General features: G+C 37.8%; 4 protein-coding genes across 8 annotated transcripts in view; 3 read left to right on the forward strand and 1 right to left on the reverse strand.

Annotated features, from left to right (window-relative positions):
* Positions 1–5,589, forward strand: part of alg2 (ALG2 alpha-1,3/1,6-mannosyltransferase) — a 92,534-nt gene extending 86,945 nt beyond the window's left edge. For all 4 annotated transcript variants that reach the window (XM_088084548.1, XM_088084547.1, XM_042490808.2 and 1 more), the window contains 2 exons: positions 502–669; positions 2,556–5,589. In XM_088084548.1, coding sequence (XP_087940674.1) covers positions 502–669; positions 2,556–3,296 — 909 coding nt within the window. In that variant the 3' untranslated portion in view covers positions 3,297–5,589. The remainder of the gene's footprint in view (positions 1–501; positions 670–2,555) is intronic.
* LOC121946297 (phospholipase A and acyltransferase 4-like) lies at positions 4,223–6,842 on the reverse strand. The gene is made up of 4 exons (XM_042490809.2): positions 6,690–6,842; positions 5,962–6,085; positions 4,486–4,787; positions 4,223–4,390 (listed from the first exon to the last, which is right to left on the reverse strand). Exons 1-4 carry the CDS (start codon positions 6,741–6,743, stop codon positions 4,301–4,303), a joined length of 570 nt encoding a protein of 189 aa, XP_042346743.2. The 5' UTR covers positions 6,744–6,842; the 3' UTR covers positions 4,223–4,300.
* Positions 6,843–24,046: 17,204 nt separating this feature from the next.
* On the forward strand, positions 24,047–30,399 carry frrs1l (ferric-chelate reductase 1-like). Its single transcript, XM_042490703.2, has 5 exons — positions 24,047–24,631; positions 25,329–25,413; positions 25,686–25,824; positions 27,328–27,574; positions 27,653–30,399. Exons 1-5 carry the CDS (start codon positions 24,427–24,429, stop codon positions 27,823–27,825), a joined length of 849 nt encoding a protein of 282 aa, XP_042346637.2. The 5' UTR covers positions 24,047–24,426; the 3' UTR covers positions 27,826–30,399.
* A 573-nt stretch (positions 30,400–30,972) lies between these two features.
* tmem245 (transmembrane protein 245) lies at positions 30,973–48,844 on the forward strand. Of its 2 annotated transcripts, XM_088084549.1 has the most exons (18): positions 30,973–31,735; positions 33,699–33,816; positions 34,724–34,819; positions 36,512–36,619; positions 37,749–37,904; positions 37,992–38,161; positions 39,627–39,650; positions 42,242–42,346; positions 42,436–42,518; positions 42,953–43,043; positions 43,154–43,252; positions 43,334–43,465; positions 44,541–44,663; positions 45,525–45,670; positions 45,848–45,948; positions 46,065–46,239; positions 47,479–47,673; positions 47,758–48,844. In XM_088084549.1, exons 1-18 carry the CDS (start codon positions 31,136–31,138, stop codon positions 47,804–47,806), a joined length of 2,571 nt encoding a protein of 856 aa, XP_087940675.1. In that variant the 5' UTR covers positions 30,973–31,135; the 3' UTR covers positions 47,807–48,844. The 2 variants fall into 2 exon arrangements, with proteins under 2 accessions (XP_087940675.1, XP_087940676.1); XM_088084550.1 differs by lacking the exon at positions 39,627–39,650 and having other exon boundaries at positions 30,975–31,735.
* The last annotated feature ends 23,060 nt before the right edge of the window (positions 48,845–71,904 follow it).

Raw genomic sequence — 71,904 nt, forward strand, 5'->3', positions numbered from 1 at the left:
TAATGTAAACAGGGTGCAGTAAACTAAGACTTCAGCCTCCATTTTTTGGGTTAGAAAAACTTTGGTTTTTCACATCTTCAAAAATAATTACGTTATTTTTTTTCCTCTTTGTGTGTATTTGAGTTTTATAAGTGAGAAAATTACTATATGATGAATCTAAACAATAAAAATTTAGGCAATATTCTTCCTAACCCTGAGTAATTTATGTCTGTTTATGGGTTTTTTCCTTTAATTTTGGATGTTGTCAAATAGGCCTTAAGTTTAATTTTGAATGGCATTAAAATGTATTTAAAAAGCCTGAAATTTCACTTGTCTTAAGCTGTAGGAACTCTGAGTAACAGAATAGGCCCATTAGATTTACATTTAGCATAAATTTATATTATGTTAAGCTATATATTTCTTTATTTTGCATCAACCTATACATTCTTAACTTTTTAAGTGTTATGCTTATATTTTAGGGACCATGTCCATTTTTTTCATACCCCTTTAATTCCACTCTAGGTGTCGGTCTGTATCCCGGTGCTGAGACTGTCCCGTTGCAGGAAGAAGGTTTTGTTTTACTGTCACTTCCCAGACCAGCTGCTGACCCAGAGGAAGTCGGCTCTGAAGAAGCTTTATCGCGCTCCCATCGACTGGCTGGAGGAACGCACCACTGGCATGGCTGACATGGTACGTAACAGCTGAGGGTCGAAGGCTGAGTCACTCTTCAGGCTCTTATGGTCTGATTGCAGGGCAGGAATGTTTTTATTTTATCTAGAAAAAAAAGCTGTTTGCAATTGGCAAAATGCAAAAAAAAAACAAGGATTTAAGTAAATAACATGATTATAATAAAACTGAGGAACTAAATCACGTTGTCCTTTTAGCTTTCAATTTTCTTTAGATTGTCTCTCATCAGAAATGCATAGTTTTAGCCTCTGGCTGAAATCCTCAGGTACGACCCTCCGGCTGTTCTCAAAATCTGTGCATGAAATCACACAGCATATTCTAGCAGAGCTCTTAAAACCCTCAGGTCACATCATAAGCATCTTTTGTAAATCATTAACTATTAGATTGTTTCATTATTATTTTTAAAGTTATGCAGTATTTCATATTGTACTCGTGTCTTTTTATAGCATTCTTTACCACCATGCAAGTGATTTTCTTTGTAGTAACTAGGGGGTCAACAGATTATCTGCCTGGCCAGTTATTGGGGTTTATATTTGGAATTTTGCTTATTATCTGTATCAACGTTTTATTTCAATGATCACGGATGAAACTAAATAAGTGCAAAGAAAGTGTCAGTAAGGGAGGAACTTTTACTTTGTAAAACCTCAGGGAGCTATTTTCATTTTTATTTCATTTCAATTCAATTTCAATTTCATTTTCATTATTCATTTTTAATTTGAATTTTCTCTTGGCTTTATGAAATAAAAGTTGCTGGGAACTTGCCTCCCTGTAGAACGGGTTTAATACAGAGGACAGTGCATTACCGAGTTTTGGTGGCTTGGAATTCATTACCAAGTTTTTTGATTTCTGAAAGTAATACAATATGTTTTCAAAAAGTTTCGACTGTATTTATTCACACAAGGAATAGTGCAGAACACTATTTATAATGTATACTTTTGATGGTGTTGAAGATATGAAATGGATTTTGAGCTATCTATCTACTTTTTCTTGAGATTTAATCAATAAGTTTCCAGCTACTTTATATTCTCACCTATTAAAGAGATAAATCATTATGTTGAGCTTCTGTATGTATTAGGCAGTTTTTGAGTTTGTGTTAATTGTTATGTGTTGTGTTAGTGTTGCAGTGTGTTTAGCCTAATTGTGTGTATGAATGTTATGTGTATAAATGTAATCTAGTAAATAAAATATTGTTAATGGAACATAATGGAAACCCCAGGAAGAGTAGTTACCGTTAACACAGAATCTTATGGGGATCTTAATAAACAAACAAACAAACAAACAAACAAACAAACAAACCATGAGAACCAAATGTAAACAACTCAAACATCCATAGAGCCCATTTAAGCTGATTCTAATGCACAAAGTGTGTTCATGGCACTGGAGGTACTATAGATCATTTTGATAATAAACTATATTAATACAGGTTGTCTCCGGTAAAAGCTTCCTTCAACAAAAGAAAAACAGTAAAAAAAAAAAAAACAAAACAATTGTTTTTTAAAGCTCAGTGCTCAAAGTTTTGAGAACATTGTTTGTCTCATCCACATGTTGTTAAACGGGTTAAAAGGGGTAAAGTTTAACCTCCAGACTGACTTTGGCTCTTTATAACTGCTAAAACTGCAGTGTAATAGAATAAATCAAAATACAGGGTATGTAATTTTTAACAGCTTGAATAAACCAAAGTGATTATTAAAAATGTGATACAGCCTGATCTCCACAGGCTTGCTGTTGTAAGAGCTCAGGGCACTGACAGAAAAGAAAATGACATTTCGATTTTGGTCTAGACTTCAGGATAATCAAAGTCTGCAGGCTGTCATCCAGCTCATGAGAATTAAAATACTTGCGCTATATGTGTGATCCTTATGAACTAATCTCTCTGTACTTCCTCTTAGATTGTGGTAAACAGCCAGTTCACCGCAGGCGTCTTCAGAGAGACCTTTCGTGGTCTGAAAGGAGTCCAGACAGACGTCCTCTATCCCTCCCTCAACACGCGTACCTTTGACCAGCAGGCCAGTGAAGCAGCGGGCTTGGAGGGGCTGCTCCCCGAGGGAACCTCCTGCCTGTTCCTCTCCCTGAACCGATACGAGAGAAAGAAGAACCTGGGCCTCGCTCTGGTGGCTCTCGCAGCCCTGAGGAGCAGCCTTCCTCCCGACCGGAGAGCAGGTATTCACCTGGTGGTGGCGGGTGGCTACGATGACCGAGTTACCGAAAATGTTCAACATTACACTGAACTCAAAGAGCTGGCAGCGCAGCTCCACTTGGAGAACTGTGTCACTTTCCTGCGCTCCCCCTCTGACTCGCTGAAGGTGGCGCTGCTGCGGGGCAGCGCAGCCGTGCTGTACACCCCGAGCAGAGAGCATTTTGGGATAGTTCCCGTCGAGGCAATGTACTGCTGCTGCCCTGTTATCGCGGTGAACTCTGGGGGCCCCCTGGAGAGCGTGGCAGACGGGGAAACGGGCTTCCTGTGCGAGCCCACGGCAGAGGCCTTCTCTCAGGCCATGGAGAAGCTAGTGAGGGAGCCGCAGCTCCGCAGGGACATGGGACAAGCTGGGAGGAGGAGGGTGCAAGATAAATTCTCTCTCGAGGCCTTCTCAGACCAGCTGTATGGGTACATTGTCAGGCTGACGCAGTGATGTGAAAGCTGGGGAAGAAGCAGGTGGAAAAATGATCTCTTACTGAACTGTGGGTTGTGTGTGGACGTTGGGGACTGCAGTGTGAGCAGGGAGGCAGCAGCGGGGTATTATGAGAATCCAGAGGACAATCAATCAGCATTCCCCCGGAGGGGTTGCTTAGAGGAAAAAAAGGACGGAATCTCTATACCAATTAAGAAAAGAGTAACGAGTTTACATACCCTATCTCTGGAAAAATACCACACCTGCAAAGTGTGTGAGTGTGCAAGTGTAGCAGCGCCGCAGCCGAGAACCAAGCAAATGAGCTCAAGGATTGATCGTTAGAGTGAAATGTTTTGCACTGTTTTTTCTCACTTTGCTACAGTAGTCTTTGTCTTTGTGTGTTTTTGGGGTTGAAAAAGAAGAATGTAGTTATCGCCATGTACTGGCGCACAGTCGCAGATCGATAAACAGGATGCTTTCCACTACTTCCTGTTCGCTCAGAGCTTTGTTCCCCTCCTCGCATTCAGAAGATTCTGGCCTGTTCATGACTCTTGCTGCTGCGTGGAGGTTATTAGCAGATGATAGAGAGTGTTTGGCTTTATTAGAGGTCTGGTTGATGGGCAGTGTGGCTTTGTCTGGGTCATTATCAACAAGGAGAATAGCAGAAGGTCATTGTGTCTGCGCGCTGGTCTCCTCAGCCCTCCTACTGTATAGAAATGCTCTTATTGACATTCCTGAAGTCTTAATAAACAAGAGGACACATACTTTTCCCGACTCTTATGTGCTTTGCTTTGTTGCCAAGTTTTTTGGCCTTTAATAGACTTGGCTAAGGATTTTGGGGGTGAACACAGAGGCAGGGAAACGTCGGCTAGTGTTGCACCGTCCTTTTTCATTTCATTGAACAGTTTTGATTGTGAAGTTGTGTAATGAAACATTCTCAGGCAATGTAGCAGTGAAGAACTTTAATTTCCATTCATCAACAAAGTCATCATGACCGATGCACATGAGAGGCGCCGCAGATGATCTTAAGTTTCGGTCTCCATCCGTTGCTGCATTATCATCTGCAGAGTTTGAGTCGTGTCTGAATGCGCATCATTGTTTCTCTTAAAGGGAATCTAAAAAAAGATTAAATAATTAATAAAAACTTAGATTAGCTATAGATTGAATAATTACCACACAATGTCATTCACTCAGGTGTCGTTGAACCAACCTGGTTGCACACAGCGTTTCCGTATCGAACAAATGTGGCAAAGTGCTCGCTGTTGAAGTTCATCAGGTCGTATTTAAACTCCTGGTGCAGAAACGTCTCGCAGCGGTTCATCATCATCTCCTGTGGAGATGGAACCAGGTTGTGCTTGTTGTTGTTGACCCGGATGCGAGTTCCTGGAGGAACTTTGATCTCCGTAATGCGCTGTGTGCAGATCCTCGTCTTCCTCAAAACACGATCACCTTTTGACTTTGGAACCATTTGCTGGACGAAGCTGCGGCAGGCTCTCTGTGTCATGTTCTCATCTCATAGGCAGACACAGAAACAACGTGGATGAAAATATAGTTTTCAGTAAAATAAACCTGGTGCATGTGACACTTTTTAAAGGGGAACAACAAAATTAAGAATTTCATGACGTTATTTTCATGGTCTAGGAAAGGACAGTCAATATTTGTGAACATGAGCCAAGTCTCAAATTTGTGATGTCATTAATTATAGCATCTGGAGCTGCTCCATACACACTGAATGGAATTTTTGTTTTCTTTTTTTAAACACAAATGATTTTTATTCCTTTGTTTTGTTCTCATTCCAGGAATAGAAAAGGTATTTAAATACTCAGAACTTTCCCCTGGCTGCTCTCAGTGTCATCTATAACATCTTTCCTTCTCATTAGTCTGTGAAGCAGCTCCAGACTTGATTCTCACAAAATTTCAGCACTTTTTTGGTTTTGAGAGAGAGTTGTTTATGTTAATATTTCTAGACTATCTAATGCTCTGGGCCACACCACCTGCCTGACCAGTGCGTGTGCATCGTGGAACCTTTTATTTTTTAATTTGGCGCCATGTTAACAGGTCAGAACAGCTGCTCATGTGTGGCGTGGCTGCTGCTCAGCTGCGGCATATTTAGAAATTCTGTCTCAACGATTTTTACCAGGTGACACGTGGTTTTCAGCAAAAATAGACAGTGTAAATGGTGTTTTGATGGTCATCCTGGTTTTTCACTACAGTTTCATTGTCTGAATCACTCACAGACATGAACAAATATAAGAAGTTACTCGGAAACTCAACCTTTCCTGTCTCTGTTTAAAAATAAAAGCCCTCTGACGACCTTTCTTTCAACAGAATGCCTTCAGTTGTTTACACAGGGATTTTTGACCAATCCAAATTTGTTTATAAAGCACATTTAAAAACAACAGAGTTGACCAAAGTGCTGTACATCAACAAATAGATAAAACAGCATAAATAACATAAACAGGACATGTTTATTGTGAAATATTTGCATGACCATGTTGATGACAATGCAGTGGCTGCAAGGCTCCATAACTTAGTGAAGTATCGGCTTTTAAGTGTGTAAATACAGTAGTTACAGTGGCAGGTAGCTCCATCTGTGTGAGCCGTAGTGATAGACCACAGGAACAAACGTATGAATTTTAAAAATGGGTGTTAAATGATGTTTAAGTTCAATGCTGCAGTTTCTTACCTCCCACTCCAAAATGGATTACACGTCCGTCTCCAACATAAACACCCCAAAGAGACAATCCTGACCACGGATTCACAAACTCAATCATGTCTCCGATTTCTGCTGTCGACACACTCGGATCAGTCTAAAAGAAACAAGAGCCAAATTCAGGAGTGCACAGTATCCACACATCCTTTTTTCTCACAGAATTCCATAGAGAAGATATTTATATTTATTCAAAGATGACAGACATAATGGGGTGATATATGGAGAGCACCGGGTGATAATAAGAGACAGTAAAAGTGAGACAATATTCACAAAACAAAGCTGAATTGCACAGCAATGAAGATCTTGAAATTAGACTCAGTATGAAAAAAAGACTCCTCTGTTATGGTATCTTATGTATGGTGTGGAATTCCCCACACAAAAAAAGATGAAAAAACAGTCATGAACAAATATTTAATTGAAATACCACAGCGCAATTAAATCTACGTTTATGGGAGCAAAGTGCGGACTCTGCTTTTCCAGCTTTTGTATGATCTCTTGTCCTAGTGTTCATCTTTGCAAACCTAGTTGAGAGTAACTCATAAAACAGCTATCAGACTTTTGTTATCCATAAAATACGTTTACTTTGAAAAATGTACCTGTTTTTACCACCTCTTGTAACAAATTTAAACATGCACATACTTCGACAGAACTGTCGGTAATGCTGCAGTTTAACATTTCTGGATATATTAGGTAATTCTCACCTGTCGCCATGTCATTTGGGAAAACATGCTGTTCCAGTTCCCCAAAAGATCCATTGTTCCTGTGAGCTGAAGTCAACAGAAGCTGGACTGAAGTGCATTTACCAATTATTGGGACGCGGTAACCAGGTTGTGTAACAGTTGAAACGCCTTCATTAGGCGCAGATAGCCTTGACTGTGACTTCATGATGACAGGACGCTTAATATGTTACCTATTAATCTAATACGTTCTCTATTATTCCATCAGAGCAGAGGGACACTGAGTCAGTCATTCAGAAATAAATTATTCTGATATTTGCTTCAGTTTGTGGTCGACCAGCATTGAGTTTTCAATTCCCACTTCTCACATTGATTCAGACGTTTCTTCAGAGTCAATTTTAAAAGCTGAAATGCAAAGAAACCAACAGCTTGTTTTTCAGAACTGGAAATTATTTGTCCCTACAGATCCAATTAGCGCAGGTGAGCCTGGTTTGATGTAAGTCTAGCATTTGGAATATCACAGTGAAAGATCTCAGTCAATTTATGGTAGTGATCTTGAGATTTTTGATGTGTGCAAGTAGAATAAAACATATTTATTTATATACATATATATTTTTTATTTTGAAATGTAGATTCTGTGTAGGCAAAGGAAATCCAGTTTTATATACTTCTAACCATGACATTTGTTTTCGGTTCTTTGATCTGCCACTGCCTTGGCACTCAGACAATTGTTCATTATCTCTCACATAAATAACATTTAAAATGAGCTTCTTAAAGGTCCAGTGTGTATGATTTAGGCACATCTATTGGCAGAAATTGAATACAATATTCATAACTATGTTTTCTTTAGTGTATAATCACTTGAAAGTAAGAATCATTTTGTTTTTGTTACCTTCAAATGAGATGTTTTTGTCTGTTTATATCTGCATGAGGAGCAGGAGTCTGCCATGTTGTTTCTACAGTAGCCCAGAAAGGACAAATCAAACTAGATTGCATCATTCACATTTTCACATCGGTCAGTTCTTCTACATGCTTGGCACACTGGAGAGGTTGTTTTTTTTTGTTTGTTTGTTTTTTTTGTTAGAAACATCTGGTGGTCCAAATTGAACTTTATGGCGTGCCCACTTTGGCCGGTGGGCCCAACTTTGCAAAACCCCCCATTAGACTTTAAATTGCCTTTTTCAGGAATGTTTTGTTGTGAGCTCATGTCAAAAAAAAATTAACTCATGACCGCACTTCAGATCTAAAAACGTGATTAAAAAAAAAAAAACATTAAATCTTTTGAAATAATAAAAGCTGTGAGCATTTCAAACATTTTAATATACATGTGAAACCGATCCTCAGGTACACGTAGTCGCACAAACCACCAAAAACGCTGCAGTATGCATGCTGGGCCAGTAGTTGCTGGTGTAAGTTTGTAATGACAGACCATAGAAGAAGACGTCACCGTTCTCACGGGATCTGCACAGTGCAGGTTTATACAGTGACAGAAGGGGTTGCCGGTTTCAAAAGTTAACGTTTTCCGGTCCCCAAAATGCTGTTTTAAAGGCCAAACCACAACTAACATTTAACGCTTTATGCAAAAACTGTTAAACAAGCCCTTAAAAGTAATCAGTAAAATGTTAAACTGTATTCCCAAAAAATACTAGGAGTAAGTGTAAAAAGGGTAAAACATTTCTTTTGAAACTCTATGAAACCCTCTTTATATACAAAAACAACAGCAGTGAACATTTCATAATATTTTTGTAAATAAAGGAAGGAAACTCCGAGTAATTCACCAAACAATAATATTTACAGACAGTCTAAAAATACAAAATGCTACCAGTGCAGGAATCAGAGAGCAGCTTAATGTATGTGTGTGTGTGTGTGTGTGTGTGTGTGTGTGTGTGTGTGTGTGTGTGTGTGTGTGTGTGTGTGTGTGTGTGTGTGTGTGTGTGTGTGTGTGTGTTCCTGCAGTGTTTCCACATGCAGAAGTATTAAGAGTAGATGATGAGGAGGGTGTTGCTGCAGTGATTTAGGGGCCCCGCTAGGCAAGATGATAAAAAGGCCCCGTGGAGCCTGTAAGGGAGGGACACATTCACTGTGAATGTGTCCCACTTTACTGCCTACACAGGAAGATGGTGTCTCAGCTCTCTTTTCTATCTCTTCCTGTTTTTCTCGCTCTTTAAAGAAACTGTCTTCACCTCAAAGTTGTGAAAGAAGAATCGATGTCCCTTCCCTCCTCCTCCCCCTCGTCCCCTCGTCCCCCTCTCCCAGTGCCCTGTGGTGGGGTGGTTATTGAGATCACGGTGTGTCTGAGTGGCAGCGATAACCGGTACCCAGGTGCCACTGGCACATGGTGTTTAATTAATTAATGAGACCGCAGGGTTGGTTTTCTAATTCCACCCAGCCAGCGCCGGGGTGTGGGGGAGATAGCTGCGAAATGTTTAGGTGTGTGTTTTCAGGCGAGGAAAGGAGAGATGTATGTGGGAGTGTGTGCGTGTTGTGGGTGTATATCTATTTTGTTGGCAGTTTGGGAGCTGGTTTCCTTGTTAGTGGAATATTAAATATGTATGGAATATTTTTACTCTGACTTTTAATCACACCATATGATTGGGAGTTAATCATGGGCTAAATGCAGCTGATGAAGAGAGAAAGTTAGTGTTAATGCATCAATCTGAACCTCCAGCACACTAACCAGGTCATGCACTGCCCCGAAACACAGAAATCTACACGAGATTTAAATGTGATGCTGGAATGGCGTTTACAACAGTGCATTTTTAGTTTTACACAGGTTTGAATATAATGAATAAGGCGTTGTTTTCTTTGTTAGTATTTGCAACAGTATGGAACATTTTAGCAAATAATTCGAACAAGGTGGGTGCCAAACCTTTTCTCTCAACTTTTTCCATTCTATTTAATTCCAGGAGCTGCAGGGCATGTTTAACAAATAAAAGTTATAAAAACACTTTTTTTATTAGACTTTTACTGAGTAGTCACTTTAAATTAGACAGGATGTCACACTTTATCAGAAAAAAATCTAACAAAATCAAATACATTATGTCCTCCCATGTTTTTTGGTTTTTTTTTTTGTTATTTTCATCATCATTGTGGTGTCTGAGGTTTCTTACTTCATCAATTAGTCATGTGACCTTGCAACATATATATATATATATATATATATATATATATATATATATATATATATATATATATATATATACACACATATGATGGAGAGTGTAATTTTTGTGTGGCAGACGAAATGTTGATTGATGAAATGTGTAATACAAAAGGAGGTGATTGGTGAAACTCGAGGGGAAACTATAATGATTGTTCACATTTGCGGAAAAGTGGTCATTAGTCAAAACTGCAAAGTCGTGCAGAATTTTAAGGGACCGGTTGAATTTGCATCAACTGTTGCGATTGCAACATTCTGGAAGGGCTGATCAATTATTTGTTAAATCTTTTTTTTTTTTAAATAGACTATTTACTCTGAGTAAAAAGTTAAAAAACTAAATAAATAACAGATGGGCAACATTGCAGCCACCCTTTCTCAACATTTTTAAGAAGAGAAATAGAATGGCAGATGGAAAATTAGTTGGCTAAATATGAAAATAGTAAAAAACTTCAAAGTAAGAGTTCATTTTGTAGCAGTAGTGCAAATTTTAACGTCTGACATGTAACACTTAAAATCAACAGAGTGAGTTTGTACAGTACAGTTAGACGTGTAACACTCTAAACCTGATGTCCGATGTTAACTATAAATGTGTCTTTGGATATACGGCCGCAGCAAAAACAGTTACAGGACATCTGTAGTCCTAATCAGTCAGTAGGTTCAAATGTTTTTTCAACAATGACACAAAAATGACATTTCTCTTGGTTGTATTGAAATGTGTTAAAATCATCAATTAATAGAGCATCCCAAAACAAATACTTGACCCACAAGCTAATGTTCCTCAATTTTATAAAGATGCATTTCGCTCCAGATATTTTCACATTTTGCACAAGAGACAGGAGGAGTTTTATTATTGGATAAATGCAGTGAGGAGAAAAAGCCTTCCTGGTCATGAATGATAGAATATGCTTAAACAGTAGAAAATCTGCATTTGTATTCACAGCTCATCTTTTAAGAGCTGTTTTACATGGTACATGTTAGAAAATTATGTATTTCATTCTTTACTGCTTCCATAAACTATTCAAATATATTAGCTCACACCTCATAAATGTTAACACTGCACAACTCTTATACTCACACTGGCAAAACAGTATTAGGAGCTGATATCACAGAGGAAAGGAATGATTTACTAAAGCTACATAAAACTCTTCTCTCTGTGGGAGATCACAATAAAACTTCTATAATCTCTGATAGTGGGATATTATAGATAGCCTCTATAAAAATAGCTTTATGGCTGGGGAAAGAGAAGCATTACGACTTGTTCTACGCTGCAGGTTGTGGTTTAAACCACCGTGCAGCTTAAAGATAAACGAGTCCATAGATTTTATACATCAGACGTCATCTAATTCACAGGAGGTTTTATCCATAAAGATGTGAGGAGTCTTGTTTCAGATGTAAAGTTATGAGGAAATGTCCGGCAGCGTTGATGGGGTGCAGTTAGATAAGAAACACAAGATAACACTTAGAAAAAACAAATAACGCGTCGATTGCACATTCTGTTCTGATAAACAAATATGTAACCAACTGATAAGATTAAATAATCATCAAAGTTTCCACAAAGCTATGGCGTGCTGATGTTTATGTTTAGTTATATTTTCTCGCTGATTACACATATGCATTTTCTGATCTGTGAATATTATTTGATACAATCAGATTGTTCAGATTGTTCCTTTGTTGTCTATCTCGCTAAAAAAAAGTGTTGGGGCTTAAAACAGAGCAGAGATAGTGTAACTTTAGTGAGTGTCAGTATATTTTTGGGGTTATTTTATTTACTTTAGTCACTGTTCTAATTTATGTGTTACAGGATACTGTGGAAAGATGAATATTTCAGTAGAAAATAATTCTTCATTGTGATTTTGGACTTACAGAATTAATTTGTGTTATTACGTATATTTTTTTTCTCAGTAATAGCTCAGTGTACCTTTATGTTGCTATTTCCTGTTCCCAAAGCCTCAAGTGATGGTAATACCCCTTTCCAAATTAGAGTGTGCACGCGGGTTTTTCAAACACGGGTAAACCCACTAGATATAGGCGATAGATTGCATTCCCACTGCCAGTGAACACACCACTGCAGCGTACAAGTCTGCCTTTCTGTCAGCTTTTGTATGTGTGTGTGTGTTTGTGTGAGCAAAGCAGAGTCAGACTCGGGCTGCATTCGTAAATCCAGTCTGATACTCAACACTAAAATGAAAGAGCTGTTTGAAGCCACGGAGTATTGAAAAGGAGCGTTGAAGGATTTCAGTTTGGCATGTTAAATAAGTATCAACTGAAACCTGAGTTTTTGAAACTGTGAAAAAACTAAAATGATAATATTAATTTGGATTGAGGCTAAGGTCCAATATTTTTTTATGCATTTATTATTAGTATTTCATTAATAAAATGTTTCCGTTCATGTATACGTAACTCCTTAATACGGTAACTATAATATTCCAGAAGAGCACATAAAGGCAGCACTTCCCATGATGGTCTCATGCAGTCAAATGGAGTTGCTCGCCTGGCGCATATGGCCAGAAAAAAGTTTCTAGCTTCGGGGTTTGCTTCTGCGGTATAGTCGCATCTTGGCTCCATGTTTGGCTTGCGGACAAGAAAGTGTTATTGCTTTTCACATCTACCTAATAGAAAATGAATAAGCTTATTTCCCCAAAACTATACCTTTAAGACAGGCCAAAATGCTGAATATCCTTAACTTTAGAGGCAAATTTAGAACAGTTTTCAGTTGTTTTATCTGCTATCTAAAATGTATCTCTCAGCTAAACATACACAAAGATATCCTGGCTCCCTGGTTGCGCTTCCTGGAGCAGCAGGGTAATGCAGGAGGAGAAGGGGAGGAGGAAGAGGAGGGGGAAGAAAAGGGAAGAGAAAGGAAGAGGCAACAAGAGAACAGACCTCCCATTGAACTTGGCTCGCTTCCAGCGCTCATTCAGCCAGTAATCAGCTGTGAGTCAGTCAGTCATACCGGCTTTAAACAAACACATTAACATTTGACTGCACATTACGTGAGCGCTCACTCGCACACGCACAAACACACGCTGTCAACACGTTAAACACACACACCCAAACACACACAAACACACACACAATATCAGACACTGTTAAGCATCCTGGGTGTTTGAGAGATTTACCTCGTGCTTTGAGGATTGAGGTGTGTTTGTTTCTTTGCAGACGTTGGCCTGAGGGGTGCGTTTGGTGTCGTTCTGGTGGGGACAGGCAGGAAGGGGTCTTTAGTGATGAGGTTGGAGGGCTGGGATGGTGCACACGTGGGGTGTTTGCGCAGGCTGATGTTCGAAGAGAGGCCGGCTTGGTGCACCCTGATCAAGGGGTACCACCGCCCACCTATGGTCCAGAAGGAACTCGCCTGCAGGTGCACAAGTCCACAGCGCCACACAGGAGACGCAAGTAGACCCCCACACAGTTGGGAAGGATAACCTCCGGTGATATCACTCACAGGGGTGAATGTCAATCACGCTGTCTGCCTGTGTGTGTGTGTGTGTGTGTGTGTGTGTGTGTGTGTGTGAGAGAGAGACAATGGCCCTCTCATGTTGATGCAAGTATGCTTTATGTACAACTATGCATCCTTAATGTGTGTGTGTGTGTGTGTGTGTGTGTGTGTGTGTGTGTGTGTGTGTGTGTGTGTGTGTGTGTGTGTGTGTGTGTGTGTGTGTGTGTGTGCCCAGCGATGGCCTGTTAGATTGAGCTGTCAGTCGGCAAGCAGCAGATGAAGATTAATGGAGCGTGCAAACAATAAGAGGCTGGCAATGATCATAAATATGCTAATGGGCATTATCAATACACACTCAGTGACACGCACAAGAGTGTGTGCGTGTGTGCGTTTGTGCATATGTGCGTATGTGTGTGTGTGTGTGTGTGTGTGTGTGTGTGTGTGTGTGTGTGTGTGTACAGTATTCATGCAGGGAAGATTTGGGATAGGAGGTGATTCAGGTTACAGAGTTAAAATCCCTCCCCCTTGGGATTCACATCAAAAAGCCACACACACATGCGCACACACGCACACACACACACACACATATTTTTAGATGGGCGGTGTGTTGTCTGACTGATGGACGGGGGAGACAGGCGTCCCATGTGTTATGTTTGGGTTGTGGGCTACAGCAGAGAGGGGCGGAGGGCTCATTGAGCGGATGACATGATTGCTGTCGCATTAAAATGTGTTTATTTAGTGTTTGTGCGCGTGTGTGTGGGTGTGTGAGAAGGGCAGTGGATCGCGATGGTGTCTGTGCCAAGCGTCTGATTAAGACTACAGGTTCGCCTAATGGCACAATGAGAGGCTGATTAAGAGAGGAAGGGATGCTGGGGGAGGGGGGGAGAGAGTAGCGGGAGATAAAAGGGATAGATGGACAGATCCATTCACTAAACTGATGATGGGGCTCTTTGTTGTCTCGTCTCATTCTGTGGTTCTCTGGGGTCCTTCCTGTGTCTGCAGCATACACTCATTTTTTAAATGAAAAGCCTCTTTCTTTATCTCTCTGCGCCTCCCCCTCCTTCCTCTTTTCTCCCTCGCCACCCATCTGGGTCACACGGCACAAAAGACCAGTACAGGGGCCCCTGAACTGAAACCTGGTCGTCCACTTCATCACCTGAAAACACACTTCTTAACCTCCTTCTGCCTACTTTTCACCCCTGCTTGTCTCCTCTTATGATGCTTCCCGCCCACTTGTCTCTGCTCTGCCAGGGCCTGCAAAGCCCACTGGGAGATGTCGGGGGCTCACGGGGCTCTCCGACCTTCCTTGTCCTTTAAACACACACACACACACACACACACACACACACACACACACACACACACACCTGATGGAGAGTGTAATTTGTGTGTGGCAGGGTGGCGATGGATGGAGCGTGTAAAGTAGACATAGAGAAGTGGTTATGATTGGGGCTAATGAGCTCACAGGGGACGCCTGGATGGAGGCGGCTGGCCAATTGCAGGCCCGGCTCAGATACACCTCTCTGGAGGGTCCCTGCTGAGCCGAGACCCCCGTGGCCTCATGGGAATTTGTTTGTGTTCCTGTTTGAAAGCCCCAGCAGTCCCCGTGGTCATTACACACTCATTCTGCTGAGCTGGTTATTGTTGCGCTCCATGGACGGGGTAGTTAAGCATTTAGATGTCGAATCACATCGGTCATTAAGTCAAGGTCACCGCTAACTGGTAAAACGCGCAGGGGCCGCTTGGTTTTGGAGTTTAGTTTTAGTTTTTTTCAGGATCCCTATTTTCTGCAGCTGTATAATTCTACCTGTGGTCCGGCACATATTCATAACATTTACAGTGCATAACTTACAGTATACCTAGTGCTGGGACATAACTAGTTACATGTAATTAGTTACAGTAATTAAATTACAAAATATATGTAGTTGTACTTAGTTACAATCAGTGAGAAAACGAAATCAAAATGTTGGTGATTACAAAGGGGTGACAAATGAAAAAAATGTTTGCAGTTAAAAGTTAATATGTTTAGTAAAACATACTTTACATTTTTTTTGCTGTGCAGGATTACCTGCTTTTGGCGTATTTTTGGACAATGCGGCTCAACAAAGCTGTTGACACAAATTTGAGCGCAGCATTTATGCACTTATGTTTTTAGGACTTTTCATCTTTATTGCCCTGTTTAAAACTTTTGTTAGAAAAGTAATCAAGTGTAATGATTTTTAAGTTAACAGTCATCTGTAACCTTCCCAGCACGGCTTATAACACACATAGCATGTAACAATAAATACAAAACAAAAAATTGATTAAACATGATGAATAGATAAATAAATAAATTAATAAATAATTATAATAATAATTTTAACAAGAAACAAAAAATTATTAAAAACATAATTCTAATGACAATATACATCAAAATGCATCTGCTTTGTTACACTTTACAGGCGCATCAGTCCATCAAACACATTTTTCTTTGTGCAGAATGTAATTAGTTCCCGATTTTTGTTGCATTTGTTTAGGAGATGTTTCACAGAATTATCTGCATGATGCATGTATCACTGTTACATCTGCCAAGTTGATTTACTTAAAATAATCTTGGAAGCCAATTTAAGTTTGATCAGAATTTAGCTTTATTTATTTAATATTGGGAAGTTGTTGCTACTTAAAAATGACAAGTGAAATGACCTTTGTCTTTCTAAGTGTTAGAAACTTCGGAACACCAAGTTAGTCTGACTCAACTTGATCATGACAAAGAGGATGGGCAGAATAAAGTTTCCTCCAGCAGCAGGTCTCCTAGTGTATCTGTACTGAGTGTAAAGTTCTGACACAATATGTCAGGAGTTTTTGGAACGGATATATTTCTTATCAAAGTAGTGAATAGAGCAATCTGTGTTTTACCAGCAACCATTTAAGGAATGAACATAATACGCCACTCTCGGAAACCCAGTACGAGCAAACTCACGGAAACTCAGTGACGACTGCTAACACTGCATCAGTGGGAAGTGTGGGTGTGTGCGAACAGGTGTGTGTGACAGTGTGTCATTCTGTGTGTGTCTCATTACCATGCATCGTGTGTCAGTGTTGTCCAGGAGGCTGAGCCTGCGCGCGGTGCTCCAGGGGAGAGTTATAGATTACTGGCTGGAGCAGGCAGGGGCCAGGGGAGCCGCTGGAGCCCAGAGCCGAGAACTGCAGGCTGGGCACGGCTCTCAGCTCATCAGCCTGTCTCTGGAGGCTGCGGAGCTTAACCTGGAGCAAGGCTCTGATTAACCAGACTAATGACGGTGCAGCCCCCAGCTCCCACTGCCCAACACCATAATCACTGCTTAAGGCCCTGGCCAGTCGGCATGTCTATATGGAGAGGGAGCAGTGTCACAGCTTAATGGATAAGTCTACTGACAACAAGCATTTTAAGTCAGCTGTCAATAAAAGCTTTTAGAGTCCCTCACGTGGCGGCAGACCAGGCTGGAATGAGATCAAATACATTGAGAACTTAAATGAATTTTTCTGTGTTTGTCGGCCGTATGTGTTCATGCAGCTGAGTGCATGCATGCGAATGTGTGTCACCACAGTTGGAGGTGTTTAATGAGTGCTGATCGATGTCTCATCTGTGTCTCCTTATCTCAAAAGCAAACATTTCATCAGCACAATGGAAGCTCTCAGCCTTTGGTACACACCGAGACCCCAACAGACAAACTGCACAAACCAAACCACGTATGCAAATAAGACAAAGACAGACATGCCTTTGTTCACATCCCACTCTTACAGAAAGTTTTCCCACTTAGTGCAATAAACACACACCGGTAAGGATGCATGTTAGTGTCTTTGTAGGTGGGATGGGTCGGGTGGAGGTGCATTTGCTCTGCAGACAGAAGAACATGCCAATAGTCCTTACTGTTGTCTGTGAGTAAAGTGATTTCTGACATCTCCTAAATGAAGCCCTGGAGGTGGGGAGGCCTGCAGCGACATCACAGAGCTGCTTTATGACTGTTTGTGTGTGTGAGAGAGTTTGAGGCAGAGGTAATGGCTTGCCGTTATAAGAGGGGGTGAGTCGATAAGTGATCTAGCCGATAGAGAATGAGGTGGGAGGAATCCAGCATTGAGTTAAGAGCCAAAATAAGACAAAACCTACAGGTGTGTTTCTGCAGCTCTGCAAAGGAATAAAACAATACCTCTGCATTTTTGTTACTTATCAGCCACCAAATAGTGCCAGAAGTAAAGAAATGAGCAGAGGTAAATATTTCATCTGCAAAAGACATACAGGCAAAGAGGAGGCAGAACTGGGATAAAAAATAAGGCTGAAGTTGCTCTACATTTTACTTAGAGTCAACAAATCCATTTAAAAGACCAAAGGTATTGTAGTGCCAACCCCATATTGTATATAGTTTACTTTATTATTTGCATTCGTATTTTGCATTTCGCTTTAACCTTTTGAAAATGTAGATTGGATTGATTTCGTTCAAAAACATGGGAAGAAGGCAATTTGCAACTAAAGGAGAAATGCTCAAAAAATAAGAAAGAAATTAATTTAAAAAAAATACAAGATAAGTAAAAAAAATAAAAGGGGAAAAAAGAAAAATGACTTGTGTATATCTTTATCTATATTTATATCTATATGTTTAAAGTAATTTTAAAGATATAATTATGATAATTTTAAATTTACTTTTCTGGACATTTTTCCAAGCCTAATTATGTAAAAATAATGTTGTTAATCTACTAATTTCTTGCAATTTGCGTGACATTTATTGCAAAGTTTCTCACTGAACTTTTTTTTTACGTTTTCAAATGAAATCAAACCAATTTGCTCAGGGGTCTTATCAGTAGAGTCCACTTTTCCCGCAAATAGCAAATGCAATAACAGCAGAAAATTTGTATAAAACCAGCAATGTGGATGAATTTTGAGCTGATTATTTACTAATGTGGCATCAGAGCTATCTGAGATAAGTTTCCTGATAGTTTTTGGATCGTTTTATATGATTCTTTGTCTCTATTACATTTTTTAAATTGTAATAACCATTCATTCTTTATAGTCTACTTTTTTTTGACAAATTCGGTGTTTTCTTCTCCCTAAAGCTTGGCCATTGTTCTACCCACTCTGTGGTAGTTTAACTGTACTTTTTTAATGTAGGGCGAGGCTGATTGTATTCTCACCAGAAATCCGGGAAATGATGAGATAAAGGACCACTGTGTATTTTCTTAACATATTTTTTAAACCTCTGTAAATCTAAGACCTTGCAAACCCCCATGAAGCTTTGGTGACCCCTAGTGGGAGTCATGACCCCAGGTTGGGAACCACCTGTCTATATTTACCTGAAAATAAGAATCATGTTTTTGTTGCCTTAGAATGGCTCAAAGTCTGCCATGTTGTTTCATTCATTCATATTTGGTTTATTTGCTTATTACAGTGTGTAATTTATACAATAACAAAAACCCATATTACACTTTTTCTCATAATACGTCTATACATATTATATATATACTCTCCCCTTTTCCTAATAATAACAGAAGCTACTGTAGATACAAATGGTCAACCTTTCTATATTTATCTTTCTTTTTTCTCACAAATCATATTAAATTTAGCAATAACAGAAACAATCAATTACAGTCATCTTAACATTACTCAGAAAATCATAATTCTTCAACAGCAGGCCAGAACGAATGTATCAAAAAATGGCTCTATAGTGCCTTTTGCATCTTTGCATTTTCTGTGTCGACCATCATTGTTCGTCCTACATGTTTGCACATTGGAGAAATTTTTGTTCTGCAATCATTTTATTAGATTTTTTTAATAGCAACCTTTGTGGCACAGAGGAATGAGCTACATCAGCGCTGTCAGCGGGATCAGATTTATTGTTGCCCCTTGCATTGGATTTGTTGACAATTAGAGAAATGTAGAAAATTGCCAGCTTCATCCTTTCGGGTGTCAGAGGAAAGAGAAGTAGCAGTGGCAGAGTAGATATGAGTATGCAGGACGTACGTTTGAATCTACTGGGGCTGTCATTGACTGACAGCCCTGAAAGCCATCCACATCGCTGCTGATCCTCCATAACATCCAGGGCTTACCTTGTGAGTGGCCTGATGTGTGCCAGCCGTGCATTTTTATACGAGAGTGTGTTAATGTGCATATATGTGCTTAGCTCTGCCTTTAAAAGTGGCTATGGATGGCTAAGCAGAAGATCCAGACATGCACTCACAGCAGCTGTGTTTCTGAATGAATCCAGCGGCCATTGTTCTCCTGTCACTAACTCGTCTCTCAGGCCCAGGAGACACACCGCTGACATTTACCAGACAACCCCCCCCTCGCCCTGCCTCACCCTCTCCTCATTGCCTCTCTCCCACCATCCCCTTCCTCTCTCCTGTCTCATTCTCTCTCTCCTGCTTCTTCCATCACGTCCCTCACTCGCTCACTCCATCTCTCTCTCGTCACTCCATCTCTCTCTATAGCATGATGTGCAGGGACAGATGTGTGTGAGTGTGTGTGTGTGTGTGTGTGTGTGTGTGTGTGAGTGTTTGTGTGTGCGAGAGAGACAGAGTGAGTGTTTGTGTTAATGAGTGGCCCTTTAAGGCTATTAAGATAAGATTGGTACGCCCAGAGTCCCTCATTACCCAGCAAGCATTGCCCCCTACACAGAATGGTAATTGGGAAGGAGAAGGAGAGAGAGAGAGAGAGAGAGAGCAAGAGAGAGGGAGAGAGGGAGAGAGGGTGGGTGGGTGGTAGAAGTGGGAATAATAGGAGGATAAACGAGGGATAATTGGGTGGATCGAGAACAAGAGAAGCGATTGATCAGGTTGATTTGTGTCTGCAGAGAGAGAGTGTGAGGAGAGGGTTAAAGGTCACACACTCTTGTATGTGCACACACGTATGTGCGTGCAAACATGATGCAAAATCACACGTTTTACATGCATGAGTGGATGCTCTTTAGACCTGCAAAATATAAATTTAAAGGTCCAGCGTGAAGGATGTTTAGTGGCATGCAGTGCTGAGATTACAGAACTGGAACTTCTCCAGTTGGCAGCAAATGATCTCATTTAGGGTGTTTGTTCATTTTGGGCTACTGTAGAATAACATGGCGGACTGTGTAGCAGAGGAGCTGCTCCGTATGTAGATATAAACTCATTCTGAGGTAATGGCTCCCAACAGTTTTCCTTAAGAGACTCATTTCTATCATGAAGTGAAATTATGACCCCTGACTAAATGACGTATTTATAGATATTTCATATTATGTTTAATGCATAGCAACAACAGCACAAAACAGCTGATCAACTGTAAAATTAACCCAAATAATGAATGCAATAACTGCCGGAAGTTTATGTATTTATGTAAAACTAGTGATTTGGATACATTTTGAGCAGATTTTTTTCTGTGAATATTTAATCAGAGACGAGTTTTCCTGATATTTTAAGGATTTGTCAAATACAGTTTTGTCTGTCTGATAGGACAGTTGCAGGAAATTGTGTAGAGAAATGGAGGATGACACGCTGTAAAGAGCCATAGGTTAGAATCAAACCCAAGCTGCTTATGTGGGGTGCACACTCTACCAGGTGAGCTAGAGGTCACCCCTTTGTACCTTAAATAATCTAAACTAAAAATAACAATTTCATCAATTTTTTTTCACAAAAATGAGAAAAGGCCTTGCAACTCCCTGTCAAGCTTTGGCGATCGCAAGTGTCGAGACCTCCAGATTGGGAACCATTGTTCTGCGGTAACAAAAACACAAGAATTCTTAGTTTTAATTTATTGTAAACCCATTAAAACATAGTAATAAACATTAAATACCATCTCTGCCAATAGATGCCCCTAAATCCAACACACTCAACCTTTAAAAGAACACATGCAACACACACATGCACAAAAACATGTACATGGAAACTCAGAGTTAAAAAGTGCCAGATGATAATATTATTAAGGGTATTACTGTTTTATTTCCTATCAGACTTTGTGCTGATATTCACCAGACGTCATGTTTTATGGATGTTTAAAAAACATTTGCATTGTTAGACGGTGTGTGTGATTGACAGTCAGCCTTTAATCCCTCTGACAGTCATTGTTGCCTGTTCACACGTGTAGTCTGTCTCAGAGTGTGTAACACCAGCATCACCTACAGGACACAAACGTGAACAGCTACGTTTATTCACCTGCTGTCCCTGCTCCAAAAATCAGTAACTCAACACTTTTTGGTCACTTTTTTGGCTGAATACTCAACAAAAGTAAACAATTTAAGAAACTCATTTAATTATGCATTCAATCAATTTCAGAAATTTCCAAGAATTTAAGCAAAACCAGTCGCCCAAACGTGCTTCATCTGTGAATAAAAGTATGTAATGATTCATTAAATATGACTCTCTACTGTTTGCACAATCTACAAGCTACATATTACATTTATTTCTAGAGCTCTAAGTGTCGCTATCGTCATTATGATCTCTATAGATGATCAGTTTCTGATGCTAATTTAAATCCCTTTGATTCGTGAAGCTTGCACGCAGTGTTAAACTTCCACCGCTCTGTTCACAGCTTTGAGAGCGTCGACTAAATGGACTGACTCAGGACATATTAAGTACTGAGAAAATTTGAGAATGATGATGACTGGACACAGAGCAAGTGTAAAAATATTAATTTCACTGTCACCCTTCCCTGACTTTGTGAGTCAGAGGCATTAGCAGTTCTGTGATGTTTATTTCTACAAGACGCACAGTGACGATCCATCATTGGAGACAGATTCTCTGTATTTTTGTCTCTGTTTCTGAGCTGATGAATTTACCAGCTGTTACTCCTAAATAAGAAACAGGTGAACTGAAATGACTAATGTCCTTTTAAATATGTAGATAAAACTGAAGGCGAAATAGAAAAGTGGATGAGACATTTATTTCTAACCTAGATATTACGTACCAAACTTTTGGAAACTATCAGGAATAGCCTCTTGAAATGCACCGTCTTGTTTCAGATGGGTCCATCAGAATGAAAATATTACAGTATAAGCACAGTTAGAGGAAACATTTAACAAGAAATAAAAGTAACAAGATAATCAAACAATACCAAATATGACAACAAATGAAAAAAACAAACCGCAAACAACAACAAAAATCCATCAGTTTCCCTCAGGACCAGCTTGAAAGTGGTTTTCTCTAAAAAAGATAGATAGTAGTCTCGGAGGAGATTCCCTAAACTAACCTGAACATGAAGTTCAAATTGTGGCTTTATATCACCATCAAGTGGCAGGACTGTGTACAACCACCAAAAACACAGAGTGGATGGATTAAGAGCTGAATAATGTGAGTGAGGACAGTTAGATGATGTTTTGTTCAGTTAAAATGATTAATATTTCTCCATATACACAAAAATTTCTGTCTTCATATTGCGTTTTAATTTTAGAAATTCACAGGTACTGTAGGTACACCTGCAGGGTCACCTGACCTGCCGCGTTCCCACAGCAGTTGGAATGAGACACACAGACATTGTGAACTAAATACACAAATTAAAACAGAGCTGCACAATGTTAAATAAATAATGCACACAGACAGAGCATACAAGCGTGCACAGTCCTCATACATTTTTAAACTGCATCTAGATTTGCACCTGCATAAAAATACTCATATTATTGGAAAGATGTGATATAGATGTGCCAGATGTTTGTTTTTGTTTTTTAGTAAAGAAAATGCAGCTGGAAATTAGGATAACTTAAAGAAAGCAGTTGGCAATTAAAGGCATGGAGGGTATTTAATTAGCAGCATTATGCCAAGTGTGATTTTAGGTAACATGCTGGCATCGCAGAACCAAAGGAGGCCGACAGGCTTGTAGCACAACAGTGATGGTGTCTAGTGTGGCAGCACTTTATAAACAATAATATGGGAATAACTGAATCATTTACTGTCCCTGATAGATGGTGACTGATCCTGTTCTCTGCTAGATGGAGTAATGAGCTCTCAAATCTCCTTGTTTTCCCAATTTGGGGAATTTGGCCGCTGTTGTTCTTTGAGTCAGCTGCTCACTGCTATCAGCTTCTTTTTAAATCTTCTGCAGTGGATCGCAGGTATAACATGTCGTCAAAATGTCTCATCTATGTTGCGCATGATCCCGTCCTGCCAGCTGTCTCATTTATACAGACATTGTTTTGGCGCTGTTACTTCCTCCATACCCAGCTCAGAGGCAAGACAATTCTAATTTAGTTATGGCACAAATTACTAAATTAAAAATAAATAAATAAAAATCTGCAAAAAACAAACCCTTTTCATTCCATGCTTAGTGGGCCCCCTGCCATAGGGGCCCTGGTTAATCAGTCCAACACTCCCCCGAATATTTTGCCCCTGTTTACTTCAACAGTATATAGGCTATTTTGCTGTACAATGTGAGGTTGGCACTGTAATACTATAACTAACCTGCATCTTGCCTCTGTCCCTCTGTTACGCCTACTTCCAAAATACAAAACTAATGCAAGTAAATTACTGTTTGATTTTGACTGCATTTTTACGGCAGTCTGTTATAGTGTAGAGACTTGTTTTTGGTGATGTCTCAGGAACCTAATCTTTCTCAAATCCTGTTTATGACAATAATTTTATTTCCAACCAACTTACTTATTCATTTATTTCCTTCCTATTCATGGTTTTGTATTCCTGGTTTTTGTGACACTACATGTGATGTAATCCATATACTCTAAATCTCTGAATGACTGAACTGTTTTACACATACCCTCTCTGTTTTTGCCCATGAGGCATAATCCCCAATTGATTGATCCTGATAACTGCACGTAGCGGCTCCTCATTGGCTGTTACTGTGATTGACTGAGGAGAGAGAGCAAGGGGAGGCCGGGCGAAACCATTCATCCGGCCGATACTCCGACTGAAAAATATGTCGAGATTAATCAGCTGTGCAATGCATCTAGATTCGGATTTCAAAGAGGATTATGGGCGTGTGTGTCTAAATTAGATGGTGCGATTACAAATCTTGGTAATTTCGGATTGGATTAGCCTCTAAATCACACAGTCATCGGCGCTGAATCCCCCCACATCCCTGCGCGTAAACAGCCAAACAGGCGGTGGGGATGCGGGGATGATTTTTGATGACGCTGCGATGGCTACCTGCGGAGATACCGAAATTCAAACAATAATGAGGATCCGCTTTCATTTCAAGTCGGATTAGTCGTTCAAATCGCTTCTTTTTTGGATATAATTTGGCCATGATTTTCCTGCGGAGGCTCGCGCAGCTGATGGTGCTGCTGATCCAGAGCGGATGGTGGGGGGTCGCGCCGAGCCCCACCGATGAGGGAGCACTCCGGGCCGGCCACGGGGAGCACGGAGAGCCGGGACACCAGGAGCCCCATAAGGACTCCTACAGCACCTTCGCCTCCGAGTTCCTGGAGTCCAGATATCTGTCCGATGACGGTAAGGATCTGATGCACTGTACTGAAGATTGGTGGATATTGTTTACATGTTACATGCGTAATAAACAAACTTATAACACACAAGCTTAGAGTGTAAACCAGAGAAATGAAACAGAGACTGTAAACTGAACATGTGCTGTTAATGTGCTCTTACATCCAACCTATCTGCACTGTGCAAGGCCTTTCAGCACCCAGGCCAGCTCCCCGGTGGTAGCTGCCCACCCCCTCTTCCTGACACACACACACACGCACACGCGCACACACACGCGCGCACACAGATGGCTTGCCTCCCCTTAGTTCAGGGATGCTAAACTTGCTTTGCTTGGGGTGAGGCGCTTATGCAAAACGACAGCAGGCCAGGGGCCAGTAACAGCAGCCCCATACACGTTTTCAGGATTTTAGGACATTCTTCGATTTAAGGACCTGTCCAGGATTTTAGGACATTTCTGGGATTTTAAGAGAATTGTAGGATTTTAGGAAATTTATAGGCTTTAACTCGCTTAGCTAGGGGGGCACTTAAGCAAAATAACAGGAAGCCAGGGGTCAGTCACAGCAGCCCCAATACATGTTTTTAGGATTTTAGGACATTTTTAGAATTTAAGAACGTTTCCAGGACTTTACGACAATCGCAATCAATCAAGCAATCAATCAATTGTTTTTGTGTGAAACCAACAGAGTGCTGATTTTGCATCTTGCAGGTTATCCATTCCCCACCGCCCCACCAGTGGATCCCTTCGCCAAGATCAAAGTCAGCGACTGCGGAGTAACCAAAGGCTGCATAAGGTTAGAGAAGGACGCATCTTTTGCCCGCTCTCACTCTCTGAAACAGGAGCAGTGCAGCTGTTCTCCCTGGAGCTGCTTTATTCTGGTTGCTGTGGCCTGACTTCAGAAAGCTGGAGCTAAACACGGACTTCTCAGCTGAGCCTTCGTTCTCTGAAACGTGGATGGCATTCATTTAAAAGTGTCCTAGTTTTAGACTACCATGATATTCAGAGTATTGGGAAACTTTGTGTGCAGTGGCTTTAAAGTGAAATTATTTATTTGTTTATGTACAGATATGGGAAGCCAGGATGTGATGCAGAAACGTGTGACTACTTTCTGAGTTATCGGCGCATCGGGACCGATGTGGAGTATGAAATGAGTGCAGACACAGACGGCTGGGTGGCTGTAGGTTTCTCCTCTGACAAGAAAATGGTGAGCAGCTGCACAACAACAACTTCGACCGTGGGACTGTATTAAAGGATGCTATTTTTCTGTGTTTGTGTGTCTAAGTGACTAATGGAGACAACAACTTTTTAAAACTGTCCAGTATATAGAGAGAGTGCTGCAGCCTGCAGCAGTGAAACCAGTTGCAATGTAATCTCTACAGGCAAGTGTGCACCTTCAATTTACGTCTACTTGAAGTGCTTGTTTTTGCCACTAACAGGCTCAGATTGTTATTAGAAATGTCTGACAACGTTACGGTAAATGACCCCACAGAGAATATACAAACAGATCAGTGAAAGATAAGGAGAACATGTAGGGTCCTTTCTATAATGTTGTCAGACACTTACAACAATCTGAGCCTGTCAGTGTCAAAAACAAGCACTTTTACTGGAAATAAATTGACAATGCCAAATCGCCTGTGAGGATGACATTGCAGCTGGTTTTTGAAACCACTGGCAAAGGTGCAGAGGGTGGGGCTCACTGCTGTCTGTAGTTCAACTCAATTTTACAATATATGTAGTGGGGGTCCCTGCTCCGTCTCTCTTTAAGCTAAAGGGTCCTTAAAAAGTGGAAGACACCTGGTGTAGTGCATCATCTATAATGAAACAAACAAATATGTTGAAAATAAAGCATCTTTTGCTCAACATGACTTTGACATCCAGCTAACATGCGGTTCATTATGATGGAGGCAGTTTTTCAGTTGATATGGTGAACTGGTGTTTATCGCTATAAACGCAGTTTGCCAGACAGTTAGTGTTTTTTTTTTCCCTATATTGCTCTATCCAACAGGAAAAAGTCTCTCCATTTTTCTATAGGCTGATGCAAAGGTTAGCATCGCCCCGGTTTCCTCGTCAAAAAGCCTATTGGATTTCTCCATTGGATTGTAGAAAATAAGATCAGTGGTAAACAAATGTTCATGATACACATTTTGTTTAGTAAGATAATCTCCACAAATGAACATCACTTAAGATTTTTGTCAAACTTCACAATGGTTGCGTCACAATCACTACAAGGCTGTAAGGCTGTGTTCAGTGTGATGTCGTTCTGTAGCCACTTTTTAGCAACCGCTTTTTTAAAGACACATTAAATCCTTTAAGTTCACAAATGGGTTATTTACTGACGTATTTTAAGTTGTAGAACAAAACGTGAAAGTCTCTTAAGCTTGTGCTAACCACAGAGCTTATTTCAGGCATCTGACCAAAAAACTGAGGTGCTGAAACGTTAACTCATTTCTTGGATTCAGGACTCATTACCAGGATACCTATAATGATCCATTTTATTAAATGTTTAGATGATTAGTGATGATCACTGAAAACATGTTTCCAGTATCATTGTATCACAGTTCTTTGGTAGAAAACACAGGTCTTAATGCACTTGCATGAATAAAAATAACATTTGTCCCAGTTATATATATATTTTTTATCATACTTACCTTTTTTTTAAATGTGGCAATTTGTGAATAAAGCTCTTCATCCCTTCCTGTTTCCTCAGGGAGGAGATGATGTCATGGGCTGTGTCCATGACGATAACGGACGGGTACGAATTCATCACTTCTACAATGTCGGCCAGTGGGCCAAGGAAATAAAAAGAAACCCTGCTAGAGATGAAGAGGGCATTTTCGAGAGCAACCGGGTGACCTGCCGTTTCAAGCGGCCGTTATACGTCCCCAGAGAGGAAACACTGGTGGACTTACACCTGTCCTGGTATTACCTGTTTGCATGGGGACCTGCTATACAAGGTGAGTGATCAAGCTTTAGCATCATGTCTTTTTTTTTGTCTTTCATGACATCTTACGTCGTCTTTCCTTCTTCAACAGGTTCCATCACGAGGCATGACATCGACAGTCCGCCTGTCAGCGACCACATGATCAGCATCTATAAGTATGAGGACATCTTCATGCCTTCTACAGCCTATCAGACCTTCAACTCTCCCCTCTGCTTGCTGCTCATAGTAGCTCTCACCTTCTATTTACTGATGGGAACGCCATGATGAAGCACAGCAGAGCACATAGTGGGGTAAAAAAAAAAAGCAGGAAGAGAAGTAGCAATAAATAAGTTGTCTGATGCCACATTCATGTGTGCACTTTGCACAAAGAGACGTTGTATTACATATATTAACCCTTTGAAACCTGGATCGACATCACTTTTCTTCTGCTGCATCTAGTTGCCTTTCAAAAGTATTTAAACCTTTAAAACCTGAGCAAAGTTGGTTTGATTTCCTTCGAAAACATGCAGAAAAAGGTAATGAATAACTCTGTGAATATGCATATATATATATATATATATATATATATATATATATATATATATATATATATATATATATATATATATATATATATATATATATATATGTATATATATACACATTGGGGGAAAATGTCCACAAGAGAAATTAAAAATAGGACACGCACACCCCTTGGATACATCTCTATCTCTTTACAGGGGAAGATGTCCATAAATCTATATTTATAATAATTTATGATCAGCGTAAGCATAGATTTAAAGTTATGTTACAGAACTATAATCACATATTATATGATTCAGGTTCCTTTTTTTTTTTTGACTTTTCGTTTTTGCTATTTTTCAGGTATTTTTCTTGTACTTTTTTAAAAAACCTTTTCTTGTAACTTTTTGATCATTTATTTGTAACTTGCTTATTGCCTTTCTCCGTTGTTTTTTAACAAATTAATAAACTAAAAAAATAAATTAAAGATAGATTTAAAAAATAAAAATTAAATTAAAATATTTCATCTTTTTTTGATTAATTCAATTTAATTATTTTAAATTACTTTTTGGGGGGTCATTTACTTGTTTTTGTTTTGACTTTACTTTTTTCTATTTGAAAGGTAATTGTACTTTTGTTTTAATTTTTTTTTTTTACTAATTTCTTGTTGATTATGTGTCATTTCTTTGTAACTTTCATTGAAACCTTCCCATGTTTTTAAAAGAAATACAACCAGTTTGTTTGCTCAGTTTTCAAAGGGTTAAATACTATAGAGAATATTCATTACTCTGAACTCATACAGAGGATCTTGAAAAATTATTAAACATATATTCTCAAGGTGTCATGTAGTAGTGTCAGCACAAAACAAGAGGTCTGATGACAGTTATGTATTAGTATAAATAGGCCACTTATTTCAGTATTTATGATAGCTTCCAAATCTTCCAGAAAATAGAGAACTGCACATGACAATGAATACATCTCACAAGTCTTCAAAATATTGCATGCACTGGGAAAACTGGAATTTATTTCAAAATTCACTGGTGGTGATGATGATAATGATGTGCCTCATGTTGAACTAAAGGATTTCTGAGGACAAAAGAAAACAAGCAGCTCACAGCACTCTCTCTGTACCTGTTGTGTTTATCTAGATATCATTTTTGCAAATGGTTTATTTGTTGTTTTTACTCTCATAAAACATAGTTTCTCACATTTCAGGTGACTGCCTACAATATGCGCTTACCATGCAAAAGAAGTTCATTTATTTTTGTTTATGTTTAGCACTCATCTCACTTTTCCTCAATTTCCTTTTACGTTTTTTTCCCCTTTTTTAACCACAGTAGCTGTTGGTTTATCTGTACTGTGGCACTGTGACTTAACAGACAGAGACTGCTACATGAGTTACGGCTGCAAGCAATAACACAGAGCAGGAGGAGCAAACTGGACTGAAAAACAGTTTGCATGGACATGGACTATTTAACCCCCATGCTGTTATTGTAGCCTTTGGATCTGTATTAAATATGGATGAAGATGTTAAAACACCTCCCACTGAAACAATCTGCCATGGTTGTTTAGAATCAATAAACCTGTAAAGAAATAACAATATACACAATACAGTGAAGATCTTGCTGTGCGTGAGCAGTGCTGTCAGTCAAACACTATAGGACCATAGAAGATCATTTTTAGGGTCACAGCTACCGCTGAGGACACTGATGTCATGTCCTCTGTATTTTGAGAACGCATGGGCTTTTGCAACTAGGTTCCAGGTGCAACTTTAGATTTTGGTGAAAAGTCAGGTGTGGGAATAGTCTTCCAGGGTAACAATCAGCGAATACCCCCAACTTAGATTTGTAATACTGTAAAAATAAATAAATAATAAAAAATAAATAAGTGAATATTTAATAATCTAAAAAACAAAATTTTAATTTTGGTCTTTCCTCAGACAGAAACCTTTTATTGGATATAGGTAAAAGAAAATTGGGTCCTGCTTCCTTGTGCACGTTTGTTGGAACATTTACATAATAAGAACTGTCAATAATAATGTGTCTTGTAATGATCAAATAGTGGCTGTAGCCAAAAGCCAACAGTAAAGTCATTATTCTGATCACACCAGGTTAAAACACCTATTTTCCCTTAAATCCAAATGCAGGACTCTTGACCTCAGTATTTGAAAAATACTGACTATAGAGTAAAAAAATTCATATGATTGTGCTGTGACGTGGATTGCTATCTTAAATGGTGTTGTTTTTAAATACTACCACTGTGGGGCACCAAAGTCAGAAATGAAAAATACTACATAGGTATGATACATTTAAAATAAGCAGCTTAATACATTACATGGCACCTTAAAAAAAAAACCCAATAACAATATTAATTTATTTAGATCAGATGTTGTTAGATCAAATATTAGTAGTAGTAATGATAATAATAACATAAATAATTATAAATAGTGATAACAGAAATAAAAAAAATTACATTTAATAAAGAACTTCACTGCAAAAAATACTAAGAAAGAAATTGAAGAGTGTCCTTTTTAAAAATACAACCACTGTGGGCATCAAAGTCTGGAAGTAAAAATACTACATTGGTATAATACTTTTAAAATAATAGACTTAATTCATTACGTGGCACTGTAAAAAGCTACAAAAAATGAAGAAAAAACAATCAAACAAAACAAATTTATTTATTTAGATCAAATGTTTATTATGGTTATGATAATAACGACTACGACGATGATCATAATAATAATGACGTTCATAACAGTAATACACTATTAGTATTCAACAAACATAACAATAGAATAGAATTAATAATTAATAATTTATTAATTTAATAAATAATAATAAATACATAAATAATAAATAGATAATAATGAATAGATAAATATACAAAACAAAATTTAAAAAAAAAAATACAATAAAATAACCGGAAGCGTTTGGTTTCCTATCACTTCATTTCCCATCGTTCCCCTGGGCACATTGCTTGTGACGTCACATGTTTTCCTCCCTCACGCGGTGAGTTCTGGGTGAGTCCCTCCCGGTCCCTCCGGCAGTGTTTCGAAGCTGAATCGGGGACCATGGCAGACGAGGAGGACTCGGCGCCGGAACCTGCCGCCGTCTCTCCCCCGGCGACCCCTCTCACCGAGCGGCCTCACTCCGTGTCCTTCTCCGAGAGCGTCCAGCCGGCCGTCGGGATGGTGAGCCAGCTGCTAACCCAGCCGTCCTCCCTGAAGTTTGACAAAAACATCAAACAGGCCTTCTACAACACCGGGGCGATGATCTTTGTGGCGATCTGCTGCGGGGCTGCCGTCCTGGTCTACTTCATCCTGGAGGCCTTCCTCCGCCCGCTGCTCTGGGCGGTGCTCTGCGGGACCTTCCTGCACCCCTTCAAGCACTCCCTGGCTCGGCTCGGCCGCTCGTGGCTCAGCGGCCTGCAGGAGACCGGGACGCCCATCGTAGTGGGGACGCTGCTGATCCCGGTGTGGTGTGTGAACTACGGGGTGGAGCTGATGGGCAAGCTGGTGCTGGAGAGGCTCATGGTGCTGCTGGTGATCGGGGCCGGGGCGCCGCTGGTTTACTTCCTCTACCTTTTCTGGAGCGTCATCGGCATGCAGGTGATCCTCGGGCACGTCTGTGGGATCATCGGGGCCATGCTGGACTGTTTCCACGCCGTGTGGGTGAGTGAACGGGCAGTGACAGCTGGTTACATCCCACTCTGTAGTGATGACAAATACCCTTTGTCACCCAGTGTGGATGCCACTGGGTGGACTGGATCACCCCAGACAGGCTGCAGACAGCTCAGAGTGGAGCTGGACCATGTAGTTGAAATCTGTCCCAATATTAACAATTTCAAACTTGAATCAGCATCACTTTTCTTGTGCTGCATTTCACATGTGTTTAAGCCTTTGATCCCTGAGCAAATTAATTTCTAAAAAACATGGGGGAAATGGGAATGAGCAACTTGGCAAGAAATTAGTAGATTTAGAACATTACTTTTAATAATAATAATAATACACTTTATTTATAGGGCGCTTTTTTACAATGCTCAAAGACGCTTAACAGAGACAAAAACAGTCAACTAAAGTCAGTAAAACATACAGAATAAATAGAAACAAGATTAGTAAAAGCAAGACAGACGAGCATGAGATGAGGATAAATCAAACATTAAAAGCAAATTTTAAAGGGGGGTCTTGTTGAGGTCAGTGCGGTCTCGGATGGGTTTGGGGAGTGAGCTCCAGAGGGTGGGGGCAGCTACAGAGAAGGCTCTGTCCCCTCAGGTCCTTGGTCCTCAGAGGGGTGGAGAGGAGGCTGGTGTCAGGAGAGCGGAGGTTACGGGAGGGAGTGTACAGATATTTTTTTATATTTTGTATATTTTTCTTTCCTTAAATACATTTTTCTGTTTTTTTTGGCATATTTTCAGGTTATTTTGAGTCATTTCTTGTTTAGGTGCAAATTGCTTTCTTCCCATATTTGTAGAAAAATCAAGCCAGTTTGGTTTCAGAGGGTTAATAGCCGAAAATTAGTAATCAACAAGTTTGATGCTTGACTTATCATTTAGGGTTTCTGGGTCTTCTATGGTACTACATTGTTTTGTAAGTTGTGACAGAAATTTTACCACTATTAACTAAGATTTTATAAAACAATAATCCGTAAATTATAATAAAAATAGTTATTTGCAGCCCCACTTAAACATTTATTTTATTTTATTTAATTTTTGTTTGCGTGCACATGAAACTGCATTAAAATCTATTTATGTAATATTTGTCAGGAGAGGGTAAGAAGCCAGAAGCCTGTACAAACAAACTCCTCCTCAACTTGAGAAAAACAAACAATAACAAAAAAACAAACAAACATTATACTAAAAAATACAACAACAGATAAATGACCACAACAAACACTCAGAGCCAAAAAAAACAACCAGTCAGTGAATACTAATTAAAAAAAACCCAAGAAATACATGGACCAAAATACAAAGAAAAAATTATGATAAAATGAAACGAAAATCAAAAGTCAATAAACGACAATACTGAATTTAACAGGACGACAAATGCTGCAGATAGTTTGAATTGTTTTTCCTTGAATGCATCACATAAAGAGTCATTATATTATCATATTTTCTTGGAATATATGCCTAAGTTTGTATCTTAGCCAATCGGATTTCCTGCAGTTTCAGTGATCGATGAGTATCTTATTATTCCACACAGCTGCGGGGGCCCGAGCGCAGCTACACAGTCACTAGATACAGATTGCATGAAATGTTCCTCAGACAGCCCGTCCTTTCACTAAAGGCAGAGGCAGACTGACGCAGGCCTTGTGTCCGTAAATAGGATGGAGTCCACATGATATTAAATTACATCGAAAGATTTCTTTGTGTGGAGTCGACCCAGCTGAGACTGTTGTGACGAGCCGATTACAGACTGCCGCGTCATGTTTCTGCTGGTTAACAGAAGTCAGAAAGTTCAGTGCGAACACATCGAGGTCTTTAAATGTTTAACGGTATAAACCTGAGCAGTTTGAAACAATAATACATTTAGGCGACGGATCATTTGAGCAGAAGTGAAATCATTCACGTTTATTTGATTGTACCTCATGATATCTCCTCTGTTTTTGTTATTTCCCGCCTCTTTTCTGTCCTCTCAGGTGTGCACGGTGGTGGTTGGCTACCTGTTGGCCGTTTGTTTCAAGTGGAGTCCTCACACGGAGCACTACCTGCGTGCTCTGGCTCTTCCTGTCTGGGCCGTCCTGCTCTTCTACATCGGTGAGTGTTTGGAGGAGAGGACGCCTGGACTTTCTGTTCAGACATGTTGGCTGTCGTTTCATACTTTGATTCAAATTCTTTGCCTCCGTGAGTCAATACTCAGGAGCTTAAATACCAGCTCTCGACATTTTGATTGACTTAATATTTGTAAGACGAGGCTGCGCGTTCTTTTCTGCTGAGAGTAAAACAAAACACATTAATAATAATCACTTTATTAATTAAAGATAATGGAAGTAATTCCTGTTTATTTTAAGTATGCAACATTATAAATACATTATCTTAAAAGTAATAAGTGCTCACACTGTGAGAGAAAATGTATAGAAATTAAAAACTTTAATGCACTGAGATGCATTGATAATCATTTTATAATCGCATTGCAGCTCTCCGAATCAAATTTTCCGGTGCTTAGAGATCCCTCACTCGGCAGATAGCCGGGCTGAAACAGTCTTCAGTCTTCTCTATCTAGACAAAATGAAACACCGTCTCTGCAGGTCTAAACGTCCATTAGACTGAGCACATGCAGAGCTGCATAGTAAGATGATGAGGTATTTATAGCACTCTTAATGTGTGTCGGAAAGAGGTGTTGACCTTCAGGCGTGAAATGTTAAGAGTGACTGAGAGCTGTTGAGAAGAAGTTATGTTCAAGAGGAAGCTTTCACGTTAAAATCTGAGAAAATGTCCTCAGACTGGACAATGTGCCATTATAATCAATATTATCTCGGTAATTATTACAGCCTGGTGTGTTTTTATGATTTCATTTCGAAGCATACAGACGTATTTTTAGCTGAAACAGAAGGACATTTTTGCCAAGATGTGGACATCATATCAAGCAGTGTAAGAGAAATATGTTTTTCCATAATAGTGAGAAAACACAAAGTTATCACTGATTTCTGATCTGTGTTTTTAGTGTCCCTGACCGGCTCGTGGAGAGTGCCCATATTTGTGGTCGTGGTTGCACTCATCATCGTGGGCTCGCAGGAGAAACCACCTGTTCCCGGCAGAGGTGAGATTTATGGACACACACACACACACACACACACACACACTTTCATATTTACCATACTCAGAAGCCCCTGCTCACAGTCAACCGGGCATTCATAAAACTGGTTTAAAAGAGTACATTTTTTTTCTATACATTGAACATTACAGATCTCTAATCATCTCAAAAAATTAGAATATTGTGAAAAAGTTCATTTGTCTTGGTATTTTAATTAAAAAAGGTTAACTTTCATATGCTGTATATTCATTACACAGAAATTCAAATATTTCAGGCCTTTTTTTAAATTTAATTTTGATGTTATGGCTTATATAGTTCATAAATTCGGAAATCCAATATCTCAAATTATTACAATATTTCCTAAGATCATTCAAAAATGATTTTACAATACAGAAATGTCCAGCTTCTGAAAAGTATGTTTATTTATATACTCAATACTGAGTTAGGACTCCTTTACTACAAATTACTGCATCAGCGTGGCTCGTCTGCATTTATATATATATATATATATATATATTTTTTTTTTACATTTTTAGCTGTTGACTACAATTAGCAAATTCAACGCAGAAAAAATGCTTGAAACATTTTAATATATGTAATGAGTCTGGAATATATACTTTTTTTACTTAAAGAACTGATAACAAGATTGAACTTTACCACAATACTGGAGATGCTCCTGTAGAGTTGTAACATGTTAATATGTGATCTTGGAGGTGCAGGTAGAGCGGCTGGATTTTATTTGGACAGATTCCCCTGTTAAATGTCTCCGTGCTAAGCTAAGTTAACTAGCTGCGAGTTATAGCTTCACATTTACTCCACAGACATGACTGAGGTGTCTATATTCTCACTGAACTCTCAGCAGGAAAGCATGAGTTTGCAAAATTCATAACTATTGCTTCAATAGTCAAGGGGTCAGATCACTTTATAATTCAATGAATGAAACTCCCCGTGCGCAGCCAGTGTGATTGTCAGGTGCTGGTTTGTAGCACGAACATATGAAGTAAAAAATAAAATCGACCACGGCACTCTGAAGAACTTAACTGTGACTTTATTCAGAGTGAGCGCCGCGTTTCACCTGCGGCTACTATTTACTATTCTGAGTTTCGTGATGTTTTTGATTAATGTTATTTTGTAAATATTGTTATATTGATTAAAAATCATGAAGTCCTTGCTACGTTTTGATATGCTTTTTGATATTTTTTTGTAAATATTGTCATATTTTTCATATTTTCTCACTTTAGAAGGTGTTATTTACACCTTAAAAAAAATCAAGGGAAGAGGGGTGACGCTGATAATTGGTCACGTGACTCGCGTGTGTTGTCACACCTTTGGATACTCGTGTAATTTCACTGAGCGAACCTGAAGAAGCCGCAGGCGAAATGCATCGCTCACTCTAAATAAAGGGTAAAGTGTGAGGTGGTCTGTTTTTTTTTTACTTTATAATTTTACTTCAGGAAAGCATCTTTTTTGAGCAGCTCTGATCCTTTTAACAGTGGTGAAGTCCAACTCCTTCATTACCATTCATTTTTTTTGGTCCCAGAGCTCAACCAGCACTTTGATTAAATTGTTCTGTTTCTCAGCACAGCTTTACCTTAAACATATAAGCACCTCGAGGTGGAAAGTTTGCCCTTTAAACACACAAAGCTGCCTCTTGCTCTGCTGTCATGTGTGACTGTTATTTTCTCTTTGTCTCCCCAGGAGAGCTGTCGGGGCAGGTGTTGTCGTTCGCTGCGAACACTATTTACATGGCGATCTCGTGTAGCAACCTTCAGATGAAAACTGAGCCAAGTGAAAACTCTGCTACAAGTAAGAGAGCTCACTGTCAAACACTGTGAAGAACAGAGGCCGTTTGTTATAGTTACAGTGTGTATGCTGTAGTCTTTGTTGCTTAGCAGCAGTCTTGTGCAAGTTACAGAAAATTAGCAATCAATTACAGTTGATAGTTATTTCTCTCAAAAGTTATTGATTAATTTTACCATCTCCTGCATATAAAAGTAATTAGTTACTCTGGAAAGTAACTTTACTTGTAAATATCTGCTTAATGTCTTATTAATGCACACAGCTTTATTATTTTAGTGCTGTTGTGACACAGTGTGAGTCCAGACAACTGCTCTTGATCAGACTCTTAGATGTAGCTGGACATTAAATATTTACGGGAGCATAAAATAATGTGCGGACATAACCAGGAAACAAATGCGTTTGTGTTGGATTTTTCTGCCATGAAAAAAAAATGTAACTTTAAACAAGCCCATTTAAATTCTAGTAATTGTGTTAATTAATTTGAAAAAGTAATTACATTTCTTGTTACTGCCAAGTAGTGAAATTGCCAGAGTGATCAAATCTATACTGAAGCAAAGAGGAGGCAGTTTGGTGGAGATTTAGGATAAGAGTCAACAACCATTGTAGTTAATCAAACAAACAGGCCCTAAAACATAACCGGTTTGTCTTTCTTTCACGGAAGTTAATCTGAAAAATCATCACAGGGAGACACATAAGAAAATGTCAAACTCACTATTATGTTTTAAGTCTCTAACTTCTGTGGAAAAAGCACATCTGCATACTCAAATCCATGCAAAAATCATGTTTTCTGTGCAAGCTTTCGGTCAGAGATCCTCTTCAAGGCATAAGAGGAAACATGTGACAGCAGCAGTATTAGAAAAAAGTGACTCTAAACATGATTTTTTTCCTGGATTTTAATGTGCAGATGTCCATTTTTAAAATTTCTGATGACAATTCAGCTCCAGCACCTCAGTCTAAGTCCAAATACCGGGTGAGTGGTGTTTTTTCAAGATTCGATAGTCCCCAAATTCTGGAAGAAAGAGAATCCAATAAAGGAACTGCAACTGAAGACACTTCTGTTTTTGCTTCACCATTTGGCCTCATCGCTTTGATCTTTCTTCTTCTTTTGTGCTTCCTCTGTGTCCTCTCTCTGAAGATGGCGTGCAGCCATTACCAGCCGGCCTCTTCCAGAAAGAGAAAAGCGCTAACAGAGCCAGTGACATCTACTTCATTCTACTGGTGTGGGCCATCGTACTGGTTCAGGTGTGGCTCAACCTCTGGATCCTGCAGCTGCTGCCGATCCCTGTGGCTGGTAACACACACATGCATGCACGCTCCCTCTCACATTTCGCCCTCTCAGATCCTCTGTGCTCTGGCTAATGCTGCATTGATGCTTTAGTGTGGGTGCTGAAGAGGCTGGTGGTCCACTTTGGGCTGAAGGGCTTTGCAGAGCGGACTCTCGTGTCGTGGTGGGCGGTGCTGGAGAAGCTCGGACGTGAGCGAGAAGAGGCCCTGCTGCCCGGACCGATCAAAGGCTTGGCTCAGTTCCTGCTGCGCATTGACACCAAGGTAATGTCTTTGACCGATCTCTGGCTGCATCTGGTGCAGGAGCTGTCCTTAGTTCCTCTTTCTTTGATTTCACACATCCTCATCCAGGTACACACATTCTCTGTGACACTGGTGCGTCTTTCTAGTGTTCAAACAGTTTATCCGTCACATTAAAGTCCCGCAGTGGCTGTAAAGGAGTGTTTGGCCAATAAACGTTGAAGGTCAGGCATACTGAGTATCTGCAGTTTAAATATTAGAGAGTATATTCTGTAAAGTCAGGAATGTTTTTGGTCAAAGTAAAAATGAAGCTGCGCTAAACAATATTTTAACATAAAAAAATTATCCAAGTATGATACAAAGTGGTCACTCTGTCCCATAGAGAATTATCATCTCGCTCTGCAGTTCACCTCATTTCTGCGGAGTTTGAGCTTTTGGTCGGGCCGAGGACTTTAACACTTTTTTTCACTCTCACTGCTGGCACGGAGCCATTTCAGGATGCAGCAGGCAGCTGTTTTCAGCAAAAAATCTCAGACAGACGGACTGTACACTGCCTGCTCAGCACCAAACTGCAAACAAAGTGAGCAACTAGCTGATGAACACAATGGAGGATTTATCAGCTAAAGAAAGAAGGGCTGTTCATAAAGCCTCCAAATCAAAGAGTGGAGAAATTCGAAGAAAATGCCACTTACAGTTAAGACTAAATCCCGGAAGAGATAAAAGTTACTCTCAAAGCCTTAAAGAGATAGTTCGCCAGTGTTTGACTATATTTGAATTACACAGTAACTGAGTGAGGCAGCGGCAGACCAGTGACTTCGCCGTTCGGTTTTTCTCGGTGGAGTCTGCTGTTTTTATTATGGCTTCAAGTCCTTGTCCAAAAGGGCTGTCTTATGGCAAGGTAAAGTGGTGAAAATAATTTTAAAAAACCTTAAAAAAGTGATTTTTAGATATTGTCAGGTCATCACAAACATGACTCCAAATAAATAATCACGTTGCTTGGTGTGTGCTTGATGTAGAAGACGATAAATGTTTGCTAACATGTTTACCGTGACAACTTTATAGACTGTTTCCCTGGAATTGCGTCGCTAGGCAACAGCTTGGGTCCATGTTTACTTCCTGTCAGCTTATACCAGTCACACACACTGCAAAACATCCAAACAGGAAGCACAAAAGGACTTGTTTAGAATTTTTATGTTGTCAACTTTGAAACAGTCTATGAGCGACACCTGACACCTTTTGCACTAAAAGATGTCTCTCTCCTGGTGTTTTGGGGATGCAGTTACATCCTGTGTTTATAATCACACTGATTTGCATCCCAGTGTTTAGTCCACACTCTGTAGTTAAATCCTGCCTGCCACGCTCCACCTCCTGATCCCTCACTGCCTGTACCCAGCGAGGTTGTTTTGTTGTCGCACGGGTACATGTGATGACTGCTGCACAGGTCTTTCCAATAATAATCTTCCCAATGTCTCTTTGTCTCCTCCCCAAGCTCTGGCATTGGCTTAACAAGCAGGTAATGACTTGGAGGAGCAGAGTGCTGAGAGAAGGAGAGACTGAGAGAAAGAGTGTGCACGAGTGAGAGCGAGAGTAGAAGGATATATGTGTGGGTGTGTGTGAAGGCAACACCTTGTAGTAGCTTGGACTGGCGCTTTACCCATCCACTGTCATCACCCTCTCATCCTGTCAACATGTTTGTCCTCGCGCTGCTTCCCCGCTCCCTGCTTTTATTTTTACAGGAAGCTACAGTCGGGGAGGCGGGACTCTTCGGTCCCTCGGCCTCGTCCGTACCTTCCCTGCTGTGATCTAACAGGTTTGGCTTGAGTGTGTGAGCTGCATGGAGAGATGTAAACGGAGCGTAGCTGAGTGGGAGGAGAGGGCAGTGTTTCTAAATCTGATTTTTACTTCGATTTTATAGAAACGCTAAACCCTTGGAGAGATGTAGTTACGTTTCAGGAGCTTTTCGGGGTGGGGCTGGTACCGGACAAAACAATGGAAACACCTAACAGTTTGGAAATATGAAGCACAAAATAAAAACTAACTCGGGCCAAGAGCTTGACTTCTTTTTTTGTAGTAGCATATTAAACACTCTAGTTTTTAGACACAGAGGTTTTAGAAGTCAGCCTTTCTTAAAGCTTTGGTTGTTTAACTTTATAATAAATAACTTTTTATCATATTTGCTGCAACTGTCACTATATACAAACAGACTTTGTGGCCTGAAACAGACGGTAATCTGTGGAAAAAATAATGCTCCTTTCCTCAAAGTGCTTCTATGACAATTGCAAGCATCCACCATGTCTGAATGAAAACAGCCAGTCGGAGCAGAGGAGTCTCTAATGCAGCTGACAATCATGTCAGTCGCTGCTCGTATGCGGTCAGACTGTCAAACTGGGCAGCACTGATCAAACTGCTTTGCAGATTTCCCTATTTAGATGCTTTCAGGAACATCTTCGTGGACTGTTTGGCTGTAAAATGAGAACGTTTGTGACCAGACTGCTATGAAGGAAACAGTCGAGTCAAAACAAAGCCTCCCTTTGATAACAACACAGGAATTTCATTAGTGTTGTTTTAATTGCTGGAGATTTTTTTTGGTAATTGGTACAAAACATAGTGTACCAACTTTCCCGTTTAATTGTCTGTTTAGCTTCTTTGTTTTTTTTATTAATTGGAGAATAAGTATTTACTGATGTGGTGTTTCCATTTTTTTGTGAACCAATTTTTGCTATACTTGATTTAATCCACATCAGTCAGTCTGCTAAGTGTCGTCTGTAGGGTACATTCTTCTAGGCGAGAGGAAAAATATCTGCATTTACCTGGGATATTAAAGTAATACTTGTGATTGCTTGCTCATCAGTTACTCACCCCGTGTTACCTTGGATTCACGAAGGTAACCTCATCCCGTCTCTAGCGTACAAAGAATCCAAATTTGGAGAAGATTCTTGATGAATTGACGTTACAAGTGTCTGTGTTTAACAACGGGAGAACTATGTGATAACATCTGTTTACAAACTTGCACAACTGGTGCAGTATAATCCAAGTCTCATCACTACAGTCTGTGCTCAGTACTTTACACACATGCATTTTTGCTGAGACCATAATATTCAAAACACTTCCACAAGAACAGTCTCATGCATGAGTAACCACCTGGGCAACTGTGAGGTCAAATGCACACGTCCAGGTGCGACACTTTTAAGAGGAAGTGTTAATAATTGTAACATTAAAGCGACATTGCATGTGTGTGCAAAGTACTTAGCATACGACTGGATAAATGAGAATTTGAGTATACTGCATGAGTTGTGTGTTTGTTTTTGGTTGTTGTTAAATTAGTCCCCTTTTTCTTCAATTCATTTTTTCCCATTTTTGGATTCTCTTTTTACCACGGAGACATGTGAGTAAAACGTTTTCTTTACAAGTTCAGCTTAACACGGGGTGAGTAATGATCATTTTGAGGGTGAAGTATTCCTTTAGTTTACCCTGGACTTTAGGACTGTACGGGGCTTTGTGGCTGATATGCAGTTGGCCCTTTAGTGCTTTATCATTTCACCATCAATATAATGACCAACCTGGTGGCCTTTTGGGAGACAGGTTTCCACTAACAGTAACTTGCCATTGACTCCAGTAACTTGACATTAACACATGGTTTGTGTGACATTAACACACACACAAATGGATACTGAAGCTGTTATGATGCAATTTTGGAGCATTGAGAAACCTGAGTTAAGATTTTCACCACCTCTCAACAGAATTTACTTTGAAAGGCCGATGGACGGCGTGCAGCAGTTTAAAAATCAAAGATACTGACAGAGATGTCGTGTTTAAAAGAACACACAGGCTGAGTTTTTAACTCGCATGTTTCCCTGTTTAAGTGCAAGGATGTGTGCATGCATGTGTTTAGATATCCTGGCTCACTCAGTCGACCACCACACTGTTCCAAAGGGGGGCAGCTTTTAGATCCAAAGTGGCCTCTTCACGTGGGAAGGACACAGGTTTCTCTATGTGTCTGATCACTGTATGTTTCCAACGTCTTCAGAAATGCGCTGACTTTGTGTCCTCTCTCTGTTTCTACCTCCACCTTTCTTCTGTTCTGTGTCCTCTTTATGTGCCCAGATGGTCGTGTGGTTGGAGCGTTCTTTGGATAAAATCATCAGCATCTTCATCATCTTCCTCCTGGTCACTGGGACGCTGCTCATGGCTCTGCTGCTCACTGCTATGGTACTGGTTTTGTTCCTTTTCAATGACCTCGCTGAATATCAGAGCTACTGACGCTGCCTTTGATAACGGAGTAACTTTTGTCTCTTTAGGTTCACCACGAAAGTGCTCACATCATCGACGTAACCAGTAACCTCATCAACGAAACTGTGTCTAACCATCCAGAATGGGCCAAGTATGATGTTTTACTCTCGTATTTGTTTCTGTCTCTTTTGTGTTTGGAGTATGAGTGGCCGCTATATCGATTATACTTCATGTTTGGTAGCACAGAGAGATGTGTAAAATGACTTTATCACCAACATTGAGTATAAATTATCACACCTTTTTTTTTCCTCACTTTGACATTTTTGGTTTTTTGAAGTCAAATTATGTACTGTCATTAAGTTAAACAAATTAATGTTATCACTGAGTTAAACTTCTATCATAAACTTCTGTTTAAATAAAGTTAAATAAAGCACAATTATAATGAAATAAATCCTGGCAGAATTACTGGTGAAGAATTACAGAATTACTTTCGCGATATAGCCTAAAAATATCACAATGTTATTTACAGGCCAAATTACCCAGTCCTTGTTCGAAGTTTCTTTTTGTCACGTTGTCGTCCTCTAGTTGGCTTCCAGAGGCTCGTGTGGTGCAGAAGGCTCTGAATTCAGCTGCGACTAACGTTTATCAACATGGTAGAGAATGGATAACACATAAGGCAAGAATGATAATTTCCTTTATGTTTAATGTCTCTGACATCAAATATGGAAGCAAAAACTAAAGACTTGAGTTGCTTGTTATGCACTGAATCTTCCTCCTTTTGTGCAGCTTCATAAGATGTTAGGAGACAAGGTGAACAACACAGCTGTGATCGAGAAACAGGTTTTGGAGCTCTGGGACAGACTGTACCACTCGTGGTTTGTGAAGGTCAGGACAGTCCATTTAACTTGCTGGACCACATTTGTCCTCTAAAAATATCCCACACATAATGTCCCATGTATTTTCCAGAACACAACCCACACTGGACGCCACCGCGGTCAGAAGATGATCCCTCAGAGAGGGAACAGCTGGTTGGTCGACATCCTGGACTGGAAGGACATTGCATCCTTTCTGCAGGAAAATCTGGAGACTCTGCTGTCTGTAAGTATGAACGTGTGTAACATCATCCTCTGTATGAGGAAGGTGGTTTGCATATATTTTGCCTTCATACATCTGTCAGTCAGTCCTTAAAGGATGCATTTTCATATAATCTGACTAAAGCCTGGAGGCTGTTACATCATCTGATTATCCTTTGTATCAAACCCTGATTGGTCTATAGGTCTCATACTGGACTCAAGGCTTTTCAGCTGAAATGCGTCCTTTTATATTGATTTTTGGCCCAAAATAAACAAGTTAAATTTTCTGTGAGTGCCAGTGTTCTATTTGTTTTCTGATTTTTTTTTCCACAACTGGGCACCTTTTTACATTTTGTAGATATTTGGAGATGTTTGCACTGTTGTTTTTACCTTTTTATTTTTCTTGACATGTCAAAAATAAATGATGATGATGGTGATGATGATGATGATGATGATGATGATGACCATGGTCTACAGGACTCCCTAAAAACTTGATTTTTCTTGTGGCAGCAAAGTGTTGCATAACTGACGCATGTACTCATTGGCTCACATTAGATCATCTTGTCACTTTTTTGATAAGCTAGCAAAAACATAACCTAAAAAACTGGTTTATAAAGCAGTTTTTGGCCCTAAAGGGTTAGTGTGTAGGATTTTACAGGCTATATATATATATATATATATATATATATATATATATAGTTGTATTATATTAATTTAGATTCAGATTATCAATGTTCATGTAAACAGGTGTGAGACCACATAAACAAATAATAGAAAAACAGGTTTATTCTACTTTATAGATGAAACTAGCCCATACTTTGCCTCTCAGTCCGATTTCTTATTTTCATCAAGCCAAAATAATTCAGGATTCTTTTCGTACAAAGGTGCACGCAGGTTATCATATAAATCATGAACATGCGCTCATGGGCTCATCCGGTTGAAATACCGGATTGACTGGTATTTGGGAATCCCACTGGTGTAAAGTCGCTGTTATGACAACTGAAAGTCACATATCGTTGACATATTGACGTCTCTGTCTCAGAGTGGTGTGAACAGTTTTGACAGGATGACATGTTTAATGTCACCTCGTTTTTTTGTAGATCCTGGAGTCTCTGTGGGTGGTGATGAGCAGAAATGTCGGCCTCCTCATCTCCACGACGACCACTCTCCTCACTGTCCTGTTCCACAGCGGCACGGCTCTGCTCAACTTTGCCCTCAGTCTGGTATGAAACACTAAACCATCAGTAGGGGGACAAAAACCCCAAAAAAGGCTTAAGTTTTAAAGGTAACCTGAGGAGACACAAAGCACAACTATAACCTTTATAACTTTAATATGTCTAGTGTTTGAAGTGGGTGTATATACTGTAAATATTTTACCATGAAATGAGTTTATTTGGTTGATGGTTGCATCTTCACAAAATAGAGAAAAATTCTGTTATGCACCAAAATACTTTTTGTATATGAAGACATACAGTATTTTGACTTAATTGCATTAATTTATGAGATTATTCATTTTGCATTGAACCCAGCAAAAACATACATTTATACATACAAATATTTGTTTGATATATATTGATATTAAAAATGGCCAAAAGAATAAGAGATGATGGAGGAGGCAACAATAAAGAAGTCAAGTGAGGAACTGTGGTAAAAGTGTGTAGTGGTCTCATTAAGGTTGGTAGCGGAGCTCTTGTGATCGCAGTCACATACATTTTTATGTATCTGTTTTAATTTAAAGGACATTTGTGTTCTTGATCTAGACAATGCACATAAGCATTATATTTATCCCTTAAATCTCACTTGAAGATCTAGAAGTTAAAACAACCTCTGCAGACTGCGCTCAATGGAAGCATTTGCAGCAGATCTTGAAGCTTGATACGTTTGTAAAGGGCATGATTATTCTTAGTGGTACATGCTTCAGTGATGAAATAGACGAGTCACATGTGCAACTGGACTCTGTTTCTTAATGTGTTTTTCTGACCGTTAGTACATGTTGAATAATCTCAGGTTTTTTTTGCAGTTTTTTGGGGGGTATTTGCAGCAGCAAATTGCTCATGATTGTGCTGTTTACTATATATACGCAGGTGATTTTCCTGACTACTCTCTTCTACCTGCTGAGCTCCAGTGGTGAATACTACAAACCTGTCAAATGGGTCATCAGCCTGACCCCCCTCTCACAGCCCGGACCCTCCTCAAATATCATCGGCCAGTCTGTCGAGGAAGCAATCAGGTACTCACACACAAAAATGTTTTATGCAATCTAAACTCATATCTATGGGAGATTATTTTTAGCTCTGTGTGTATGTGTGTGTGTGTGTGTGTGTCTGTGTGTCTGTGTGTGTGTGTGTGTCTGTTTGTGTGTGTGTGTGTGTGTGTGTGTGTGTGTGTGTGTGTGTGTGTTTTGCAGGGGAGTGTTTGACGCCTCTCTGAAAATGGCTGGCTTCTACGGCCTCTACACTTGGCTCACTCACACCATCTTTGGCATCAACATAGTCTTCATTCCTTCTGGTGAGTCAGCATGTTCGCAGCAGATCGCGCCGTCACTTTAGCTGCACCTGCAAAGCCTCAGTTGGTGATTTCTCACTTTTTTAATCCTCTCTCTCTCTCTCTCTCTTGGCCCGAAGCTTTGGCTGCCATCCTTGGTGCTGTGCCGTTCCTGGGGACCTACTGGGCAGCGGTGCCGGCGGTGTGCGACCTGTGGTTGGTGCAGGGTGAAGGCGTAAAGGCCGTGCTGCTGCTGATCTGCCATCTGCTCCCGACGTATTTTGTAGATACAGCTATCTACTCTGACATATCGGGGTATGTATGTGCGACACCAGCTTGTGTTCGTGTTGTTTGAGCTTCCTCTCGGAGCATTGACACATTTGACCAACAAACTTAAACAAACCCCAAATGCACCCAAACATGGCTTTGAAAGGAAGCCATTCTCTGAGCTATAAACAGTGTGTCCGTTCGCCTCAGCTGTTCGAGAGAGACCTAATGAAAACACCAGACGTGCCAGATAATGCTCCATCTCAGCTGCTACTGGCAGCCCAGCCAAGTCTCCCCGTCTGTTATCCCTTTGCAAAATATTACAACCTTCTTGGTTAGAATTTATTTAGTTGAGGTCTCACAAAAATAACAAATTTAAATTAGGCCTATCATAAAGATAAACATAAATTTATGGTGGAACAAACATTTAGTAAAAAATGTCTTTGAACAAGAATCATATGGCTGTTTTTTTGTTGTTTTTTTCTTGTGACAAATTTAGTTACATAATTAAGTATTTTCGAAGGCAAAGTTTAGATTCATGGTTTTGGTTCAGTCATTTTAAGTCATTTTAATGCTGTGAATATCAACTTGGATAGATTCCAAGTCAATGACAAAGATTTTTCAGTTGCATTTATATATTTTAAATCAGTTGTTTATCGTTTTGTAATTTAGTTGTCAGGGAAACCTCCTAAATCTCTTTTAATGACATTGGAATGGCATTCAGTACTAAAACTTTAAATGATATACATTACTATGAATTCTTGTGTAACGGTTCTATGCCATACTGTACAATGACATTTTTGTGACATATACTATGACATTTTAAAAAGATACTATATATTGACATTGTTAAATACACTATATAGTTACATTTTTAACATAATATACCACGACTTATAGTATTGTCTGTTCGTGACATACTATACTATGAAATTTTTCAAACATTTCAACATCCAGTCAGACAAAAACAATTTAAAGTGCTGTACAGGAGCATAGTAATACATTAAGAAAACATTAAAACCGCATTCACGCAATAAAAAACAGTCAAAAAAGTAAAAAAGAGAGCATACTTTATTATACCTTTTTTTCACAAACACTTTACTGAAAAAAAAAATGCTATTCCATATTTTTTTTTTAAACATACAATATGTCACTTTTTAAAAATGCACCATACTATTACTTCTTCTGACATTCTTTACATACTTTACTATGACAGTTTTTAAACAGTATACTTTTACTTCTTTTTGATATTTCTTTGTAATACAGTTTCGTGTCTCCATGTCACAGGGGTGGACACCCGTACTTGACAGGTCTGGCAGTGGCAGGTGGAGCGTACTACCTGGGGCTGGAGGGCGCCATTATCGGGCCCATCCTCCTCTGCATCCTGGTAGTTGCAGCCAACATCTACAGTGCTATGTTAATGAGCCCCAGCTCTGCAGCTCCAACACCAGTGCAGTCCAGCTGGCCGCTCCACCCCCTCAGGTAAGCACAAAATCTGAAACACACTTAGAGCTGACTGAGTCTTCAAAAAAATGCAACCATACTATTGTTACTTGTCACTCTCAGGACCTTTGCAGATTCCACGCCCTCTGTCCTCAAAATGACCAGTGACTGAGAGCAAGAGGGTGTGACACTGTGGATGTCACCTGGCTTCCTATTGGCTGGTTCCTCAGGGGGAAGCGCTCCACCCTGCGCCGCTCGGCTCTACAAGAATCGGCCACGACCGAGAAGAGATGGCGGCGTAATGGCTGGTCCCCTTTGTCATCTGCTTACCAGAGCTGTTTCTCTGAGCAATGTGGCACCAGCTGCTCTCAATCAAGACCCTAAAATTACAGATGCGAGCATTACTCGTGTTCCCTAACATGGACCAATGACATCGCATTGGACATAATGATAATGAATGACGGAGACATTAATGCTAACCACATTAATATTAAAATTACTGTAGAGTTTGTGGTAAATTGTAAGACAATATATTTTATCTACAAAGCCCCTGATTTCCACCCTGCACACCCTGGCTCTGTTTTAAGTGTGTGTGGTTGTGCAGTATTTATACTCCCTACCTCTCTCCTCTTGGAGGCTCAAGTAGAGTTTGTAGTGAGGACCATAAAAGTCCTCGCGCCTGGCTCAAGAAACGATTTGTGGACTGTTGTTTAGTTTAACTTAATCATTCACGTTTCAGTGATAGTAACTGTGAGTTTGCAACACTAGATTTCTGTTTTGATGAACATTCACACTCCTGGACCAGGCGTTGTTACTGCAGTTTCACGGTTTTAGGTAACTGTACAGATGAATTACAGCTAAATGTCTATGCTTATTGTTTTTAAGTAAACTGCTTTAGTAGAACCGATTAGACTTTCTGCTTTTAGGGAGTCTGTGCTGAAGCCCGTGGTCTCTGAGGGTTTCTGTTTCTACATTTTTAATTTATTTTAAACTTTAAGGATAACTTTGGTATGTGGCAGCCTGTTTTGTTGCTGCTGGCTGCAGTGGTCTCATGAAATTCCTGACCATTTTCAAATATTGTTGTAATTTTTAGTCATTTACACACAAAAGAAACATGGGAAAATTGGGTCCAGGTTGAAAAATGCCTAAGTTACCCTTTCACATTTTGCTTTACACACTGTGAGTGCACATAAACACATGTGTGCAACAATGTTTTGTATTTTTATTTATTTTTTTAATATTCTTTTTATTATTTTTTAACAGATAATTTTATTGGGTCCTGTATAACTAGATTTTTTTAATTTTTATTGAGTACTGCAATTACTGATTCTTTCCATTTTTGTTTTTGGTCATAGTAAAGTATGCCATCAAAAATTATGCAAAAATGACACGGTATAGTGTGGTGTCCAAAATCTTGAAAAAAATGTCGAAGTATACAATGTAATCCAAAATCATGCCAAAAAAAAACATAATAGGACAAAATGTTGTCTGAACTCGTGCAACAAATGTCTTAGTATAACATTTCATCGGAAACACAAAAACGTCATAGTATAGTATGTCGTCCGAAATCATGCCATAAACGTCATAGTACAGCATGTCATCTGACATCATGCAAACAAATGGCGTAGTGTATGTTGTCCGAAATCATGAAAGTCATAGTATGGTCTGTCGTCTGAAATCACACAAAAAAACTTGTAGTACGTTGTCTGAAATCATGCCTTTCTGGCATGATTTCAGACAACGTACTACAATGACCAAAATGAAAGAAATGACCAAAAAAGCAAGGCTATAGTATGGCAACAATGTCAAAAAATGACGTGTCGCAAAAACAGCAGAAAATACCTCAAAACAGCATAAAATAGCGTGCAGAAAAACGCAACAGCAATGAAACCTGCAAAAATGGAAAAAAAAACCCCACCATAATATTGCATGTCGAAAAAATGACCAAAAAAAGCAAGGCTATAGTATGGCAAAAATGTCAAAAAATGACGTGTCCTAAAAACAGCTAAAAACACCTCAAAACAGCATAAAATAGCGTGCAGAAAAACACCATAGCAATAAAACTTGCTAAAATGGCCAAGAACACCATAATATAGTATGTTGAAAAAATGAAGAAAAAAGCAAGGCTATAGTATGGCAAAAATGTGAAAAAATGACATCTCCCAAAAACAGCTAAAAACACCTCAAAACAGCATAAAATAGCGTGCAGAAAAATGCTGTAGCAATAAAACTTGCAAAAATGGCCAAAAACAACAAAAGATAGCATGTTGATAAAATGAAGAAAAAAGCAAGGCTATAGTATGGCAAAAATGTGAAAAAATGACGTCTCCCAAAAACAGCTAAAAACACCTCAAAACAGCATAAAATAGCATGCAGAAAAACGCAGTAGCAATAAAACTCGCAAAAATGGCCAAAAACACCATAATATTGCATGTTGAAAAAATGAAGAAAAAAGCAAGGCTATAGTATGGCAAAAATGTGAAAAAATGACATCTCCCAAAAACAGCTAAAAACACCTCAAAACAGCATAAAATAGCGTGCAGAAAAACGCCATAGCAATAAAACTTGCCAAAATGGCCAATAACAACAAAAGATAGCATGTTGATAAAATGAAGAAAAAAGCAAGGCTATAGTATGGCAAAAATGTGAAAAAATGACGTCTCCCAAAAACAGCTAAAAACACCTCAAAACAGCATAAAATAGCGTGCAGAAACACGCTGTAGCAATAAAACATGCAAAAATGGCCAAGAACACCATAATATTACATGTTGATAAAATGACCGAAGAAGCAAGGCTATAGTATGGTAAAAATGTGAAAAAATGACGTGTCCCAAAAACAGCTAAAAACACCTCAAAACAGCATAAAATAGCGTGCAGAAAAACGCCATAGCAATAAAACTTGCAAAAATGGCCAAAAACAACAAAAGATAGCATGTTGTAAAAATGAAGAAAAAAGCAAAGGCTATAGTATGGCAAAAATGTCAAAAAATGACGTGTCCAAAAAACAGCTAAAAACACCTCAAAACAGCATAAAATAGCGTGTAGAGAAACTCCATTGCAATAAAACTTGCAAAAATGGCCAAAAACACCATAATATTGCATGTTGAAAAAATGACCAAAAAAGCAAGGCTATAGTATGGCAAAAATGTGAAAAAATGACGTCTCCCAAAAACAGCTAAAAACACCTCAAAACAGCACAAAATAGCGTGCAGAAAAACGCTGTAGCAATAAAACTTGCAAAAATGGCCAAAAACAACAAAAGATAGCATGTTGTAAAAATGAAGAAAAAAGCAAGGCTATAGTATGGCAAAAATGTGAAAAAATGACGTCTCCCAAAAACAGCTAAAAACACCTCAAAACAGCATAAAATAGCGTGTAGAAAAACGCTGTAGCAATAAAACTTGCCAAAATGGCCAATAACAACAAAAGATAGCATGTTGATAAAATGAAGAAAAAAGCAAGGCTATAGTATGGCAAAAATGTGAAAAATGACGTGTCCCGAAAACAGCTAAAAACACCTCAAAACAGCATAAAATAGCGTGCAGAAAAACGCCATAGCAATAAAACTTGCCAAAATGGCCAATAACAACAAAAGATAGCATGTTGATAAAATGAAGAAAAAAGCAAGGCTATAGTATGGCAAAAATGTGAAAAATGACATCTCCCAAAAACAGCTAAAAACACCTCAAAACAGCACAAAATAGCGTGCAGAAAAACGCTGTAGCAATAAAACTTGCAAAAATGGCCAAAAACAACAAAAGATAGCATGTTGATAAAATGAAGAAAAAAGCAAGGCTATAGTATGGCAAAAATGTGAAAAAATGACGTCTCCCAAAAACAGCTAAAAACACCTCAAAACAGTATAAAATAGCGTGCAGAAAAATGCTGTAGCAATAAAACTTGCCAAAATGGCCAATAACAACAAAAGATAGCATGTTGATAAAATGAAGAAAAAAGCAAGGCTATAGTATGGCAAAAATGTGAAAAAATGACGTGTCCCGAAAACAGCTAAAAACACCTCAAAACAGCATAAAATAGCGTGCAGAAAAACACCATAGCAATAAAACTTGCAAAAATGGCCAAATACACCATAATATTGAATGTTGAAAAAATGACCAAAAAAGCAAGGCTATAGTATGGCAAAAATGTCAAAAAATGACGTCTCCCAAAAACAGCTAAAAATGCCTCAAAACAGCATAAAATAGCGTGCAGAAAAACGCCATAGCAATAAACCTTGCCAAAATGGCCAAAAACAACAAAAGATAGCATGTTGTAAAAATGAAGAAAAAAGCAAGGCTATAGTATGGCAAAAATGTGAAAAATGACGTCTCCCAAAAACAGCTAAAAACACCTCAAAACAGCATAAAATAGCGTGTAGAAAAACGCTGTAGCAATAAAACTTGCCAAAATGGCCAATAACAACAAAAGATAGCATGTTGATAAAATGAAGAAAAAAGCAAGGCTATAGTATGGCAAAAATGTGAAAAATGACATCTCCCAAAAACAGCTAAAAACACCTCAAAACAGCATAAAATAGCGTGCAGAAAAACGCTGTAGCAATAAAACTTGCAAAAATGGCCAATAACAACAAAAGATAGCATGTTGATAAAATGACCAAAAAAGCAAGGCTATAGTATGGCAAAAATGTGAAAAAATGACGTCTCCCAAAAACAGCTAAAAACACCTCAAAACAGTATAAAATAGCGTGCAGAAAAATGCTGTAGCAATAAAACTTGCCAAAATGGCCAATAACAACAAAAGATAGCATGTTGATAAAATGAAGAAAAAAGCAAGGCTATAGTATGGCAAAAATGTGAAAAAAATGGCGTGTCGAAAACAGCTAAAAACACCTCAAAACAGCATAAAATAGCGTGCAGAAAAACACCATAGCAATAAAACTTGCAAAAATGGCCAAATACACCATAATATTGAATGTTGAAAAAATGACCAAAAAAGCAAGGCTATAGTATGGCAAAAATGTGAAAAAATGACATCTCCCAAAAACAGCTAAAAATGCCTCAAAACAGCATAAAATAGGCGTGTAGAAAACGCTGTAGCAATAAAACTTGCCAAAATGGCCAATAACAACAAAAAGATAGCATGTTGATAAAATGAAGAAAAAGCAAGGCTATAGTATGGCAAAAATGTGAAAAAATGACGTCTCCCAAAAACAGCTAAAAACACCTCAAAACAGCATAAAATAGCGTGCAGAAAAACGCTGTAGCAATAAAACTTGCAAAAATGGCCAAAAACAACAAAAGATAGCATGTTGATAAAATGAAGAAAAAAGCAAGGCTATAGTATGGCAAAAATGTCAAAAAATGACGTCTCCCAAAAACAGCTAAAAACACCTCAAAACAGCATAAAATAGCGTGCAGAAAAACGCCATAGCAATAAAACTTGCCAAAATGGCCAATAACAACAAAAGATAGCATGTTGATAAAATGAAGAAAAAAGCAAGGCTATAGTATGGCAAAAATGTGAAAAAATGACATCTCCCAAAAACAGCTAAAAACACCTCAAAACAGCACAAAATAGCGTGTAGAAAAACACTGTAGCAATAAAACTTGCAAAAATGGCCAATAACAACAAAAGATAGCATGTTGATAAAATGAAGAAAAAGCAAGGCTATAGTATGGCAAAAATGTGAAAAAATGACATCTCCCAAAAACATCTAAAAACACCTCAAAACAGCACAAAATAGCGTGCAGAAAAACGCTGTAGCATTAAAACTTGCAAAAATGGCCAAAAACAACAAAAGATAGCATGTTGTAAAAATGAAGAAAAAAGCAAGGCTATAGTATGGCAAAAATGTGAAAAATGACGTCTCCCAAAAACAGCTAAAAACACCTCAAAACAGCATAAAATAGCGTGCAGAAAAACGCCATAGCAATAAAACTTGCCAAAATGGCCAATAACAACAAAAGATAGCATGTTGATAAAATGAAGAAAAAAGCAAGGCTATAGTATGGCAAAAATGTGAAAAAATGACGTGTCCCCAGAACAGCTAAAAACACCTCAAAACAGTATAAAATAGCGTGCAGAACAATGCTGTAGCAATAAAACTTGCCAAAATGGCCAATAACAACAAAAGATAGCATGTTGATAAAATGAAGAAAAAAGCAAGGCTATAGTATGGCAAAAATGTGAAAAAATGACGTCTCGAAAACAGCTAAAACACCTCAAAACAGCAAAAAATAGCGTAGAAAAAACGCTGTAGCAATAAAACTTGCCAAAATGGCCAATAACAACAAAAGATAGCATGTTGATAAAATGAAGAAAAAAGCAAGGCTATAGTATGGCAAAAATGTGAAAAAATGACGTCTCCCAAAAACAGCTAAAAACACCTCAAAACAGCATAAAATAGCGTGCAGAAAAACGCCACAGCAATAAAACTTGCCAAAATGGCCAATAACAACAAAAGATAGCATGTTGATAAAATGACCAAAAAAGCAAGGCTATAGTATGGCAAAAATGTGAAAAAATGACGTCTCCCAAAAACAGCTAAAAACACCTCAAAACAGCATAAAATAGCGTGTAGAAAAACGCTGTAGCAATAAAACTTGCCAAAATGGCCAATAACAACAAAAGATAGCATGTTGATAAAATGAAGAAAAAAGCAAGGCTATAGTATGGCAAAAATGTGAAAAAATGACATCTCCCAAAAACAGCTAAAAACACCTCAAAACAGCACAAAATAGCGTGCAGAAAAACGCTGTAGCAATAAAACTTGCAAAAAATGGCCAAAAACAACAAAAGATAGCATGTTGTAAAAATGAAGAAAAAAGCAAGGCTATAGTATGGCAAAAATGTGAAAAAAGACGATCTCCCAAAACAGCTAAAAACACCTCAAAACAGCATAAAATAGCGTGCAGAAAAACGCCATAGCAATAAAACTTGCCAAAATGGCCAAAAACAACAAAAGATAGCATGTTGATAAAATGAAGAAAAAAGCAAGGCTATAGTATGGCAAAAATGTGAAAAAATGACGTGTCCCGAAAACAGCTAAAAACACCTCAAAACAGCATAAAATAGCGTGCAGAAAAACGCCATAGCAATAAAACTTGCAAAAATGGCCAAAAACACCATAATATTGAATGTTGAAAAAATGACCAAAAAAGCAAGGCTATAGTATGGCAAAAATGTCAAAAAATGACGTCTCCCAAAAACAGCTAAAAACACCTCAAAACAGCATAAAATAGCGTGCAGAAAAACGCCATAGCAATAAAACTTGCCAAAATGGCCAATAACAACAAAAGATAGCATGTTGATAAAATGACCAAAAAAGCAAGGCTATAGTATGGCAAAAATGTGAAAAAATGACGTCTCCCAAAAACAGCTAAAAACACCTCAAAACAGTATAAAATAGCGTGCAGAAAAATGCTGTAGCAATAAAACTTGCCAAAATGGCCAATAACAACAAAAGATAGCATGTTGATAAAATGAAGAAAAAAGCAAGGCTATAGTATGGCAAAAATGTGAAAAAATGACATCTCCCAAAAACAAATAAAAACACCTCAAAACAGCATAAAATAGCGTGCAGAAAAACACCATAGCAATAAAACTTGCAAAAATGGCCAAAAACAACAAAAGATAGCATGTTGATAAAATGAAGAAAAAAGCAAGGCTATAGTATGGCAAAAATGTGAAAAATGACGTCTCCCAAAAACAGCTAAAAACACCTCAAAACAGTATAAAATAGCGTGCAGAAAAATGCTGTAGCAATAAAACTTGCCAAAATGGCCAATAACAACAAAAGATAGCATGTTGTAAAAATGAAGAAAAAAGCAAGGCTATAGTATGGCAAAAATGTGAAAAATGACATCTCCCAAAAACAGCTAAAAACACCTCAAAACAGCACAAAATAGCGTGCAGAAAAACGCTGTAGCAATAAAACTTGCCAAAATGGCCAATAACAACAAAAGATAGCATGTTGATAAAATGAAGAAAAAAGCAAGGCTATAGTATGGCAAAAATGTGAAAAATGACGTCTCCCAAAAACAGCTAAAAACACCTCAAAACAGCATAAAATAGCGTGTAGAAAAACACTGTAGCAATAAAACTTGCCAAAATGGCCAATAACAACAAAAGATAGCATGTTGATAAAATGAAGAAAAAAGCAAGGCTATAGTATGGCAAAAATGTGAAAAATGGCGATCTCCCAAAAACAGCTAAAAACACCTCAAAACAGCATAAAATAGCGTGTAGAAAAACGCTGTAGCAATAAAACTTGCCAAAATGGCCAAAAACAACAAAAGATAGCATGTTGTAAAAATGAAGAAAAAAGCAAGGCTATAGTATGGCAAAAATGTGAAAAAATGACATCTCCCAAAAACAGCTAAAAACACCTCAAAACAGCACAAAATAGCGTGCAGAAAAACGCTGTAGCAATAAAACTTGCCAAAATGGCCAATAACAACAAAAGATAGCATGTTGTAAAAATGAAGAAAAAAGCAAGGCTATAGTATGGCAAAAATGTGAAAAATGACGTCTCCCAAAAACAGCTAAAAACACCTCAAAACAGCATAAAATAGCGTGCAGAAAAACGCTGTAGCAATAAAACTTGCAAAAATGGCCAAAAACAACAAAAGATAGCATGTTGATAAAATGAAGAAAAAAGCAAGGCTATAGTATGGCAAAAATGTGAAAAAAATGACGTCTCCCAAAAACAGCTAAAAATGCCTCAAAACAGCATAAAATAGCGTGCAGAAAAACGCCATAGCAATAAAACTTGCAAAAATGGCCAAAAACAACAAAAGATAGCATGTTGTAAAAATGAAGAAAAAAGCAAGGCTATAGTATGGCAAAAATGTGAAAAATGACGTGTCCCAAAAACAGCTAAAAATGCCTCAAAACAGAATAAAATGGCATGCAGAAAAACACCATAGCAATAAAACTTGCAAAAATGGCCAAAAACAACAAAAGATAGCATGTTGAAAAAATGAACAAAAAAGCAAGGCTATAGTATGGCAAAAATGTGAAAAATGACGTCTCCCAAAAACAACTAAAAACACCTCAAAACAGTATAAAATAGCGTGCAGAACAATGCTGTAGCAATAAAACTTGCCAAAATGGCCAATAACAACAAAAGATAGCATGTTGATAAAATGAAGAAAAAAGCAAGGCTATAGTATGGCAAAAATGTGAAAAAATGACGTGTCCCGAAAACAGCTAAAAACACCTCAAAACAGCAAAAAATAGCGTGTAGAAAAACGCTGTAGCAATAAAACTTGCCAAAATGGCCAATAACAACAAAAGATAGCATGTTGATAAAATGAAGAAAAAGCAAGGCTATAGTATGGCAAAAATGTGAAAAAATGACGTCTCCCAAAAACAGCTAAAAACACCTCAAAACAGCATAAAATAGCGTGCAGAAAAAGCATAGCAATAAAACTTGCCAAAATGGCCAATAACAACAAAAAGATAGCATGTTGAAAAAATGACCAAAAAAGCAAGGCTATAGTATGGCAAAAATGTGAAAAATGACGTCTCCCAAAAACAGCTAAAAACACCTCAAAACAGCATAAAATAGCGTGTAGAAAAACGCTGTAGCAATAAAACTTGCCAAAATGGCCAATAACAACAAAAGATAGCATGTTGTAAAAATGAAGAAAAAAGCAAGGCTATAGTATGGCAAAAATGTGAAAAATGACGTCTCCCAAAAACAGCTAAAAACACCTCAAAACAGCATAAAATAGCGTGCAGAAAAACGCCATAGCAATAAAACTTGCAAAAATGGCCAAAAACAACAAAAGATAGCATGTTGTAAAAATGAAGAAAAAAGCAAGGCTATAGTATGGCAAAAATGTGAAAAATGACGTCTCCCAAAAACAGCTAAAAACACCTCAAAACAGTATAAAATAGCGTGCAGAACAATGCTGTAGCAATAAAACTTGCCAAAATGGCCAATAACAACAAAAGATAGCATGTTGATAAAATGAAGAAAAAAGCAAGGCTATAGTATGGCAAAAATGTGAAAAGTGACGTCTCCCAAAACAGCTAAAAACACCTCAAAACAGCAAAAAATAGCGTGTAGAAAAACGCTGTAGCAATAAAACTTGCCAAAATGGCCAATAACAACAAAAGATAGCATGTTGATAAAATGAAGAAAAAAGCAAGGCTATAGTATGGCAAAAATGTGAAAAAATGACGTCTCCCAAAAACAGCTAAAAACACCTCAAAACAGCATAAAATAGCGTGCAGAAAAACGCCATAGCAATAAAACTTGCCAAAATGGCCAATAACAACAAAAGATAGCATGTTGATAAAATGACCAAAAAAGCAAGGCTATAGTATGGCAAAAATGTGAAAAAATGACGTCTCCCAAAAACAGCTAAAAACACCTCAAAACAGCATAAAATAGCGTGTAGAAAAACGCTGTAGCAATAAAACTTGCCAAAATGGCCAATAACAACAAAAGATAGCATGTTGATAAAATGAAGAAAAAAGCAAGGCTATAGTATGGCAAAAATGTGAAAAAATGACGTCTCGCAAAAACAGCTAAAAACACCTCAAAACAGCATAAAATAGCGTGCAGAAAAACGCTGTAGCAATAAAACTTGCAAAAATGGCCAAAAACAACAAAAGATAGCATGTTGTAAAAATGAAGAAAAAAGCAAGGCTATAGTATGGCAAAAATGTGAAAAATGACGTCTCCCAAAAACAGCTAAAAACACCTCAAAACAGCATAAAATAGCGTGCAGAAAAACGCCATAGCAATAAAACTTGCAAAAATGGCCAAAAACAACAAAAGATAGCATGTTGATAAAATGAAGAAAAAAGCAAGGCTATAGTATGGCAAAAATGTGAAAAAATGACATCTCCCAAAAACAGCTAAAAACACCTCAAAACAGCATAAAATAGCGTGCAGAAAAACGCCATAGCAATAAAACTTGCCAAAATGGCCAATAACAACAAAAGATAGCATGTTGATAAAATGAAGAAAAAAGCAAGGCTATAGTATGGCAAAAATGTGAAAAAATGACGTCTCCCAAAAACAGCTAAAAACACCTCAAAACAGTATAAAATAGCGTGCAGAAAAATGCTGTAGCAATAAAACTTGCCAAAATGGCCAATAACAACAAAAGATAGCATGTTGATAAAATGAAGAAAAAAGCAAGGCTATAGTATGGCAAAATGTGAAAAATGACGTCTCCCAAAAACAGCTAAAAACACCTCAAAACAGCATAAAATAGCGCAGAAAAACGCTGTAGCAATAAAACTTGCCAAAATGGCCAAAAACAACAAAAGATAGCATGTTGTAAAAATGAAGAAAAAAGCAAGGCTATAGTATGGCAAAAATGTGAAAAAATGACGTCTCCCAAAAACAGCTAAAAACACCTCAAAACAGCATAAAATAGCGTGTAGAAAAACGCTGTAGCAATAAAACTTGCCAAAATGGCCAAAAACAACAAAAGATAGCATGTTGTAAAAATGAAGAAAAAAGCAAGGCTATAGTATGGCAAAAATGTGAAAAATGACGTCTCCCAAAAACAGCTAAAAACACCTCAAAACAGCATAAAATAGCGTGCAGAAAAACACCATAGCAATAAAACTTGCAAAAATGGCCAAAAACACCATAATATTGAATGTTGAAAAAATGACCAAAAAAGCAAGGCTATAGTATGGCAAAAATGTGAAAAAATGACGTCTCCCAAAAACAGCTAAAAACACCTCAAAACAGCATAAAATAGCGTGCAGAAAAACGCCATAGCAATAAAACTTGCAAAAATGGCCAAAAACAACAAAAGATAGCATGTTGATAAAATGAAGAAAAAGCAAGGCTATAGTATGGCAAAATGTGAAAAAATGACGTCACCCAAAAACAGCTAAAAGCACCTCAAAACAGCATAAAATAGCGTGCAGAAAAACGCTGTAGCAATAAAACTTGCAAAAATGGCCAAAAACAACAAAAGATAGCATGTTGTAAAAATGAAGAAAAAAGCAAGGCTATAGTATGGCAAAAATGTGAAAAATGACATCTCCCAAAAACAGCTAAAAACACCTCAAAACAGCAAAAAATAGCGTGTAGAAAAACGCTGTAGCAATAAAACTTGCCAAAATGGCCAATAACAACAAAAGATAGCATGTTGATAAAATGAAGAAAAAAGCAAGGCTATAGTATGGCAAAAATGTGAAAAAATGACGTCTCCCAAAAACAGCTAAAACACCTCAAAACAGCATAAAATAGCGTGTAGAAAAACGCTGTAGCAATAAAACTTGCCAAAATGGCCAATAACAACAAAAGATAGCATGTTGATAAAATGAAGAAAAAAGCAAGGCTATAGTATGGCAAAAATGTGAAAAATGACGTCTCCCAAAAACAGCTAAAAACACCTCAAAACAGCATAAAATAGCGTGCAGAAAAACGCCATAGCAATAAAACTTGCCAAAATGGCCAATAACAACAAAAGATAGCATGTTGATAAAATGAAGAAAAAAGCAAGGCTATAGTATGGCAAAATGTGAAAAATGACATCTCCCAAAAACAGCTAAAAACACCTCAAAACAGCACAAAATAGCGTGTGAAAAAACACTGTAGCAATAAAACTTGCCAAAATGGCCAATAACAACAAAAGATAGCATGTTGATAAAATGAAGAAAAAAGCAAGGCTATAGTATGGCAAAAATGTGAAAAAATGACGTCTCCCAAAAACAGCTAAAAACACCTCAAAACAGCACAAAATAGCGTGCAGAAAAACGCTGTAGCAATAAAACTTGCAAAAAATGGCCAAAAACAACAAAAGATAGCATGTTGTAAAAATGAAGAAAAAAGCAAGGCTATAGTATGGCAAAAATGTGAAAAATGACGTCTCCCAAAAACAGCTAAAAACACCTCAAAACAGCATAAAATAGCGTGCAGAAAAACGCCATAGCAATAAAACTTGCAAAAATGGCCAAAAACAACAAAAGATAGCATGTTGTAAAAATGAAGAAAAAAGCAAGGCTATAGTATGGCAAAAATGTGAAAAATGACGTCTCCCAAAAACAGCTAAAAACACCTCAAAACAGTATAAAATAGCGTGCAGAACAATGCTGTAGCAATAAAACTTGCCAAAATGGCCAATAACAACAAAAGATAGCATGTTGATAAAATGAAGAAAAAAGCAAGGCTATAGTATGGCAAAAATGTGAAAAAATGACGTGTCCCGACAACAGCTAAAAACACCTCAAAACAGCAAAAAATAGCGTGTAGAAAAACGCTGTAGCAATAAAACTTGCAAAATGGCCAAAAACAACAAAAGATAGCATGTTGTAAAATGAAGAAAAAGCAAGGCTATAGTATGGCAAAAATGTGAAAAATGACGTCTCCCAAAAACAGCTGAAAACACCTCAAAACAGCATAAAATAGCGTGCAGAAAAACGCCATAGCAATAAAACTTGCAAAAATGGCCAAAAACATCAAAAGATAGCATGTTGTAAAAATGAAGAAAAAAGCAAGGCTATAGTATGGCAAAAATGTGAAAAATGACGTCTCCCAAAAACAGCTAAAAACACCTCAAAACAGTATAAAATAGCGTGCAGAACAATGCTGTAGCAATAAAACTTGCCAAAATGGCTAATAACAACAAAAGATAGCATGTTGATAAAATGAAGAAAAAAGCAAGGCTATAGTATGGCAAAAATGTAAAAAATGACATGTCCCAAAAACAGCAGAAAACACCTCAAAACAGCATAAAATAGCGTGCAGAAAAACACCATAGCAATAAAACTTGCAAAAATGGCCAAAAACACCATAATATTGAATGTTGAAAAAATGACCAAAAAAGCAAGGCTATAGTATGGCAAAAATGTGAAAAAATGACGTCTCCCAAAAACAGCTAAAAACACCTCAAAACAGCATAAAATAGCGTGCAGAAAAACGCCATAGCAATAAAACTTGCCAAAATGGCCAAAAACAACAAAAGATAGCATGTTGATAAAATGAAGAAAAAAGCAAGGCTATAGTATGGCAAAAATGTGAAAAAATGACGTCTCCCAAAAACAGCTAAAAACACCTCAAAACAGCATAAAATAGCGTGCAGAAAAACGCTGTAGCAATAAAACTTGCAAAAATGGCCAAAAACAACAAAAGATAGCATGTTGTAAAAATGAAGAAAAAAGCAAGGCTATAGTATGGCAAAAATGTGAAAAATGACATCTCCCAAAAACAGCTAAAAACACCTCAAAACAGCATAAAAATAGCGTGTGAAAAACGCTGTAGCAATAAAACTTGCCAAAATGGCCAATAACAACAAAAAGATAGCATGTTGATAAAATGAAGAAAAAGCAAGGCTATAGTATGGCAAAATGTGAAAAAATGACGATCTCCCAAAAACAGCTAAAACACCTCAAAACAGCATAAAATAGCGTGCAGAAAAAGCTGTAGCAATAAAACTTGCAAAATGGCCAAAAACAACAAAAGATAGCATGTTGTAAAATGAAGAAAAAAGCAAGGCTATAGTATGGCAAAAATGTGAAAAATGACGTCTCCCAAAAACAGCTAAAAACACCTCAAAACAGCATAAAATAGCGTGCAGAAAGACGCCATAGCAATAAAACTTGCCAAAATGGCCAATAACAACAAAAGATAGCATGTTGATAAAATGAAGAAAAAAGCAAGGCTATAGTATGGCAAAAATGTGAAAAAATGACATCTCCCAAAAACAGCTAAAAACACCTCAAAACAGCACAAAATAGCGTGTAGAAAAACACTGTAGCAATAAAACTTGCCAAAATGGCCAATAACAACAAAAGATAGCATGTTGATAAAATGAAGAAAAAAGCAAGGCTATAGTATGGCAAAAATGTGAAAAATGATGTCTCCCAAAAACAGCTAAAAACACCTCAAAACAGCATAAAATAAGCGTGCAGAAAAAGCGCTGTAGCAATAAAACTTGCAAAAATGGCCAAAACAACAAAAGATAGCATGTTGTAAAAATGAAGAAAAAAGCAAGGCTATAGTATGGCAAAAATGTGAAAAATGACGTCTCCCAAAAACAGCTAAAAACACCTCAAAACAGCATAAAATAGCGTGCAGAAAAACGCCATAGCAATAAAACTTGCAAAAATGGCCAAAAACAACAAAAGATAGCATGTTGTAAAATGAAGAAAAAGCAAGGCTATAGTATGGCAAAAATGTGAAAAATGACGTCTCCCAAAAACAACTAAAAACACCTCAAAACAGTATAAAATAGCGTGCAGAACAATGCTGTAGCAATAAAACTTGCCAAAATGGCCAATAACAACAAAAGATAGCATGTTGATAAAATGAAGAAAAAAGCAAGGCTATAGTATGGCAAAAATGTGAAAAAATGACGTGTCCCGAAAACAGCTAAAAACACCTCAAAACAGCAAAAAATAGCGTGTAGAAAAACGCTGTAGCAATAAAACTTGCCAAAATGGCCAATAACAACAAAAGATAGCATGTTGATAAAATGAAGAAAAAAGCAAGGCTATAGTATGGCAAAAATGTGAAAAAATGACGTCTCCCAAAAACAGCTAAAAACACCTCAAAACAGCATAAAATAGCGTGCAGAAAAACGCCACAGCAATAAAACTTGCCAAAATGGCCAATAACAACAAAAGATAGCATGTTGATAAAATGACCAAAAAAGCAAGGCTATAGTATGGCAAAAATGTGAAAAATGACGTCTCCCAAAAACAGCTAAAAACACCTCAAAACAGCACAAAATAGCGTGCAGAAAAACACTGTAGCAATAAAACTTGCAAAAATGGCCAAAAACAACAAAAGATAGCATGTTGTAAAAATGAAGAAAAAAGCAAGGCTATAGTATGGCAAAAATGTGAAAAATGACGTCTCCCAAAAACAGCTGAAAACACCTCAAAACAGCATAAAATAGCGTGCAGAAAAACGCCATAGCAATAAAACTTGCAAAAATGGCCAAAAACATCAAAAGATAGCATGTTGTAAAATGAAGAAAAAGCAAGGCTATAGTATGGCAAAAATGTGAAAAATGACGTCTCCCAAAAACAGCTAAAAACACCTCAAAACAGTATAAAATAGCGTGCAGAACAATGCTGTAGCAATAAAACTTGCCAAAATGGCTAATAACAACAAAAGATAGCATGTTGATAAAATGAAGAAAAAAGCAAGGCTATAGTATGGCAAAAATGTGAAAAAATGACGTGTCCCGAAAACAGCTAAAAACACCTCAAAACAGCATAAAATAGCGTGCAGAAAAACACCATAGCAATAAAACTTGCAAAAATGGCCAAAAACACCATAATATTGAATGTTGAAAAAATGACCAAAAAAGCAAGGCTATAGTATGGCAAAAATGTGAAAAAATGACGTCTCCCAAAAACAGCTAAAAACACCTCAAAACAGCATAAAATAGCGTGCAGAAAAACGCCATAGCAATAAAACTTGCAAAAATGGCCAAAAACAACAAAAGATAGCATGTTGATAAAATGAAGAAAAAGCAAAGGCTATAGTATGGCAAAATGTGAAAAATGACGATCTCCCAAAAACAGCTAAAACACCTCAAAACAGCATAAAATAAGCGTGCAGAAAAACGCTGTAGCAATAAAACTTGCAAAATGGCCAAAAACAACAAAACATAGCATGTTGATAAAATGAAGAAAAAAGCAAGGCTATAGTATGGCAAAAATGTGAAAAAATGACATCTCCCAAAAACAGTTAAAAACACCTCAAAACAGCATAAAATAGCGTAGAAAAAGCGGCTGTAGCAATAAAACTTGCCAAAATGGCCAATAACAACAAAAAGATAGCATGTTGATAAAATGAAGAAAAAAGCAAGGCTATAGTATGGCAAAAATGTGAAAAAATGACGTCTCCCAAAAACAGCTAAAAACACCTCAAAACAGCATAAAATAGCGTGCAGAAAAACGCTGTAGCAATAAAACTTGCAAAAATGGCCAAAAACAACAAAAGATAGCATGTTGTAAAAATGAAGAAAAAAGCAAGGCTATAGTATGGCAAAAATGTGAAAAATGACGTCTCCCAAAAACAGCTAAAAACACCTCAAAACAGCATAAAATAGCGTGCAGAAAGACGCCATAGCAATAAAACTTGCCAAAATGGCCAATAACAACAAAAGATAGCATGTTGATAAAATGAAGAAAAAAGCAAAGGCTATAGTATGGCAAAAATGTGAAAAATGACATCTCCCAAAAACAGCTAAAACACCTCAAAACAGCACAAAATAGCGTGTGAAAAACGCTGTAGCATTAAAACTTGCCAAAATGGCCAATAACAACAAAAGATAGCATGTTGATAAAATGAAGAAAAAAGCAAGGCTATAGTATGGCAAAAATGTGAAAAATGACGTCTCCCAAAAACAGCTAAAAACACCTCAAAACAGCACAAAATAGCGTGCAGAAAAAGCTGTAGCAATAAAACTTGCAAAATGGCCAAAAACAACAAAAGATAGCATGTTGTAAAATGAAGAAAAAGCAAGGCTATAGTATGGCAAAAATGTGAAAAATGACGTCTCCCAAAAACAGCTAAAAACACCTCAAAACAGCATAAAATAGCGTGCAGAAAAACGCCATAGCAATAAAACTTGCAAAAATGGCCAAAAACAACAAAAGATAGCATGTTGTAAAAATGAAGAAAAAAGCAAGGCTATAGTATGGCAAAAATGTGAAAAATGACGTCTCCCAAAAACAACTAAAAACACCTCAAAACAGTATAAAATAGCGTGCAGAACAACGCTGTAGCAATAAAACTTGCCAAAATGGCCAATAACAACAAAAGATAGCATGTTGATAAAATGAAGAAAAAGCAAGGCTATAGTATGGCAAAATGTGAAAAATGACGTCTCCCAAAACAGCTAAAAACACCTAAAAACAACATAAAATAGCGTGCAGAAAAACGCTGTAGCAATAAAACTTGCCAAAATGGCCAATAACAACAAAAGATAGCATGTTGATAAAATGAAGAAAAAGCAAGGCTATAGTATGGCAAAATGTGAAAAAATGACGTCTCCCAAAAACAGCTAAAAACACCTCAAAACAGCATAAAATAGCGTGCAGAAAAACGCCACAGCAATAAAACTTGCCAAAATGGCCAATAACAACAAAAGATAGCATGTTGATAAAATGACCAAAAAAGCAAGGCTATAGTATGGCAAAAATGTGAAAAATGACGTCTCCCAAAAACAGCTAAAAACACCTCAAAACAGCACAAAATAGCGTGTAGAAAAACACTGTAGCAATAAAACTTGCCAAAATGGCCAATAACAACAAAAGATAGCATGTTGATAAAATGAAGAAAAAAGCAAGGCTATAGTATGGCAAAAATGTGAAAAAATGACGTCTCCCAAAAACAGCTAAAAACACCTCAAAACAGCACAAAATAGCGTGCAGAAAAACGCTGTAGCAATAAAACTTGCAAAAAATGGCCAAAAACAACAAAAGATAGCATGTTGTAAAAATGAAGAAAAAAGCAAGGCTATAGTATGGCAAAAATGTGAAAAATGACGTCTCCCAAAAACAGCTAAAAACACCTCAAAACAGCATAAAATAGCGTGCAGAAAAACGCCATAGCAATAAAACTTGCAAAAATGGCCAAAAACAACAAAAGATAGCATGTTGTAAAAATGAAGAAAAAAGCAAGGCTATAGTATGGCAAAAATGTGAAAAATGACGTCTCCCAAAAACAACTAAAAACACCTCAAAACAGTATAAAATAGCGTGCAGAACAATGCTGTAGCAATAAAACTTGCCAAAATGGCCAATAACAACAAAAGATAGCATGTTGATAAAATGAAGAAAAAAGCAAGGCTATAGTATGGCAAAAATGTGAAAAAATGACATCTCCCAAAAACAAATAAAAACACCTCAAAACAGCATAAAATAGCGTGCAGAAAAACACCATAGCAATAAAACTTGCAAAAATGGCCAAAAACAACAAAAGATAGCATGTTGATAAAATGACCAAAAAAGCAAGGCTATAGTATGGCAAAAATGTGAAAAAATGACGTCTCCCAAAAACAGCTAAAAACACCTCAAAACAGCATAAAATAGCGTGTAGAAAAACGCCATAGCAATAAAACTTGCCAAAATGGCCAATAACAACAAAAGATAGCATGTTGATAAAATGACCAAAAAAGCAAGGCTATAGTATGGCAAAAATGTGAAAAAATGACGTCTCCCAAAAACAGCTAAAAACACCTCAAAACAGCATAAAATAGCGTGTAGAAAAACGCTGTAGCAATAAAACTTGCCAAAATGGCCAAAAACAACAAAAGATAGCATGTTGTAAAAATGAAGAAAAAAGCAAGGCTATAGTATGGCAAAAATGTGAAAAATGACGTCTCCCAAAAACAGCTAAAAACACCTCAAAACAGCATAAAATAGCGTGTAGAAAAACGCTGTAGCAATAAAACTTGCCAAAATGGCCAATAACAACAAAAGATAGCATGTTGATAAAATGAAGAAAAAAGCAAGGCTATAGTATGGCAAAAATGTGAAAAATGACGTCTCCCAAAAACAGCTAAAAACACCTCAAAACAGTATAAAATAGCGTGCAGAAAAATGCTGTAGCAATAAAACTTGCCAAAATGGCCAATAACAACAAAAGATAGCATGTTGTAAAAATGAAGAAAAAAGCAAGGCTATAGTATGGCAAAAATGTGAAAAAATGACATCTCCCAAAAACAAATAAAAACACCTCAAAACAGCATAAAATAGCGTGCAGAAAAACACCATAGCAATAAAACTTGCAAAAATGGCCAAAAACAACAAAAGATAGCATGTTGATAAAATGAAGAAAAAAGCAAGGCTATAGTATGGCAAAAATGTGAAAAAATGACGTCTCCCAAAAACAGCTAAAAACACCTCAAAACAGCATAAAATAGCGTGCAGAAAAACGCCATAGCAATAAAACTTGCCAAAATGGCCAATAACAACAAAAGATAGCATGTTGATAAAATGACCAAAAAAGCAAGGCTATAGTATGGCAAAAATGTGAAAAAATGACGTCTCCCAAAAACAGCTAAAAACACCTCAAAACAGCATAAAATAGCGTGCAGAAAAACGCTGTAGCAATAAAACTTGCCAAAATGGCCAAAAACAACAAAAGATAGCATGTTGTAAAAATGAAGAAAAAAGCAAGGCTATAGTATGGCAAAAATGTGAAAAATGACGTCTCCCAAAAACAGCTAAAAACACCTCAAAACAGCATAAAATAGCGTGTAGAAAAACGCTGTAGCAATAAAACTTGCCAAAATGGCCAATAACAACAAAAGATAGCATGTTGATAAAATGAAGAAAAAAGCAAGGCTATAGTATGGCAAAAATGTGAAAAATGACGTCTCCCAAAAACAGCTAAAAACACCTCAAAACAGTATAAAATAGCGTGCAGAAAAATGCTGTAGCAATAAAACTTGCCAAAATGGCCAATAACAACAAAAGATAGCATGTTGTAAAAATGAAGAAAAAAGCAAGGCTATAGTATGGCAAAAATGTGAAAAGTGACGTCTCCCAAAAACAGCTAAAAACACCTCAAAACAGCATAAAATAGCGTGTAGAAAAACGCTGTAGCAATAAAACTTGCCAAAATGGCCAATAACAACAAAAGATAGCATGTTGATAAAATGAAGAAAAAAGCAAGGCTATAGTATGGCAAAAATGTGAAAAAATGACGTCTCCCAAAAACAGCTAAAACACCTCAAAACAGCATAAAATAGCGTGTAGAAAAACGCTGTAGCAATAAAACTTGCCAAAATGGCCAATAACAACAAAAGATAGCATGTTGATAAAATGAAGAAAAAAGCAAGGCTATAGTATGGCAAAAATGTGAAAAGTGACGTCTCCCAAAAACAGCTAAAAACACCTCAAAACAGCATAAAATAGCGTGTAGAAAAACGCTGTAGCAATAAAACTTGCCAAAATGGCCAATAACAACAAAAGATAGCATGTTGATAAAATGAAGAAAAAAGCAAGGCTATAGTATGGCAAAAATGTGAAAAAATGACATCTCCCAAAAACAGCTAAAAACACCTCAAAACAGCACAAAATAGCGTGCAGAAAAACGCTGTAGCAATAAAACTTGCAAAAATGGCCAATAACAACAAAAGATAGCATGTTGATAAAATGAAGAAAAAAGCAAGGCTATAGTATGGCAAAAATGTGAAAAAATGACATCTCCCAAAAACAGCTAAAAACACCTCAAAACAGCACAAAATAGCGTGCAGAAAAACGCTGTAGCATTAAAACTTGCAAAAATGGCCAAAAACAACAAAAGATAGCATGTTGATAAAATGACCAAAAAAGCAAGGCTATAGTATGGCAAAAATGTGAAAAAATGACGTCTCCCAAAAACAGCTAAAAACACCTCAACACAGTATAAAATAGCGTGCAGAAAAATGCTGTAGCAATAAAACTTGCCAAAATGGCCAATAACAACAAAAGATAGCATGTTGATAAAATGAAGAAAAAAGCAAGGCTATAGTATGGCAAAAATGTGAAAAGTGACGTCTCCCAAAAACAGCTAAAAACACCTCAAAACAGCATAAAATAGCGTGTAGAAAAACGCTGTAGCAATAAAACTTGCCAAAATGGCCAATAACAACAAAAGATAGCATGTTGATAAAATGAAGAAAAAAGCAAGGCTATAGTATGGCAAAAATGTGAAAAAATGACATCTCCCAAAAACAGCTAAAAACACCTCAAAACAGCACAAAATAGCGTGCAGAAAAACGCTGTAGCAATAAAACTTGCAAAAATGGCCAAAAACAACAAAAGATAGCATGTTGATAAAATGAAGAAAAAAGCAAGGCTATAGTATGGCAGAAATGTGAAAAAATGACGTCTCCCAAAAACAGCTAAAAACACCTCAAAACAGCATAAAATAGCATGCAGAAAAACGCTGTAGCAATAAAACTTGCCAAAATGGCCAAAAACAACAAAAGATAGCATGTTGTAAAAATGAAGAAAAAAGCAAGGCTATAGTATGGCAAAAATGTGAAAAATGACGTCTCCCAAAAACAGCTAAAAACACCTCAAAACAGCATAAAATAGCGTGTAGAAAAACGCTGTAGCAATAAAACTTGCCAAAATGGCCAATAACAACAAAAGATAGCATGTTGATAAAATGAAGAAAAAAGCAAGGCTATAGTATGGCAAAAATGTGAAAAATGACGATCTCCCAAAAACAGCTAAAACACCTCAAAACAGCATAAAATAGCGCAGAAAAACGCCATAGCAATAAAACTTACCAAAATGGCCAAAAACAACAAAAGATAGCATGTTGATAAAATGAAGAAAAAAGCAAGGCTATAGTATGGCAAAAATGTGAAAAAAATGACGTCTCCCAAAAACAGCTAAAAATGCCTCAAAACAGCATAAAATAGCGTGCAGAAAAACGCCATAGCAATAAAACTTGCAAAAATGGCCAAAAACAACAAAAGATAGCATGTTGTAAAAATGAAGAAAAAAGCAAGGCTATAGTATGGCAAAAATGTGAAAAATGACGTGTCCCAAAAACAGCTAAAAATGCCTCAAAACAGAATAAAATGGCATGCAGAAAAACACTGTAGCAATAAAACTTGCAAAAATGGCCAAAAACAACAAAAGATAGCATGTTGTAAAAATGAAGAAAAAAGCAAGGCTATAGTATGGCAAAAATGTGAAAAATGACGTGTCCCAAAAACAGCTAAAAACACCTCAAAACAGCATAAAATAGCGTGCAGAAAAACGCCATAGCAATAAAACTTGCAAAAATGGCCAAAAACACCATAATATTGCATGTTGAAAAAATGAAGAAAAAAGCAAGGCTATAGTATGGCAAAAATCTGAAAAAATGACATCTCCCAAAAACAGCTAAAAACACCTCAAAACAGCATAAAATAGCGTGCAGAAAAACGCTGTAGCAATAAAACTTGCCAAAATGGCCAATAACAACAAAAGATAGCATGTTGATAAAATGAAGAAAAAGCAAGGCTATAGTATGGCAAAAATGTGAAAAAATGACATCTCCCAAAAACAGCTAAAAACACCTCAAAACAGCATAAAATAGCGTGCAGAAACACGCTGTAGCAATAAAACATGCAAAAATGGCCAAGAACACCATAATATAGTATGTTGAAAAAATGACCAAAAAAGCAAGGCTATAGTATGGCAAAAATCTGAAAAAATGACGTGTCCCGAAAACAGCTAAAAACACCTCAAAACAGCATAAAATAGTGTGCAGAAAGACGCTGTAGCAATAAAACTTGCCAAAATGGCCAATAACAACAAAAGATAGCATGTTGATAAAATGAAGAAAAAAGCAAGGCTATAGTATGGCAAAAATGTGAAAAATGACGTGTCCCAAAAACAGCTAAAAATGCCTCAAAACAGCATAAAATAGCATGCAGAAAAACGCTATAGCAATAAAACTTGCAAAAATGGCCAAAAACACCATAATATTGCATGTTGAAAAAATGAAGAAAAAAGCAAGGCTATAGTATGGCAAAAATGTGAAAAAATGACGTCTCCCAAAAACAGCTAAAAACACCTCAAAACAGCATAAAATAGCGTGCAGAAAAACGCCATAGCAATAAAACTTGCCAAAATGGCCAATAACAACAAAAGATAGCATGTTGATAAAATGAAGAAAAAAGTAAGGCTATAGTATGGCAAAAATGTGAAAAAATGACGTCTCCCAAAAACAGCTAAAAACACCTCAAAACAGCATAAAATAGCGTGCAGAACAATGCTGTAGCAATAAAACTTGTAAAAATGGCCAAAAACACCATAATATTGAATGTTGAAAAAATGACCAAAAAAGCAAGGCTATAGTATGGCAAAAATGTGAAAAAATGACGTCTCCCAAAAACAGCTAAAAACACCTCAAAACAGCATAAAATAGCGTGCAGAAAAACGCCATAGCAATAAAACTTGCAAAAATGGCCAAAAACAACAAAAGATAGCATGTTGATAAAATGAAGAAAAAGCAAGGCTATAGTATGGCAAAAATGTGAAAAATGACATCTCCCAAAAACAGCTAAAAACACCTCAAAACAGCATAAAATAGCGTGCAGAAAAACGCCATAGCAATAAAACTTGCAAAAATGGCCAAAAACAACAAAAGATAGCATGTTGATAAAATGAAGAAAAAAGCAAGGCTATAGTATGGCAAAAATGTGAAAAAATGACATCTCCCAAAAACAGCTAAAAACACCGCAAAACAGCATAAAATAGCGTGTAGAAAAACGCCACAGCAATAAAACTTGCAAAAATGGCCAAAAACACCATAATATTGCATGTTGAAAAAATGAAGAAAAAAGCAAGGCTATAGTATGGCAAAAATGTGAAAAA

This window comes from Plectropomus leopardus, chromosome 11 (genome assembly GCF_026936395.1).
Source record: "Plectropomus leopardus strain MGB_pleo_1.0 chromosome 11, ASM2693639v1, whole genome shotgun sequence".
NCBI classification, from domain to species: Eukaryota; Metazoa; Chordata; class Actinopteri; order Perciformes; family Serranidae; genus Plectropomus; species Plectropomus leopardus.

Coding starts and splice junctions, on each gene's coding strand:
- LOC121946297 (XM_042490809.2), bottom strand. CDS start 6,743: ATGGATCTTTTGGGGAACTGGAACAGCATGTTTTCCCAAATGACATGG. Junction 6,086..6,689: donor CCCAAATGACATGGCGACAG/GTGAGAATTACC, acceptor TGTTTCTTTTAG/ACTGATCCGAGTGTGTCGAC. Junction 4,391..4,485: donor GAAACGCTGTGTGCAACCAG/GTTGGTTCAACG, acceptor ATCTTTTTTTAG/ATTCCCTTTAAGAGAAACAA.
- tmem245 (XM_088084549.1), top strand. CDS start 31,136: ATGGCAGACGAGGAGGACTCGGCGCCGGAACCTGCCGCCGTCTCTCCC. Junction 43,253..43,333: donor ACCACTCGTGGTTTGTGAAG/GTCAGGACAGTC, acceptor TGTATTTTCCAG/AACACAACCCACACTGGACG. Junction 45,949..46,064: donor CATAGTCTTCATTCCTTCTG/GTGAGTCAGCAT, acceptor CTTGGCCCGAAG/CTTTGGCTGCCATCCTTGGT.
- frrs1l (XM_042490703.2), top strand. CDS start 24,427: ATGATTTTCCTGCGGAGGCTCGCGCAGCTGATGGTGCTGCTGATCCAG. Junction 24,632..25,328: donor CAGATATCTGTCCGATGACG/GTAAGGATCTGA, acceptor TGCATCTTGCAG/GTTATCCATTCCCCACCGCC. Junction 25,414..25,685: donor GTAACCAAAGGCTGCATAAG/GTTAGAGAAGGA, acceptor GTTTATGTACAG/ATATGGGAAGCCAGGATGTG.